Source organism: Stegostoma tigrinum, chromosome 39 (assembly GCF_030684315.1).
Source record: "Stegostoma tigrinum isolate sSteTig4 chromosome 39, sSteTig4.hap1, whole genome shotgun sequence".
In the NCBI taxonomy this organism is placed as follows: Eukaryota; Metazoa; Chordata; class Chondrichthyes; order Orectolobiformes; family Stegostomatidae; genus Stegostoma; species Stegostoma tigrinum.
The window spans coordinates 16,346,324-16,418,412 of NC_081392.1; the positions used below are offsets into that span (position 1 = coordinate 16,346,324).

Consider the following 72,089-nt stretch of genomic DNA (forward strand, 5'->3'; position numbering starts at 1 on the left):
TTCTTTACGTTATTATGTACATTATTTTTTGAAACATCAATATATTACTTTTGATTCTGAGTTCAATTCTTGTGCATAATAGATTCTAAACACACAGCTGCCCTTTAACCTCACTGATGTCATGAGGGAGAGGACAGACTAAAATTAAAATGGAAAATTCAAATAACTCAGGACAACAACATGCCAGCCCCACCCCCCAAACTTGAAATCATATCTAGATTATACTTTTGAAGATTCTTCCACAGGATGGGAACATCTCTGGTTGGGTTGACTTTATTGCCCATCCCTAAATGCCCCTGGGGAAGGGGTGGTGAGCTGCTTTATAGACATGGAATCATATTGCACAGAAACCGACCCTTCAATCCAACTCACCCATACCAACCAAGTTTCAACTAAATGAGAGATAACAAAGCGTGAGTGATAATGGGAACTGCAGATGCTGGAGAATCCAAGATAATAAAGTGTGAGGCTGGATGGTTGTGTGGTGCAGTGGGGGAAGGGGACAAACTGGGCTGGTTTTGGGATGCAGTGGGGGAAGGGGAGATTTTGAAGCTGGTGAAGTCCACATTGATACCATTGGGCTGCAGGGTTCCCAAGTGGAATATGAGTTGCTGTTCCTGCAACCTTCGGGTGGCATCATTGTGGCACTGCAGGAGACCCATGATGGACATGTCATCGAAAGATGGGAGGGGGAGTGGAAATGGTTTGCAACTGGGAGGTGCAGTTGTTTATTTCGAACCGAGCGGAGGTGTTCTGAAAAGCGGTCCCCAAGCCTCCGCTTGGTTTCCCCAATGCACCTACACAGGCCCCAAACCCCACCTCTTCCTCCATTACATTTATGACTGTATCGGCACCGCCTCTTGCTCCCCAGAGGAGCTCAAACAGTTCATCCACTTCAACACCTTCCACCCCAACCTTCAGTTCACCTGGGCCATCTCCAGCATATCCCTCACCTTCCTGGACCTCTCAGTCTCCATCTCAAGCAACCAGCTTGATGTCCATTTCAAGCCCACCAACTCCCACAGCTACCTAGAATACACCTCCTCCCACCCACCCTCCTGCAAAAATTCCATCCCCTATTCCCAATTCCTCCGCCTCCGCCGCATCTGCTCCCAGGATGAGGCATTCCACTCCCGCACATCCCAGATGTCCAAGTTCTTGAAGGACCGCAACTTTCCCCCCACAGTGGTCGAGAACACCCTTGACCCCGTCTCCCGTATTTCCCGCAACACATCCCTCACACCCCGCCCCCGCCACAACCGCCCAAAGAGGATCCCCCTCGTTCTCACACACCACCTCACCGACCTCCGGATACAATGCATCATATTCCGACACTTACGCCATCTACAATCCGACCCCACCACCCAAGACATTTTTCCATCCCCACCCTTGTCTGCTTTCCAGACAGACCACTCTCTCCGTGACTCCCTTGTTCGCTCCACACTGCCCTCCAACCCCACCACACCCGGCACCTTCCCCTGCAACCACAGGAAATGCTACACTTGCCCCCACACCTCCTCCCTCACCCCTATCCCAGACCTCAAGATGACTTTCCATATTAAGCAGAGGTTCACCTACACATCTGCCAATGTGGTATACTGTATCCACTGTACCCGGTGTGGCTTCCTCTACATTGGGGAAACCAAGCGGAGGCTTGGGGACTGCTTTGCAGAACACCTCCGCTCGGTTTGCAATAAACAACTGCACCTCCCAGTCGCAAACCATTTCCACTCCCCCTCCCATTCTTTAGATGACATGTCCATCATGGGCCTCCTGCAGTGCCACAATGATGCCACCCGAAGGTTGCAGGAACAGCAACTCATATTCCGCCTGGGAACCCTGCAGCCCAATGGTATCAATGTGGACTTCACCAGCTTCAAAATCTCCCCTTCCCCCACCGCATCCCAAAACCAGCTCAGTTCGTCCCCTCCCCCCACTGCACCACACAACCAGCCCAGCTCTTCGCCTCCACCCACTGCATCCCAAAACCAGTCCAACCTGTCTCTGCCTCCCTAACCTGTTCTTCCTCTCACCCATCCCTTCCTCCCACCCCAAGCCACACCTCCATCTCCTACCTACTAACCTCATCCCACCTCCTTGACCTGTCCATCTTCCCTGGACTGACCTATCCCCTCCCCACCTATACTCTCCTCTCCACCTATCTTCTTTTCTCTCCATCTTCGGTCCACCTCCCCCTCTCTCCCTATTTATTCCAGAACCCTCACCCCATCCCCCTCTCTGGATGAAGGGTCTAGGCCCGAAACATCAGCTTTTGTGCTGCTGGGCCTGCTGTGTTCATCCAGTCTCACATTTTATTATCTTATAACAAAGTGTGAAGCTGGATGAACACACCCAAAACATCAGCTTTTGTGCTCCTAAGATGCTGCTTGGCCTGCTGTGTTCATCCAGCTTCACACTTTTATCTCATTCTCCAGCATCTGCAGTTCCCATTATCACTGATCTTCAACTAAATGAGCCCCATTTGCCTTGACCTGCCCCATATCCTTCTCAAAGGCGAGGGCAGGCCTTTGGCATTGCAACAGTAGCCTAGTGATTGGAGCATGTCCTGCACCATTGTGGAGATAAGACTTGGGACTCTGATATCTAGACTTTTTTTTGTAATTTGCTTACCTTTTGACTAAATTAAATGTTTTAATTCTGGTTTTATGTAACCAAGTGGGCACCCTCTGAAATGGCATCAGGGAGTCCCACAATTTCAGCAAACAGCTAGAGAGAGAACACTAATAATAACATTTTAAATAGCACTTTACTGCGTGTCAAACAGTTTCAGCTGCCATCAATAAACATATCAAAGGAATACCAATAGGAATCAAACTCTGGGCAGTTCTCTAACCTCAGTGAATTGGATTCAGATGTAAATACTGAAGGGTTTGGACAAAGTGGGCAGGGAAGACCTATTTCCCCCAGCAAAAGGATCACTTAGACTCAGACTGGATCACATCAACATAGAACATAGAACATAGAACATAGAACATAGAACATAGAACATAGAACATAGAACATAGAACATAGAACATAACAGCACAGCACAGTACAGGCCCTTCGGCCCTCGATGTTGTGCCGACCTGTCATACCGATCTCAAGCCCATCTAACCTACGCTATTCTATGTACGTCCATATGCTTATCCAATGATGACTTAAATGTACCTAAAGTTGGCGAATCTACTACCGTTGCAGGCAAAGCGTTCCATTCCCTTACTACTCTCTGAGTAAAGAAACTACCTCTGACAGCTGTCCTATATCTTTCACCCCTCAATTTAAAGCTATGCCCCTCGTGCTCTCCGTCACCATCCTAGGAAAAAGGCTCTCCCTATCCACCCTATCTAACTCTCTGATTATTTTATATGTTTCAATTAAGTCACCTTTCAACCTTCTTCTCTCTAATGAAAACAGCCTCAAGTCCCTCAGCCTTTCCTCGTAAGACCTTCCCTCCATACCAGGCAACATCCTAGTAAATCTCCTCTGCACCCTTTCCAAAGCCTCCACATCCTTCTTATAAACTGGTGACCAGAACTGTACGCAATACTCCAAGTGCGGCCGCACCAGAGTTTTGTACAGCTTCACCATAACCTCTTGGTTCTGGAACTCGATCCCTCTGTTAATAAAAGCTAAAACACTGTATGCCTTCTTAACAGCCCTGTCAACCTGGGTGGCAACTTTCAAGGATCTGTGTACATGGACACCGAGATCTCTCTGCTCATCTACACTACTAAGAATCTTACCATTAGCCCAGTACTTTGCGTTCCGGTTACTCCTACCAAAGTGCATCACCTCACACTTGTCTGCATTAAACTCCATTTGCCACCTCTCAGCCCAGCTCTGCAGCTTATCTATGTCTCTCTGCAACCTACAGCACCCTTCGTCACTATCCACAACTCCACCGACCTTAGTGTCGTCTGCAAATTTACTAACCCAACCTTCTACGCCCTCATCCAGGTCATTTATAAAAATGACAAACAGCAGTGGACCCAACACTGACCCTTGCAGTACACCACTAGTAACTGGACACCAGGATGAACATTTCCCATCAACCACCACCCTCTGTCTTCTTTCAGCGAGCCAATTTCCGATCCAAACTGCTATATCTCCCACAATTCCATTCCTCCGCATTTTGTACAATAGCCTACTGTGGGGAACCTTATCGAACGCCTTGCTGAAATCCATATACACCACATCAACCGGTTTACTCTCATCTACCTGTTTGGTCACCTTCTCAAAGAACTCAATAAGGTTTGTGAGGCATGACCTACCCTTCACAAAACCGTGCTGACTATCCCTAATCAAATAATTCTTTTCTAGATGATTATAAATCCTATCCCTTATAACCTTTTCCAACACTTTACCAACAACTGAGGTAAGGCTCACTGGTCTATAATTACCAGGGTTGTCTCTACTCCCCTTCTTGAACAGGGGAACCACATTTGCTATCCTCCAGTCATCTGGCACTATTCCTGTAGACAATGATGAGTTAAAGATCAATGCCACAGGCTCAGCAATCCTGGCTTCCCAGAGGATCCTAGGATAAATCCCATCCGGCCCAGGGGACTTATCTATCTTCACCCTCTGTAGGATTTCTAATACCTCTTCCTTGTGAACCTCAATCCCACCTAGTCCAGTAGCCTGCATCTCAGTATTCTCCTCGACAACATTGTCATTTTCTAGAGTGAATACTGTTGAAAAATATTCATTTAGCGCTTCCCCTATCTCATCTGACTCCACACACAACTTACCACTACTATCCTTGATTGGGCCTAATCTTACTTTCGTCATTCTTTTATTCCTTAAATACCTATAGAAAGCCTTAGGGTTTACCCTGATCCTATCCGCCAACAACTTCTCATGTCTCCTCCTGGCTCTTCTGAGCTCTCTCTTTAGGTCTTTCCTGGCTACCTTGTAGCCCTCAAGTGCCCTAACTGAGCCTTCACATCTCATCCTAACATAAGCCTTCTTCTTCCTCTTGACCAGAGATTCCTCTTCCTTTGTAAACCACGGCTTCCGCACTCTACAGCTTCCTCCCTGCCTGACAGGTACATACTTATCTAGGACACACAGGAGCTTTTCCTTGAATAAGCTCCACATTTCTAATGTGCCCATCCCCTGCAGTTTCCTTCCCCATCCTATGCTCCCTAAATCTTGCCTAATCTCATCGTAATTGCCTTTCCCCCAGCTATAACTCTTGCCCAGTGGTATACACCTATCCCTTTCCATCACTAAAGTAAACATAACAGAACTGTGATCGCGATCACCAAAGTAAATCTGTTCAACAATATCTTCCCAAGAATGGATTCCTTGCAAAAACAGAAATTGCTGGAAAAGCTCAGCAAGTGTGGCAGCATCTTTTAATCACAGAATCCCTTCAATGTGGAAACAGGCCATTTGGCCCAACAAGTCCATACTGACCCTCCAAAGATCCTCCCGCCCAGATCCTTTCCCTGCAGCCCTATATTTCCATAGCTAACACATCTAACCTACTTATCCCTGACTACTACAGGCAATTCCCCATGGCCAATCCACCTAATCTGTATATCTTTAGACTGTGGGAGGAAACCGGAGCACCCGGAGGAAACCCATGCTGATACAGGGAGAATGTGCAAACTCCACGCAGATAGTCACCTGAGGGTGGAATAGAACCGGGGTCCCTGGTGCTGTGAGGCTGCCGTCTTTGGAGAGAAATCAGAGTCAACGTTTTAGTGTGAGTGACACTTCCTCTGATTTTGCTTCGCAGATGCTGCCTGACCTGCTGAGCGTTTCCAGCAATTTCTGTTTTAGTTTATGATTTACAGCGTCCGCAGTTCTTTTGGTTTTTATTAAGGATTCGATGTGTCTGGCTCTGGGATTATTCCACCACAGTGGCCTCGTCCAAGTCCCCAACCAACACAGGTCACTGAACTGCAGAGTCTCAATCATATTCCTTTCCTTCCAAACCCAAGGCCTTTGGAAACATGCCACAGGCGACGTGTGCTACTGTTAGGCAGGCCCAGCTTTGAATGCAAACTTGCAGCATCTCAGGAGCACAAAAGCTGATGTTTCGGGCCTGGACCCCTCTGATGAAGGGTCTAGGCCCAAAACGTCAGTTTTTGTGCTCCTGAGATGCTGCTTGGCCTGCTGTGTTCATCCAGCTCCACACCTTGTTATCTTGGATTCTCCAACATCTGCAGTTTCCATTATCTCTTATCTTTGAACGCAAACTTTCCTGGTGTGTTTGCCTGGTTCCCACGAGACTCTAGGGAGAGTCACAGAAATTAACATTGTGGAGAGCAACATTTTAGTTTTTTAGCCAATGGCAGTGTAGTGGGGAGTCTCAGGGAAGATGTACTGTGTTAGCTGTGATCAATTAAGTGATGGAATTATTGATGTTGTTTCAAATTCTGCTGTAGTTCTGAAAAAACACAGGCAACAGCTTGTGTGCTGTGCCTTTAATGTGAGCAAGAAGCAGTTAGTTGCCGTTGACATAAGTGGTTTCGTCATTCACACATGCACAATTTCATAATTGGAAAAATAGACAAATCCTTACTTATAAATAGAATCACAGACACACACTTGCACACCAACTAAACACCCACACACACAGTTGCCAACATACAGACGAGCACACAGGTACAGACACACACTGCCACAACATCACAGACGCAGATAAATGGAATGTTTTCCTCTGAGCTACTCACAATCTTGGCTTGGAAATATATCGCCGTCCCTTCAGTGTTGCTGGGTCAAAATCCTGGAAATCCAACCCCACCCAAGGGCGCTGTCCCAGCAGCACACGGGCTGCGGCGTCAGCTCACCCCCACCTTCTCAAGGGGCAATTAAGAATGGGCAATAAATGCTGGCCCAGCCAGCAACATGCACATCCTGTAAGTGTGTAGGAAATGTAGGAAGAGTGTAGAGGAAATGTAACGTTGATGTGGTGACACCGTAGTGCGGAGCTGGAGGAACACAGCAGGCCAGGCAGCATCAGAGGTGCAGGAACGTTGGTGAGGGTGAGCCTGGGGGAGGCAGTTGTGCAATGAGGTCTGATTGTTCTTGCACACCAAGAGTAAAGGGCTTTTATAGTGAGAGGGTTCGAGCACAGGTACAGGGATATCTCGCTGCAATTACACAGGGCCTCGGTGAGAACACACCTGGAGTATTGTGTACAGTTTTGGTCTCCTTGTCTGAGGAAGGATGTTCTGGTGATAGAGGGAGTGCAGCAAAGTTTTCTCAGACTGAATTCTGTGAAGTCAGCATGGACATATGAGGAGAGATTGAGTTGGTTAGGATTGCATTCACTGGAGTTTGGAACAATGAAGGGGAATCTCATAGAAAGCTATAAAATTCCAAGAGGAATAGGCAGTGCAGATGTAGGTAGGATGTTCCTAATGATCAGGGAGTCCAGGACCACAGTCACAGTCCAAGGATGCTGAGTAGGTCAATTGGGACTAAGATGAGGAGAAATTTCTTCACCTAGAGAGTGGTGAGCCTGTGGAATTCTCTATAACAGAAAACAGATGAGGCCAAAACAACACATGAGTTTGAGAAGTAGATAGATATAGTTCTTAGGGCTTACGGAACCTAAGGTTATGGTGAAAACTAGGGACAGGGGACTGAGTCTGATGATCAGCCATGATTGATATTGAATGGTGGATCAGGCTTGAAAGGCCAAATGGCCTATTGCTGCTCCTACTTTCTATGTTTCTATGAAATGTCATGCCAATGAGAATTGAAGCGGGAGTAGATCATTCTGCCCCTCAAGCCTGCTACACCATTCAGTAAGATGGTAACTGACTATCTACTTTGATTTATTTTCCAGTACAGCACCATATCAATTTCCATAGCATCTAAAACCTGTAATCTCTGACTTATTAACTAAACCTCCCTCACTCTTTGAGGTCGACAGCTCCAAAGATTCTCAACACAGAGGACTCACCTCAGTCCTAAATGATTGATCCTTCATGCTGTGATCCTGGATGGGGATGGGGATGGGAAGTAGATGCTGGCTATGACCAGTGACACTCATACCCAATGATGGAAGGACTTTTAACAGTTGTCCTCATAGGTCAATCTCATCAAACTGATTGATCATTGATGGGACATGATAGACCAACATTTATTGACCATCTGTTATTGCCACAGCAAAGATGGTCATGAAGTGCCATCTTGAACCGCTGCAGGTCATTCTGAGTAGGGACACCCACACAGTGCTGTTAAGGAAGGAGTTCCAGGGTTTTGGCCCAGCAACAGTGATGAGACAGCAGTACCTTTCCAAGTCAGGATGGTGTGTGACTGGAGGTGCTATCTACAGGGTACTGTCTGAGGATTGTTGGTGAATTTCTACACTGTGTCTTGTAGATGGTGCACTCTGCTGTATTGGTGCTCAAGGGAGTGAATGTTGAAGTTGGTAGAAATGGTGCCAATCAAGTGGGGGTTGCTTTGTCCTGGATTGCGTCAAGCTTCTTGACTGTTGTTAGAGTTACACGCATTCAGGCAAGTGGGGAGTATCCATTGCACCCCATCACTGACTTGTGCCTTGTAGATGGTGGACAGACTTTGGAGTCAGGAGATGAGGTTACTTGCTACAGTATTCCTTGACCCTGACCTACTCTTGCAGCCACAATATTTATGCAAGCAGTCCAGTTCAATTTCTAATAAATGGTAACCCCTAGGACGTTGATAATGGGGGATTTAAGTGATGGTAATGCTGTTAAACATCAACTGGCAATAAGTTAAATTCTCTCTTATTGGAGATGCTTATTTCTTGGCACTTGTGGTGTGTAAACGTTACTTGCTAATCATCACTCCAAGCCTGGATATTGTCCAGGCCTTGCTGTATTTGAACGCGGACAGCTTCAGTATCTGTGGATCACAAATGGTACTGATCATTGTGCAATCATCAGTAAACATCCCCGCTCTGACTTTATGATGGAAGGAAGATCATTGATGAAGCATCTAAAGATGGTTGGGCCTTGGACACTACTCTCAGGAACTGAGCTTTTGTGGCACAGTGGTAATGTCCCTAGCTCTGAGCTGGAAGGCTTGAGTTCAAATGCTACCTGCTGTCTAATCAGAGCTCCTGCAGAGATGTCCTGAAGCTGAGATGATTGATGAGCTAGTATGTAAAGGCTGAGATCAATGGGTTATGGGAGGGTGGGAAGAGAGAGACTTTAAAAAAAAGACCTGAATTCACAATGTCTGAATCTGCGAGTGCTTCAGCTCAACATTTCTTTGAGCTGCGTGAAGTTAATAGATGTCTCACTAGGACTGTAGAACATTGTATCTTCTCATTTAGGAGTGTTAGGGGAAATTAGAAGAACTTTTTCTCATATTTAAGGACTGTAGGTTATGGACTGTTTTTGTCATAGAGCTGTACAGCATAGAAACAGACCATTCGGTCCCACAAGTCCACGCCGACCAGATATCCTACATTAATCTAGTCCCATTTGTCTGTATTTGGCCCATGTTCCTCTAAACCCTTCCTAGTCATATACCCATCCAGATACCTCTTAAATGTTGTAATTGTACCATCCTCCACCACTTCCTCTGGCAGCTCATTCCAAACACCCTCTGCATGAAAAAGTTGTCCCCTAGGTCCCTTCTAAACCTTTCCCCTCTCACCTTGAACCAATGCCCCTCTAGTTTTGGACTCCCCTATTCTGGGGAAAAGACCTTGGCTGTTCATCCTATCCACGCCCCTCATGATTTTATAAACCTCTATAAGGTCATATAAGGTCAATTCAATTATATCACTTTAGGATGAGTCAGATAAAGAGTTAAAAAGAACCACAGGGAAAAAGACAGGTGTAGAAGGCTCTACAGTCAAGTAGCTGCATGGCCACCCAGACTGAATGTCCCTTTCAGGACGTCCCAGTTGTAAATGAAACTTTATGAATGCATTTCTTGGAGTAAATCCTCCAATCATGATAGGATTATTCCCAAACCTACATTACTTAGATAACACCCACATCAGCAAAAATAATCAAAACACAAATTTTGATCACTTTCGGATGCTTTATTAAAAGTATAACACTCTATAATTTCACACTCTAAATATAAACCTTCAAATCTACAATCAAATCTTGGTTGCCTTCCCATTTTCTTAACAGAAAGTTCCAGTGATGAAGACCATGAGTCGATGGTTGTCATTCGCCTTTTATTGTCCATTTGACCTTTGACATCTTTTGGCGATTTGGCCCATTTTCCTAAAAAAAAATCAAAAGGGGCAGTGAATCCTGAAAGGTCAATGCCAGAATCTAGTGGAACCCAAAAACGCATCGGAGGCTTCAAAAGAATGGGTTTGGAGATTTGGGAATTAACTTCAGAACATGTTTGGGATTGTTGCTTTTGGGAGGAAACGCGGAATTTTGTCCCATTAACTCAGCGGCAAGAGACACAGCAGTTTGGAACCCCCAGGCTGCAGTTGGAGTGGGGAGAGCACAGGAAAATCAGAGGTTAGAAAGGCTTATTCACTTGCTCACTCATTGTCAATTAGGCTTCTATCACTGGAAGCCGATTCTCCCCTGGTTTCACTGGAATCAGGGGCTCAATGTGATTCCTGTCTCCTGTTCCTCAGAAGGTGGCAAACAAGCCCGTCTGCCTGCACCTCTCTCACCTAAACCCCCACCCCCGCCAAAGGTCCTAGATCCAAAGGGGCAGCCCCACGCAGGCCAGTCATTGACCCTTCCCCCTACAGAAGTGAACCCAGTTCCCATCAGTTCTCCAACACATGGGCAAGGTTCCTGTCACCGGCGTCCATTCGAGGCCATTGCGTGGGAGTTACACCAATGGGCCGGGGACTGGAAATAGCTAAGGCTGCTCTGTGGTGGAAGGCACGCTCCATGACATCTTGAAACTTACAGATCTTTCTTTCTGTCCACCAAACCGGTTCGTTTCGTCCGCCACAATTTCTTCTTCCCTTTTCTTCCCACGCCAGAACACCCTCGTGGACAGAGGGTCGCACACAGGCCAGAGAGACAACAGGCAAATTGTCAGTGGGTTCAAGGCTGGGCTGGGAGGGAATCAGGGGGTTCATTCTTGAGGGTGAGGGGAGCTGGAGGAGAAAATCCATGTTGATTTTCCTTTTCAAAGCAGGGAGAGTTCACCAGACAGTTTGAGGTTCTTTGGATAAGCAGATGGATGATGATGGGGTAGCATTGGGGGATGGGCTTAGATTAGTTCACAGGTCGGCGCAGCATCAAGGGCCGAAGGGCCTGTTCTGTGCTGTATTGTTATATGTTCTATGTTCTATGTTCCAGTCTGTCCCATTCCTGGAGCAACATCCAACCACTGGGCAAACTGCATACATTCTGGAGTGTGACAATACAATTACTACATGCGCTGTGGCCAGCTGTCAGATGGGAAGGCTTGTGCTTCAAGCCGAGTCTGGTGGAGAGTGGGGAGGGGTCTGGTGGTAGTGGGGGGGGGTGGTGGTGACATTTTCGCACAGTTTTCTCAATCAATCTAGAAAGAGAGATCATCGTTTTAGGACAAGGGGCGACAGATTTAAAAGAGAGATGAAATTACTTCTCTCAAAAGGGCCATGAGTTTGTGGAATTCACTCCCCCAGAGTGCAGCTGGGACATTGTGTAAGTTTGAGGGGGAGACAGATTTTTAATCAATAATGGGTTATAGAGAGTGGGCAGGAAAGTGGAGCTGGGGCCGAGATGAGATCTGCTGTGATTTGTATTAATGGCCTACTCTGTTCTTAGAGAAGGAAAGGAAGATTGGCATTTCTATAGCACCTGTTATGAACTCAAGACTTTCCAAAGCACATTACAGTCAATGAGGATTTTTTTTAAATGCAGTCACACTCGAAATGTAAGAAACACAACAGCCAATTCACACACAGGCAGCTCTACAATGAACTACAAGATAATGATTGAGCATCCTGTTTATCACAAGGTTGGGTGAGGGATAAATATTGACCAGGATGCCAAGGAGCACTCTTCTTCAAAACCAGAGCAATAGGATCTTTTTAGGTCACTTAACAGGGGCAGACAGAGCTTCAATCTCCAAATGCCCCTGAAACATGGCTCCTCTGACCCTACAGCACTCCATCAGTGCTGCATTGGGAGTGCGGGCCTAGATTTTGGGCCGAGGTCCCTAGAATGGGGCTTGAACCCACAAACTACTGGATAGAGTGTCATATTGACCCCCACCCTCCTGGGCCCAAGAGCAAGAAAGGAACTTGTTTGCATGGGGTGGGAGATTATTGACGACAGGTGGCAGCAACGTTTGAAGGTGCAAGCCTCTGATCAAAACTGCAGGGACACATCAAGCGTTCTTTGTTGATAGATTAATACTGTGTACAATCAAAGCAACCTCGCACACCCACAGCCCCTGCCAATGCTTAGACTCTCACACCATGGCCCTAGCCCAGGTAGGTTTGTCTGTTGTGAAAATAATTGCTAAACTCTGATCATTTTGTTATTATTAGCTCCAACTCAGCCTCAGAGATGGCTATGTCCATAGGTCTTGTGCACTTTATTAACCAATCACCTCCTTGGTGCCCTCTTGCTCCCTCTGATTGGATCGATTCATCTTGATCTCCGTCAGTTGGATGTATCTGAAGACATTGGTATCTGTGAAGGGACCGGAGGGGAAAAGATCACTTTAATCACTCACCAAAACATGACCCAGTAACTAGCCCGAAGCTCAGCCCCATCATCCTCACCAGCTGGTAGTTAAGGAGGTGCAACCATAAGACCATAAGAAGACCATAAGACATAGGGGTGGAAGTAAGGCCATTCGGCCCATCGAGTCCACTCCACCATTTAAATCATGGCTGATGGGCATTTCAACTCCACTTCCCTGCACTCTCCCCGTAGCCCTTGATTCCTTCTGAGATCAAGAATTTGTCGATCTCTGCCTTGAAGGCATCCAACGTCCCGGCCTCCACTGCACTCCGTGGCAATGAATTCCACAGGCCCACCACTCTCTGGCTGAAGAAATGTATCCTCATTTCCGTTTTAAATTTACCCCCTCGAATTCTAAGGCTGAGCCCACGGGTCCCAGTCTCCCCACCTAACGGAAACAACTTCCCAGCGTCCACCTTTTCTAAGCCATACATTATCTTGTAAGTTTCTATTAGATCTCCCCTCAAAGCCAATGCCAGTCTAGCCAGCAACATCCATTTCCTGTGAAAAACTTTTAAAACAATGCTTTCTGAGTAATTTGGGATTTGGTGTGTGTATGTGGTTCCAGAAACACAAGTGACTACAGCTCACTGGCTCCAGACTCTCTCTAAGGTGGAGGGCTTTGCTCACTGTGTGTTGGGCTCTGTAGAATTCTCATCAGTAAAGATGGAGTAACGTCATGCAGGAGGGAGCAGTAATATCATGGAGCAAAATAAAATCCTGCAGCCCAGGCAAATCTGCAACAGTTCAAATGACAGCTAGTGGAATTTAAACTCAATTCACAAACAAAATCCAGCCTCATGAAAGCTATTTCCATCATCTGGCTCACTGATGTCCTGAGGAAGAGAATCTGCCAGCCTTACCTGGTCTGGCCTACGTGACTCCAGACCCACAGTAAAGGGGTTGACTCATTTAAAACAAAGGGCCCTTTGAAGCGATTGCAGCAAGGCATTCCGTTGTAGATATTTTCCCATCAACACACCTCCAGAGCAGCTGGGATATGAACCAAGATCTCCTGGCTCAGAGATAGGGACACTACCACGATGTTGCAAGAGCCCTCAGATAGTTGTATCAAACAGCTACAAAGTGAGTTCAGAAGCACATAGAGATGGACAATAAATGATGGCCTGGCATGCATTCTGTGAGTGAGAGAGCAGATAAACTAATCCATCAACAATTACGTTGTTATTGGATAATTGTTAGGCTGTTAACAGGACTGAGGTTGATCTGTTTTTTATTTCTTAGAATCCATGCACGATTACAGCACAGGAAGTGGCAATTCAGCCCTTTTTGACTGTAACAACTGGATAAACATCATCATGTTTTGTCTCTCTCAGTCCCGCTCATCCTTCTCAGTCTCTCTCAGTCTCACTCAGTCCCTCTCAGTTTCTCTCAGTCCCTCCCAGTCTCACTCAGTCCCTCCCAGTCCCTCTCACTCCCCCTCAGTCTCTCTCAATCCCTCTCATCTTTCTCAGTCCCTCTCATCTTTCTCTGTCCCTCTCAGCCCCTCTCATCTTTCTCAGTCCCTCTCAGTCTCTCTCAGTCCCTCTCATCTTTCTCAGTCCCTCTCAATCACTCTCAGTCCCGCTCAGTCCCTCTCAGTCTCTCTCAGTCACTGACTTGGTGTTGCCTATGTGTGAGACAATGCTGCTGACCACCTTACCTGTGGGTTCCCGATCTTTTGCTTCTTTCAGATACTGCAGGGCGCTCTCGCAGTCTCCGAGGTGATAAAAGGCAATTCCTGCTCTGTACATGGCTTTGAAATTGTCCTTGTGCTTCCCAAGAATTTTTAAGCAGTATTCCTTCACACGTTCATAGTTTACCAGCTCAGACTGGAGAAGACATGCTGGCGAAGAAAAATGGGAGTCAGATTGTGGCACATCAACATGTCAAAGAGGAGGGTGGGTTGTCATCCCAGCTCAACAACCCATTTCCATTTATATAGCACCTTCAATATGCTCAGCTTTTGCTTCACAGGACCAATGTTCAAATGAAATTTGATAGCAAGCCAGATGAGGGCAAAGCTAGGTGGCTAACGGTTTGTTCAAAGATGCAGGACTTAGCAAAAGGTGTTTATTAAAGGATGCATTTGAGTTTGAAAGGTTGTGGAAGGACATTCCTGTGTTTAGGAAGACATAGCTGAGGGCGTGATCCCTAATGTCAGAGCATTTTAAAATCTGGGATGATCAGGAGGCTAGAATCGAGGCAACACAGGGAGCCTGGGGGAATGATCCAGGCTGGAGGGGCTCCCAGAGATCTCAATTTGCAGGGAATCCTCTTCAACCCAGCACATGGAGCTGTGTGCTTTCATCCAGTCCACTCTCATGAATTATCATCCAGAACTACACTCTCCCCGCTCGAACTTCAAGAAAGAGTTTACATTTATATGGCACCTTTCCCTCAAAATGACCCATAGCACCCGACTGCCAATGAAGTAGTTGTTGTAATGTAAGGAGCACTTCAGTCAAATGCGCACAGCAAGCTCCCACAAACACCATGGTGCTTCTGATTAAATATCCTGCTTTATTTGGCAATGATACACACGGGATAAATTTTGGTCAGGATACATGAGAGAATTCCACACTTTCCTTTAATTAATGCCATGAAATCTTTTACACTTGACAAGTTTCGGTTTAAAGCTTTAGCCAAAACTCTACAACTGCATAGCACTCCCACAGTACTGCAGTGGGAACATCAGCCTGGAACTGTGCTCAAATCTCTGGAATGGGAATCAAGTCTACAACTAAGGGACTTGGAGGGAGATGCTGTTCTCCTGCACGCAGTACAGCAGGTTCCATGTAGTCAGCATTTGAAACAAGAAACCAACTCTATCAAAACATTTGTATAAAGTTCCATATTTCACAAGAACATAAGGACCAGGAGCAGGAGTAGGCCATTTCGCTTCTTGAGCCAGCTCTGCCACTCAATAAGATCATGGCTGATCTTTCTCATGGACTCAGCTCCAATTATCCACCCACTCACCGTATTCCTTTACTGTTCAAAAATCTATCCATCTTTGCCTTCAACGAGGAAGCCTCAACTGCTTCACTGGGCAGGGAATTCCACAGATTCACAAGCTGTTGGGTGAATAAGTTCCTTCTCAGCTCTGTCCTAAATCTGCTCCCCGTTATTTTGAGGCTGTGCCCCCTGCACCCAGCTCTAGCTCCACCCGTCCTTGGAAACAACCTCCCTGCTTCAATGTTGTCCATTCCCTTCATTAATTCATATGTTTTTGTAAGATTTCCCCCCATGATAGATTTTTCCTAAGGATTTAATAGATGGCCCTCCCACTCGTATGAAAGGTTGTTATTGACTTTGTCAGTGTCTCAAGTCTATTTTCTGTCACTTCCTTTACTCCACATTAAAAGGCATAATTACCCTCTCACCATCTCCACAGCGACCCACCGTCTGATCCTGCCTTGCTCAGCCTCTGTGCTGTGTTGGCGAATCCCTCTACTATTATTATTTTGAAAGGAATCCATGATGCAGATTTAAAATAGAGGAGGGCAGTCCTTTCCCACAGTTAGCAAATCAATTATAGTTGATGCACCATTTTACAATCGAGACTCAAATTAAGAAAAAAATAGCAAATCTGGATTTTTAAAAAAAATGTCATACATGAAAAGACTCACATCACCAACCCAGTTTTACTGTTTCAGTTGTTGAGTGCACATCACAATCCCACAAATGGCAACCTACTGAAGCCCAGATGTTCTGTTGTTGGTGCAGGGGTGAATATTGGCACCAGTTCAACTGGAAGAACTCGGTTGCTTTGCTCACTTGGGACACGCATATTCTCCCTGTGTCTGCGTGGGTTTCTTCCTACAGCCCAAAGGTGTGGTTAGCCATGGGAAATGCAAGGTTACAGTGATAGAGAAGGGTTTGAGAATCTGTTTGGGATGCTCTTCAGAGAGTTGGCAATGGACTTGTTGGGCTGACAGGCCTGTTCCCACACTGTAGGGGAGTCTAATATTTGAAAAGGATGTGTCTCTCAAGCCACACCAGGATAACCAGAGCATTAGAGATAACTAGGTGTCGAGCTGGATGAACACAGCAGGCCAAGCAGCATCGGAGGAGTAGGAAGGCTGCCAGTTTGGGCCTAGACCCTTCTTCAGAAATCAGCATTATCTAGGCCTCAGGCCCTGGGGCTATATTGGGCCTCCTGAGCTGGGGTTGGGAATCTAGGAGCAGGGCCAGCATCGTGACCCATGATTTGTGTCCCTAACCCAGTCCTAGCTTTCAGATTTTACCAGGCCTTCATTGAGTCGATACGAAGAACCGTAGAATCCCTACAGGTGCGGAAGCAGGCCATTCAGCCCATCGAGTCTCTGAAGAACATCTCATACAGACCCAACCCATCCCTGTTGACCCTGCATTTGCCACAGTCAATCCACATAATTGGCACATCTTTGGACTGGGGGAGGAAACCGGAGCACCCAGAGGAAACCCACGCAGACACGGGGAGAATGTGCAAACTCCACACAGGCAGTCACCCTAGCTGGGGGTGGACCAAACCTGGGTTCCTGGCACCGTGAGGCAGCAGTGCTAAGCACATGCTGACCAATAATATTTCTCGAAGTGGGGAAGAACCTAGCTAGGGTGACTAATATAAGCTAGGCACCAAAAAATCTAATCGGGAATTTGTAATCTTCTCAATCCAAGGTGCAGTGAGAATGCAGGAAATGCAGAGAAAGGACATCTGTGTTTAAGTGTTTGTGCACCAGTGGTGGGAAATTTTCCCCGCTCCCACAGGGAGAGGATGCAACAACAATCACAGGCTTTTAAACGGAGCCCAGAGAACTGCAAGAGCATTGCAACGGTAAGTTTTGAGGGGAAGAGGCTCCAGTGGAGCATAAAGACTATTACAGACAGTTTGGACCTAGTGGTCTCTTTTCTGTGTTCTGAGGAAGGATCACTTGGCCCGAAACATTAACTCTGATTTCTCTCCAGACCTGCTGAGCTTTTCCAGCAATTTCTGTTTTTGGTCACTTTCAGTGCAGGATATCCAGTGTACAATTAGTGCACAGTATGATCCCACAATCACAAACATGATGGTGATGATGAGACTCTTTTTTAGCTGAAAAAGGGGCCAACACTGGCTGCACTGTTGGTCAGTGCAAACATACTCCTACCATGGGTTGCTTTCTCTGCTGATCTTCCACAGCTCCCTGAGTCGTGGGCACTGCTATAGCTTCACCCTTCTGTTGTACTGCTCAAATCTGTTATCGTGGGTGCTTCCTGTGGTTCCAATGGGTACAGTCTGACCATGACAGTGGTGCCAGTGTGAAAGCATTGAGGCTGTACCCCTGGTATCGCCATTAGACAGGCTGCCCACCCTGATAGCTCCCTGGTAACACCAGCGCCATCTTCTGGTTGTCACTGACAACCCAGCTCCCTGGACATGGCCAAGATTATACTGAGAAAGAAAATACGTCCAATATTTAAACTTAATCCTATTTAGCTCATTGTCCCATTGGTGTGCAAACACATTAGCAATGGAGTCTGTCGGGGTGGCTCTTCAATATTAACGCGTTAAGGTAACACAAAAGAATTTCTTCTCCTAAAGGGTCAGGGAATTCTCTATCCCTGAGAATTGTGGAGGTTAGATCAGTGGAAGTATTTATGGTGGATAGATTTTGGAAGCCTCAGAGAGATGATGGTTAGGCAGAGCTGGCATGAAAGAGGAGATGAAGCCTGGGGAAGATCAGCTGATGGGGGGACTGGGTGCAGTGTTGAGGAACTCCATTGCCCATTCCTACTCCCATTGTTTTAAAGGGAGCCCAGAGAACTGCAAGAGCATTGCAATGGTAAGTTTTGAGGGGAAGAGGCTCCAGTGGAGCATAAAGACTAATACAGACAGTTTGGACCTAGTGGTCTCTTTACGACAAAGTCATAGAGATGTACAGCACGGAAACAGACCCTTTGGTCCAATTCATCCATGCCAAACAGATATCCCAAATTAATCTAGTCCCAAATACCAGCATTTGGCCCATATCCCTCTAAACCCTTCCTATTCCTGCACCCATCCAGATGCCTTTTAAAAGTTGTACCAGCCTCCACCACTTCCTCTGGCAGCTCATTCCATACACGCACCATCCTCTGCGTGAAGATGTTGCCCCTTAGGTCCCTTTTAAATCTTGCCCCTCTCACCTTAAACCTATGGCCCCTAGATATGGACTTCCTTACCCTGGAGAAAAGACCTTGACTATTACTCTAAGCACCTTGTTCACGATTTTATAAATCTCTGTAAAGTCATCCCTTCACCTCTGACACTCCAGAGAAAATGACATCAGCCTATGCAGCATCTCCCTGTAGCTCAAACCCTCCAACCCTGGCAACGTCCTTGTAGATCCTAAAGGTAAATTCCTGGGTTACTTTAATGGAGAAGTTATTATCTACTTTACCATTATTTTCACATGTGGCTTTAACATCTTTTTAAATGCAAGCACATGAACTGGGAGCAGGAGGAGGCTATCCAGTCCCCTGAAGTCTGCTCAACCAACTTAGAGCTATAGTGATGTAGTGGTAGAGGTCCCTATCTCCGAGCTGGAAGGTCCAGATTCAAGCCCCACCTGCTCCCGATGTGTCTGAACAGGTTGATTACAAGTATGTACGATGGCACGGTGTCTCAGTGGTTAACACTGCAGCCTCACAGCACCAGAAACCTGAGTTCAATCCCACCCTCAGGCAACTGTGTGGAGTTTGAACATTCTCCCCGTGTCTGCATGGGTTTCCTCCGGGTGCTTGGGTTTCCTCCCACAGTCCAAAGATGTGCAGCTTAGGGTGGATTGGCCATGCTAAATTGCCCGTAGTCTTCAGGGATGTATAGATTAGGCGGGTTATAGGGGATGGGTCTGTGTGGGATGCTCTGAGGGTCAGTGTAGTTTTGTTGGGCCGAAGGGCCTGTTCCCACACTGTAGGGATTCTATGAATTTGTAAAATCATGGCTCATTTGATTGTGGCCTCAACATTTCGCTGATAATTTACGTTGTAGATGGGACAAAATGTGTGTAGATATTATAGCTGGTAACTGGAAATTAATTTGGCAGTACAGTGCTAATAACTAAGCTTGAATAATCAAACAGGCCCAATAAACATTAGTAATTTTTAACTTAATAAGTTTCCACCAATTTTGTGCCCACGTAATGCTCTAATAGTAGAGCTTTGCAGCATTATTTTCTCATTAAAGCATTCATTCATTGATAAATGTTTTGATCCTTTATTAGTCAGAGCTGGGCAAACATCCAACCAAGGCACACAGTTCAATACACACACGACAGATACATGCAACATGCACAACCCGCACATGAACACACATGACAGACACACACAAACGTGTGGTCCGCACTCAGATATGCCCATATACACACCCCATCCCTCCACCCCCACCAACACACACATGTACACACACACAGAGCCCATACATGAACACACACATGACAGGCACACACAACAGATGTGGTCCACCTTCAAATACACACAGCAGATACACACACCCCAACACACAACAGTCACGTACCCAAAAAACTCAAATGGCAAACACAATCTCACACTCCATAACGCAAACACACAAAAATACAAATAGATGGTTACAGCGCAGGAAGAGGCCATTTGGTCCATCATATCTGCACCAGTCAACAAAGATCTGACAACACCAATCCCATTTTCCCGCTCTTGGCCCATGGCCCAAGATTGGATATCTAAATACAGCTTCAATATAGGAGATAACAAAAACTGCAGATGCTGGAGTCATAGATAACACAGTGTGGAGCTGGTCAGGCAGCATCAGAGGAGCAGAAAAATCAATATTTTGGGTCTAGACTCTTCAGCAGGACCGGGGAGGGGGGATGGAGCTCAAAAATTAATGGCAGGGGTTGGGGCTGGGGGAATGCAGGTGGGATGGTGATAGGTGGCAGGTGAGTGCAGGCAGGGAGTGGTGGGGATTGGTCAAGAGGGAGGGTAGGGGCAGATAGGTGGGATAGAGAGTAGAAAGGTCATGTCGGGCCAAGGAGGCGGGGATGAGAGCGAGGTTTGAATGTGGTATGAGGCCGGGGCGGGGGTGCGGGGTGAGGAGATTTTAAAACTGGTGAATTCTATGTTGAGGCCATTGGGCTGCAGGCTTCTGAGGCAGAATATGAGGTGTTGCTCCTCCAGTTTGCGGGTGGTGTCATTGTGACACTGGAAGAGGCCCAGGATGGACATGTCGCCCAGGGAATGGGAGAGGGTGTTAAAACTTTCCTCCTCACCCCATCTGCCTTTCATAGGGACCATTCACTCCATGACTCCCTCGTCCGCTCTATGCTACCTACCAATCCCACCACACCCAGCAACTTTCCCTGCAACAGTGGGAGGTGCTACACGCACTTCCTCACGTCTGTCCAAGCAACTAGATAATCTTTTCAAACCCAACAGGGACCTACTTACACATCTTTCAATCTGGTCTATTCTATCTGTTGCTCCCGATGTTGTCTCCTCTACATCAGTGAGACCAAGCGCAGGCTCGGTGTCTGATTTGCGGAGCATCTGCGCTCTGTATGTTATAATCAACAATACAATCAATGCCAACCATTTTAACTCACCAGTTTCAATATCTCCCCACCCCCAACCCTCCCTCCCATCCCTGCTTCCTTGACCTGACGCTACCCGTCCATCTTCCTTCCCACCTATCTTCTCCACCCTTCCCACTGGGAATCTCCACAACCCCTTACCTCCATCCATCTATCACCACCCAGCCCACCTTCCCCCAGCCCCACCCACCTTCTATTTATTTCTGAGCTCCCTTCCCCTCTCCAGTCCTGGTGAATGGTGTAAACCCATAATGTTGACTTTCTTGCTTCTCTGATGCCACCTGGCCTGCTGTTCTCCTCCAACTCCATTCTGTATCAACTTCTTCAATGTTTCTGACTCAACCACCCTTTCAGGCTGTGAGTTTGAGACTCCCACTGCCGTCTGGATGAAAAATAATTCCCCTCACCAAAATTCAAAAACTCACACAAAATCACTCTAATACACTAGAGAGCCCTGCTTACAACCATCAAATACATCCAGACAGGTGGTTAAATACATACACACCCACGCATGACACACAGGCCAACATAACTACCATACAGAAGGGTCACTGGATTTCATAGAATCCCTACAGTGTGAAAACAGAGCATTCAGCCCATACCAACCTTCCAAAGAGAATCCCATCCAGATCCATCCCCTATCTTATATTCCCCAGGGCTAAGCCACACACCTCTGTGAGCAAATTAGCATAACCCATCCACCTAACCTGCACATCTTTAGACTGTGGAGGGAACACACACGGACACCGGGAGAACATGCAAACTCCACACATTCAATAACCCCAGGGTGGAATTGAACCCAGGGCTCTGGCAATGTGAGGCACCAGTGCTAACCACTGAGCCACCGTGCCTCGAAACATTAGCTGTGTTTCTCTTTCCACAGATGCTGTCAGGTATGTCGAGTTTCTCCAGCAGTTCCTATTTTTGTAGCTGCTCTCTCCAACATACGGACAGTCATGCCCCAACACACAGACTCACAAATGCAGATCCACTCATATCCCGAAAACATACACACATTTACCCAGACACGCAACCAACATTTGTATTCCAAAGCAAATATATTGCACATGCAAACTCACAAACAAACATCCAAATACATTCAAATAAACTCACATGACTCTACCTTACAGCTGCACGCTCTTACAAACACATCCTGAATAAACCTGCCAATGCAGCATCTGCTGTGACAGCAAGTGGAAAATCCACATCAGAGCCTGTAAGAACGAAAAGCTCCAGGGAAAGATCCACAAACTCGGTAAATAAATAGACACTCTGTCTTGAAATGTGAATTTATACCCATAGAGTGTTTGCATCTCAAAGCAATCAGAAACTGGATGATGTATCTATAAATGTGCACGAAGACTGGTATAGTAGTAGTAGTGATTGTGAGAACAGAGTCACTTTGTCTTTATGGAAAAGGAAATGATCTTGATGTCTAACATGAGCCTTTTAACCTTAGACTGTGGCAGGAAGATCCCTGTCTCTCGAGCCAGTCATTTTATTTCAACTGAGGGTAAATGAAAGCCTATGATAACAAAAGCTGCGCAAATATCATTACCAATGCACTTAAACTGAAAATGTTGGAACATCTGAGCGGCCTACAGTAAGAGGCAGGGAGTGATAGAAATTAAGGATCACACTGATAGGATGACAAAAAGGTGCATTAGTAAATACTCACCTATCTCTTCGTAGATGCAGTCCCACTTTCAGTCTGACTCCTAATCGTTATATATTTTTAACTTCTCCCCTTATTGGAGAACAAGCTTGTACCTTTAAAGTGTTCCATACAAGCTCAGGTTGCTGGACAGAACTGCTATACAGATACTGAATCAACTTGACGCTGTTAGAAAGTAGGCCACCTGGAAACCAATTTGTACACAGCAAGCTCCCAAAACAAAGCAAAGAGATCATCTGATTTTAGTGATGCTGGTTGATGGATCAATATTGGGCAGGGAGAATTCTCATTCTCTTCAGCAAGCTGCTGTCAAAGGATCACTTACATACTCCTGAGAGGGCAGGCTGGGCCTTGGGTTGAGGTCTCAATAAAAAGACAATGCCCCTGGTAGCAAAGCATTCCCTCATCTGACACCAGTGTGCTATTTGTTGGTAGAAGGAAGCTCCACTCCTCATTCCTTAACTGGATCAAACAGCCCATTACTGGAGTAGAGAATCAACCTTAACCAGTCTAAACAAGAAGAAGCTCTTGTCATAACAAGATGTAGCTTATTGCGTGATTGCACAAGATAGGGGTTACATTAGTTAGTTAGACATTATTACTAGGGCTATCCAAAACACAACGATCATACATCTGTCCCTTTCAAAATATGGATACACAAAGAAATCTGGGTGCCCCTGTACAATGGGCAATGTAAAGAGGCAGGCAGGTGCAGCTAGTAATTAGGAAGGCAAATGGTAAGGGACAGCTAGGGCTGAGAAAGAGGGGGGCTGCAGAAGGACTTGGTCAGGCTAGGAGAGGGGGCAAAGAAGTGGCAGATGGAACACAATGTGGGAAATTGTGTGGCTATACACTCTGGAAGTATTGAGAGGTAGACTATTTTCTAACAGGGGAAAGGCTTCAGAAGCCTAAAGCACAAAGGGACTTAGGAGTCCTAGTTCAGGATTCTTTTCAGGTTAAAGTGCTGGTTAGTTGGTGGATACGAAGGTATTAATTTCGAAAGGGTTAGAATTCAAGAGTAGGAATGTACTGCTGAGGCTGTATAAGGCTCTGGACTGACTGCATTTAGAATATTGTGAGCAGTTTTGGTCCTCCTATCTAAGGAAGTGTGTACTGGCATTAGAGGGAGTCCAGAGGAGGCTTACAAGAATGATCTCAGGGATGAAGGTCTTGTGATATGAGGAGTGTTTGAGGACTCTTGGTCTGTAGTCGATGGAGTTTAAAAGGATGGGGCGGGGGGGGAGCTAGTATCTCATTGATATGTACAGGACACTGAGAGGCCTGAGCAGAGTAGACATGGAGAAGATGCTTCCATTAGTAGGAGATAGGACGCGAGGGTACAGCCTCAGAGTGAAGGGATGACTCTTTAGAACTGAGATGAAGAGGAATTGCTTCAGCCAGAGGGTGGGGAGATTGGTTATCTCTCTTATCTCCTGTTTAAAGAGATTAAGGGTTACAGGGAGAAGACAGAATGGGTTGAGAAACATATCAGCCATGATCAAATGGTGGGGCAGACTCAATGGGCTGAATGGCCTAACTCTACTCCTATATTTTATGGTCTTTATGAACTTACGGCGTATTAATCTTCATTGCAAGAGTATGGGTTCAGAAGTGGGGGTGTCTCACTGCAGTTATACAGGGCCTTGGCGAGACCACTCCTAGAGTACGTATGCATGGACTTCTGGTCTCGCTTCCTAAGAAAGGATATACTTGCCATAGAGAAAATGCTGTGGAGGGTCATTAGACAGATACCGGGGACAGAAGACAGTCCTAAGAGGGGAGATTGACTGTACTCACTACAGTTCAGGAGGATGAGAAAAGGCATGATTGAAACAAATACAATTCCAAAAGGGCTGGGCATGTTAGAAGCAGGGAGCACGTTTCCTTAGTTGAGGAGTTTAGAATCAGGAGACATAGTCTCAGGATTAGATCATTTAGGACTGAGATGAGGGAAATTTTCAGGTGGAATTGTCTACCTTAGAATGTTGTGGAGGCCAAGTCACTGAATGGATTAGAGAAAGAAATAGGTTTTTTTTGGGTACTGAAGGTATGAAAGGGTAGGAGGAGGAAGGATGGTATTCAGATACAAGATCAGACATGACCATATTCTATGTTGTAGCAGACTTGAAGGACTGAATGGTTTACTCCTGCTCCTAATTTCTATGAGATCTGGTGCAATTCTCCCTGATCGCCTCACTCAAGCCAATATCACATTATCAGATTGGGTGAATATTAATGCAGTCATCGACATTAATGCTTTCCAAGCCATTGCCATGTTCAACATCTTCCCTCCCCAAGCTTTTTTCCTCATCACTAACATTGTATATGTGTGTGTAACTACATATGGTACATGGCACACAACTAACAGTTAGATATGAGGTCCTCCATCACCTTTGAGATCTGTGGACACCACACAGATAATTAAACCCTGGTTCTATATGAGATAAACCCTGAGAATCCCTCATGTATTGTGTCTGCTGTATCTTGCTGCAGTGAAGCTGTAATGATCAGCCTTTCATCAAACATAAAAATGTTTGGAATAATGCAATTACACCCTTCTTTTGCTGGTTGGCTTGACATGGCCATGTGGCCTCTACTCTGCTGTAACTGTCTATATGTGTAATCAGTGGCTACGCATCACATAGAACGGGAGAGCAGAGGACCAGACCCTTCAGCCCACCACGTCTGTGCTGACCATGCTGCCATTCTAAATTAGTCCCATCTGCCTGCACATGGTCTGTATCACTCTATTCCTTGCCTGGTCTTGTGTCTGACATGCAGTTAGGAACAGTGCTGCAGAAAACATTTAGACTTTGTGAGCTGTAAGAGAGCTAATTGCTGGTGGGAAAGCCAGCAAGGACTGTCCAGTGTAAAACAGCCAGGAATGAAAACATACAGCAAGGGTGATCAGTAAGATCAGCAGCAGTTCACAACTTAGAATCCCTGGCTACTCAGTATGGCTATGTACTTACCATTCCCTGCTCATGTGGAAATGACAGAATTGGTATGTTTTTCTCTCAGTGGCAAAACTATGAAATAGCTACAGTTTAATATAAAAACCAGGCAAATAAAAGTTTCAATTCTGCTACAAATAGTGGGGATAATGAGCTCCAAGCTGTTTTGCAATCTAGATCTCACTGGGTGGCAGAGAGAGGTGAGATTTTGTAAGTTTTGAAGACACAATTTGAATTCTACATTAATGTTACATGTGAACGATATGTGTTTAACACTGGAACTTGGGGAGATGGAGATTATTGATTAGTATGTTACTTCACTGATACATCTAAAATGAACCCCATCAGTTTGGAAAATGAAAATATGATCAAATCAAAGCTTGAGGCTATTTATGATGAATGATATTCATCCAAAGAGATCACTGTAACAGAGATGCAGTGACCAACAGATGAGAAAACATTACAACGACTTGCAGGATTCATGACACATTTAGCAAAATTCTTTCCTAAATTGCTATTAAGTATGAACCACTACACAAATGCACTACTATGGTCATGTAGTATTGTCCTAAGCACGAGTGATCACCCTGTGGGAGCACATCTGCAGAAAGAGGGGAAACTTATCCTCAAGAAAGAAATTGACATATGCAGAAGCTCGGAGATTGTTGATCATCAGCTGAAGCATGTTGATGGGAGAACATATGAGGCTTTGCATTGTGCTGAGAGGCAGTTCAGGCTGAATTAAAACAGCAAATTGGGAAAGAGAAGAAATATTTTACAGGAAGATCACAGCCAAAGAGCAGGATGTATATATTACAGACAATATATCATAAAAGGAAAGATGTCTAGCACGGGGAAAACAGGGCTCTGACCGAAAGATGCTGAATCACTTGGCACGCAAACGCTTAACTAGAAAGTTTCAAAGCAAGCTACAGGGAAGATGCCAGCCATTGAATCTGACAAATCACTGTACAACACAGAAGAAGTTGGCATTGTCAGGTCCAAAGATTAAAAATGGTGCGTGACTGTTAAAATGATGACCACAGTGAAGATGAAGTATCAGATAAATACCAGTGCTTCATGCAACATCATGAGCTTCATAGGCCTGTGTGACCTTAAACTGAGGCTCTCAAACGTAGACTTATGTCTATATGTGATGAAGAATATTCATCCAACGACAAGGTCCCTGTAACAGAGGTGCAGTGACCAACAGATGCGAAAACATTGCAATGATTTGCAGGATACATGATGTGTTTAGCAAGGTCTGTCCTACATTGTTATCAGAGTATGAGCGTCTACACAAACTCACTGCTAAGGTCATGCAGTAGCATTGGGGCACAGCATAAGATGAAAAGCCACAGTTTGCTATACTCTGGCAGTTAATAACCCAGCAGATGTTGAATCTTTCAGAAGCATCTTTTTCATGCCATGCAAACTTTGCAATGTGCTCCAACTCACAAGATGTTCCAAGAAACAGGCATGAAGGAATGGTCTGAAAGTCAAGGACATAACTGATAACAGCATTGTGCATATTTTATAAAGGAAATAAAGTTCATATCTCCAACAAGATGAGAAGCTGCATGTTGGTAGAGTGATTAACACTGATGCCTCTCAGTGTCAGTGACCCAGGTTCAGTTCAAGCCTCAGTATAACTGTAGAGTTTCTACATTCTCCCTGTATCTGCATGGGTTTCCTCAAGGTGCTCTGCTTTCCTCCCACAGTGGTGGTGGATGGGCCATGCTAAATTGCTCCGTAGTGTCCAGCCTAGGTGGATTAGCCATGGTTAATGTGGGGCTATGGGAATAGGGTGGGTCTGGGTGAGTTGCTGTTGGGAGGGTTGGTGCAGATGCAATAGGCCGAAGGACCTGTATCTTCGCTGATAAGTGATAGCTGAAGTGTACCCATGCAATCCATCAAGAAACCTGAGGAATGCAGAGAAGATGTCTACTGGCTGAACATGAGGAATGAGATTAAGAACCAGATCAAGCAGTTCAGTTCTTGTAATAAACACAAAGCTAAGCAAGATAAAGAGCTGCTTTAGATGCATGACATCCCAGATAGACCACAATGATGCTTGGAAGAGACCTCTGCACTGTTGCAGGAATTGATGATCTTGTCAACGTCAATGACTATTCTAAATACTTGAATTTAGACCAGCTAACTGCCAATGAGATTGGTAGACTGCATGAAAGCACACTTCAGTCATTACACGATACCCAACATGCCATGAGTGACAATTATCCTCAATTATAAGTGAAGAATTCAGCTGCTTCATAAATTATTAAAAGATTGAATACCATGTGTCATCGCTACACTTTCCCCTGTTAAAATAGGATTGCTGAGGTGGCAGCTAACATTCTCAAAGTGTTCAAGAGAAATAAAGAAATTGAGAAATCCAGTACAGACTTGTACAATGCAGTCCTGGAGAAGAGAAATACATTACTGAAGACCTGGAACCTAGTCCAGACAAAGGCTAATATCATACTGCAACCAATTATGAAGAAACTACTAAAGCCAGAAATAGTCACAGGCATGAGTGACAAAACCAACGAAAAAGGCAAACTTTACTTCCATGAAAGAGGGGGAGGTAGTGACCTAATGGTATTATCGCTGTACGTTCAATCCAAAGACACAGATAATGTCTGGGAGCTCGGGTTAGAATCCTGCCTTGGCAGATGGTCAAATGTGAATTCAATTTTAAAAATCTGGAATTAAGAATCTGATGATGATCATAAATCCATTGTCAATTGTCAGGAAACTCCATCTGGTTCACTTATGTCCTTTAGAAAAGGAAACGGCCATCCTTACCTGGTCTGGCCTATATGTCACTCCAGAGCCACAGTGATGTGGTTGACTCTTAACTGCCCTCTGGGCAATTAGGGATGGGCAATAAATGCTGCCTGGACAGCAATACCCTCATCCTGGGAATGAATATGAAACTACCAAGTCACTACTGGACAGTCGGTCAGAGTGCACATGTTCAATGCTGGGTAACTATCAGCCTGTGAATCTAACTTCGGTTGTGGGTAAATAATTGGAGGTGATTAGAAAAATTAAGATTTATGGACAATCAGCGAGGCAAAAATTGATTAGGGATAGTCAGCATGGTTTTGTGCTATGGAAAAAAAATTTCACAAATTTGATTGAATTCTTTGAGCAAGGTACCAAAAAGACTGATAATAGCAGAGCAGTAGACATTGTTTATTTGGATTTTGATTAAGCCTTTGATAAGATTCCACATGGTAGACTAATTAGAAAAGTTAGGTCACATGGGTTTCAGGGTGAGCTAGCCAACTGGATACATAATTGGTTTAATGGCAGGACAGAGAGTAATGGTGGAGGGTTGCTTTTCAGACTTGAGGCCTATCACCAGTGGTGTTCCACAGGGATTGGTTATGGGTCCTCTTTTGTTTGTCATTTATATAAATGATTTGGATGATGGTGTGGTTGGTAAGTTTGTGGATGACATCAAAATTGGAGGCATGGTAGACAGTGAAGAAGGTTTTCTAAGATTACAAAGGGATCTTGATAAAATGGGTCAATGGGCTGAGTTTAATCTGAATAAATGTGAGGTATTCCATTTTGGTACAACAAACAAGAGTAGGGCTTATACAATTAATGGTAGGGCCTTGGGTAGTGTTGTGGAGCAGAGGGACCTAGGGGTTCAGGAACATGTTTCTTTAAAGTTTCTGTCACATAATAGACAGGGTGGTCAAGAAGGTGTTTAGCACACTTGCCTTCATTGATCAGTCCTTTGAGCGTATGGGTTGGGGTGTTATTGTTGAGGTTGTACAGGACATTGGTGAGGCCTCTTCTGGAATACTGTGTCTAGTTCTGGACGCCAATTATAGGAAGGATATTATCAAGTTGGAGAGGGCTCAGAAGAGACTTACCAGGATGTTGCCAGGTATGAAAGGTTTGAGTTGAAAGGAAAGGCTGGATAATCTGGGACTTTTTTCACTGGAGCAAAGGAGTCAAGAGGTGACCTGGTAGAAGTTGATATAATAATGAGAGGTGTAGATAGAGTTGATGGTAGTTGTCTTTTTCCTGAGGTGGGGAATTTCAAGACTCGGTGGTACATGTTTATGGTGAGAGGAGAGAGATTTTAAAAAGACAAAAGGGGCAATTTTTTTACACAGAGGATGGTTCTCGTGTGGAATGAACTTCCAGAGGAAGTGGTGAATATGGGTACAGTTACAATGTTTAAAAGGTATTTGGATGAGTACATGAATAGGAAAGATTTGGAGGGATATGGGCCAGGAGCAGGCAGGTGGGACTTGTTTAGTCTGGGATTATATTTAGCATCGTCTGGTAGGACAAAGAGCCTGTTTCTGTACTGTATGACTCTGACAGCTCTAATACTCTTTGACTGCTGCATCTCAGTTGGTCCCATGGCTTAAGAGATAGAAGGAGCATCCCAGATGTTGTGTAAATCCATTACGTCTCTACATGCACATAAAAATTCAACATGCTCCTAATGAGTCAAATTCAGAAACAACTTGAGGAAATGACCAGAATGGGCATCATTTCCCTCATAACTAAACTAACCGAATAGTGTTCAGGCATAAATACTGTTCCCAAACCCTTTTTTATACATGTAATGGTAGGGCCTTGGGCAGTGTTGTAGCGCAGAGTCCCCTAGGGGTGTAAGGGTTTAGAATATGCACTGACCTAACACAGACAGTGAGGGAAATCCACCCGAGAGCTGGGTGTCTGAATTGCTATCCAGTGACATTGCCTCTATACCCATTATAAAATGATACAGCACAGAAGGTCATTCACCCTCTTGTGTGACACCCCTCCAAGGAATGGTGATAGCTTAAAGGTATTATCACTATACTATTAATGCAGAGAACCAGGTAATATTCTGGGGACCCAGGTTTGAATCATGCCATAGCAGATGGTGGACTTTGAAAGCAATAAATAATCTGGATTAAAGGTTTAATAATCACCGTGAAACCATTGTTTAATTGTTCAAAAGCCTAGCTGGTTCTTTAATGTCCTTTGGGGAAGGAAATCTATCATCCTTACTGGTCTGGCCTACGTGTGATTCCAGAACCACAGCAATGGTCTAGTCAATTAGGGATGTGCAATAAATACTGTCCTAGCCAGAGATGCCAGCTTTCTATCAGTGAGTGAAAAAAAAAAGCCACGTACTGCATTCCCAATTTCCACTTTTAATTACTGGATAATCCCTTCTTTTCTGCTTTGAATTATGTTTTTGGCTTTAATCTGGTTTTCCCTTCTGCCCAAACACACATTTTGCTGCAGAACAGACCTGCTGCAAGTGTCAATACTCAGTAAACAACAGATGCACCAGCCCAGCTCTTCCTCCCCCACCCCCACACCGCATCCCTAAACCAGCCCAGCTCTTCCCCCCCCCCACCCACCGCATCCCTAAACCAGCCCAGCTCTTCCCCCCCCCCACCCACCGCATCCCTAAACCAGCCCAGCTCTTCCACCCGCCGACCCACCGCATCCCGAAACCAGCCCAGCTCTTCCCCACCCCCCACCCACCGCATCCCTAAACCAGCCCAGCTCTTCCCCCCCCCCCCCACCCACTGCATCCCTAAACCAGCCCAGCTCTTCCGCCCCCCCAACCCACCGCATCCCTAAACCAGCCCAGCTCTTCCCCCCCGACCCACCGCATCCCTAAACCAGCCCAGCTCTTCACCCCCGCCACCCACTGCATCCCTAAACCAGCCCAGCTCTTCCCCCCCCCACCCACTGCATCCCTAAACCAGCCCAGCTCTTCCCCCCCCCACCCACCCACTGCATCCCTAAACCAGCCCAGCTCTTCCCCCCCCCACCCACTGCACCCCTAAACCAGCCCAGCTCTTCCCCCCCCCCCACCCACTGCATCCCTAAACCAGCCCAGCTCTTCCCCCACCCACCCACTGCACCCCGAAACCAGCCCAGCTCTTCCCCCCCCACCCACCCACTGCATCCCTAAACCAGCCCAGCTCTTCCCCCCCCACCCACTGCATCCCTAAACCAGCCCAGCTCTTCCCCCCCCACCCACCGCATCCCTAAACCAGCCCAGCTCTTCCCCCCCACCCACTGCATCCCTAAACCAGCCCAGCTCTTCCCCGCCCCCACCGCATCCCTAAACCAGCCCAGCTCTTCCCCCCCCCCAACCCACCGCACCCCTAAGCCAGCCCAGCTCTTCCCCCCCCCCGACCCACTGCATCCCTAAACCAGCCCAGCTCTTCCCCCCACCCACCCACTGCACCCCTAAACCAGCCCAGCTCTTCCCCCCCCCGACCCACTGCATCCCTAAACCAGCCCAGCTCTTCCCCCCCCCACCCACTGCACCCCTAAACCAGCCCAGCTCTTCCCCCCCCCCACCCACCGCATCCCTAAACCAGCCCAGCTCTTCCCCCCCCCACCCACCGCACCCCTAAACCAGCCCAGCTCTTCCCCCCCCCACCCACCGCATCCCTAAACCAGCCCAGCTCTTCCCCCCGCCCCACTGCATCCCTAAACCAGCCCAGCTCTTCCCCCCCCCACCCACCGCACCCCTAAACCAGCCCAGCTCTTCCCCCCCACCCACTGCATCCCTAAACCAGCCCAGCTCTTCACCCCCCCCACCCACCGCATCCCTAAACCAGCCCAGCTCTTCCCCCCGCCACTGCATCCCTAAACCAGCCCAGCTCTTCCCCCCCCACCCACCGCATCCCTAAACCAGCGCAGCTCTTCCCCACCCCCCCCACGGCATCCCTAAACCAGCCCAGCTCTTCCCCCCCCGACCCACCGCATCCCTAAACCAGCCCAGCTCTTCCCCCCCCCACCCACCGCATCCCTAAACCAGCCCAGCTCTTCCCCCCCCACACCCACCGCATCCCTAAACCAGCCCAGCTCTTCCCCCCCCCCACCCACTGCACCCCTAAACCAGCCCAGCTCTTCCCCCCCCCACCCACCCACTGCATCCCAAAACCAGCCCAGCTCTTCCCCCCCACCCCCACCCACTGTACCCCTAAACCAGCCCAGCTCTTCCCCCCCCCCCACACACTGCATCCCTAAACCAGCCCAGCTCTTCCCCCCACACCACCCACTGCACCACACAACCAGCCCAGCTCTTCCCCCCACCCCACCCACTGCACCCGTAAACCAGACCAGCTCTTCCCCCCCACCACCCACTGCATCCCTAAACCAGGCCAGCTCTTCCCCCCCCCCACCCACTGCACCCCTAAACCAGCCCAGCTCTTCCGCCCCCCACCCACCCACTGCATCCCTAAACCAGCCCAGCTCTTCCCCCCGCCACCCACTGCATCCCTAAACCAGCCCAGCTCTTCCCCCCCCCACCCACCGCATCCCTAAACCAGCCCAGCTCTTCCCCCCCACCCACTGCATCCCTAAACCAGCCCAGCTCTTCCCCCCCCCCCGACCCACTGCATCCCTAAACCAGCCCAGCTCTTCCCCCCCCCACCCACTGCACCCCTAAACCAGCCCAGCTCTTCCCCCCACCACCCACTGCACCCCTAAACCAGCCCAGCTCTTCCCCCCCCAACCCACCCACTGCATCCCTAAACCAACCCAGCACTTCCCCCACCACCCCCACCCACTGCACCCCTAAACCAGCCCAGCTCTTCCCCCCCCCACCCACTGCATCCCTAAACCAGCCCAGCTCTTCCCCCCCCAACCCACTGCACCACACAACCAGCCCAGGTCTTCCCCCCCCACCACCCACTGCATCCCTAAACCAGCCCAGCTCCTCCCCCCCCCAACCCACTGCACCCCTAAACCAGCCCAGCTCTTCCCCCCCCACCGACCCACTGCATCCCTAAACCAGCCCAGCTCTTCCCCCCACCACCCACTGCATCCCTAAACCAGCCCAGCTCTTCCCCCCCCAACCCACCGCATCCCTAAACCAGCCCAGCTCTTCCCCCCCACCCACTGCATCCCTAAACCAGCCCAGCTCTTCCCCCACCCTCCCACCGCATCCCTAAACCAGCCCAGCTCTTCCCCCCCCACCACCCACCGCACCCCTAAACCAGCCCAGCTCTTCCCCGCCCCCCACCCACTGCATCCCTAAACCAGCCCAGCTCTTCCCCCCCCCACCCACTGCACCCCTAAACCAGCCCAGCTCTTCCCCCCCCCGACCCACTGCATCCCTAAACCAGCCCAGCTCTTCCCCCCCCCCACCCACTGCACCCCTAAACCAGCCCAGCTCTTCCCCCCCCCGACCCACCGCATCCCTAAACCAGCCCAGCTCTTCCCCCCCCCCACCCACCGCATCCCTAAACCAGCCCAGCTCTTCCCCCCCCCACCCACCCACTGCATCCCTAAACCAGCCCAGCTCTTCCCCCCCCCACCCCCACCCACCGCACCCCTAAACCAGCGCAGCTCTTCCCCCCCCCAACCCACCCACTGCATCCCTAAACCAGCCCAGCTCTTCCCCCCCCCACCCACCGCACCACACAACCAGCCCAGCTCTTCCCCCCCCCCCACCGCATCCCTAAACCAGCCCAGCTCTTCCCCCCCCCCACCGCATCCCTAAACCAGCCCAGCTCTTCCCCCCCCCAACCCACTGCACCACACAACCAGCCCAGCTCTTCCCCCCCCGCCACCCACCGCACCACACAACCAGCCCAGCTCTTCCCCCCCCCCACCGCATCCCTAAACCAGCCCAGCTCTTCCCCCCACCACCCACTGCACCCCTAAACCAGCCCAGCTCTTCCCCCCCCCACCCACCGCACCACACAACCAGCCCAGCTCTTCCCCCCCCCCGCCACCCACCGCATCCCTAAACCAGCCCAGCTGTTCCCCCCCCCACCCACCGCACCCCTAAACCAGCCCAGCTCTTCCCCCCGCCCCACCCACCGCATCCCTAAACCAGCCCAGCTCTTCCCCCCCCCACCCACTGCACCACACAACCAGCCCAGCTCTTCCCCCCCACCACCCACCGCATCCCTAAACCAGCCCAGCTCTTCCCCCCGCCCCACCCACCGCATCCCTAAACCAGCCCAGCTCTTCCCCCCCCCCACCCACCGCATCCCTAAACCAGCCCAGCTCTTCCCCCCCCCACCGCATCCCAAAACCAGCCCAGCTCTTCCCCCCCCAACCAACCCACCGCACCGCTAAACCAGCCCAGCTCTTCCCCCCCCACCCACTGCATCCCTAAACCAGCCCAGCTCTTCCCCCCCCACCCACCGCATCCCTAAACCAGCCCAGCTCTTCCCCCCCCCAACCCACCGCATCCCTAAACCAGCCCAGCTCTTCCCCCCCACCCACCGCATCGCTAAACCAGCCCAGCTCTTCCCCCCCCGCCACCCACCGCATCCCTAAACCTGCCCAGCTCTTCCCCACCCCCCACCCACCGCATCCCTAAACCAGCCCAGCTCTTCCCCCCCCCACCCACTGCATCCCTAAACCAGCCCAGCTCTTCCCCCCCCCCACCCACCGCATCCCTAAACCAGCCCAGCTGTTCCCCCCCCCCACCCACTGCATCCCTAAACCAGCCCAGCTCTTCCCCCCCCAACCCACCGCATCCCTAAACCAGCCCAGCTCTTCCCCCCCGCCACCCACCGCATCCCTAAACCAGCCCAGCTCTTCCACCCCCCCACCCACCGCATCCCTAAACCAGCCCAGCTCTTCCCCCCCCAACCGCATCCCAAAACCAGCCCAGCTCTTCCCCCCCGCCCACCCACCGCACCCCTAAACCAGCCCAGCTCTTCCCCCCCGCACCCACTGCATCCCTAAACCAGCCCAGCTCTACCCCCCCCACCCACCGCATCCCAAAACCAGCCCAGCTCTTCCCCCCCCCACCCACCGCACCCCTAAACCAGCCCAGCTCTTCCCCCCCCCACCCACTGCATCCCTAAACCAGCCCAGCTCTTCCCCCCCCACCCACCGCATCCCTAAACCAGCCCAGCTCTTCCCCCCCCGCCACCCACTGCATCCCTAAACCAGCCCAGCTCTTCCCCCCCACCCACCGCATCCCTAAACCAGCCCAGCTCTTCCACCCCCCCCACCCACCGCATCCCTAAACCAGCCCAGCTCTTCCCCCCCCCGACCCACCGCATCCCTAAACCAGCCCAGCTCTTCCCCCCCCCATCCACCGCATCCCTAAACCAGCCCAGCTCTTCCCCCCTCCACCCACTGCATCCCTAAACCAGCCCAGCTCTTCCCCCCCCCCAACTGCATCACTAAACCAGCCCAGCTCTTCCCCCCCCACCCACCCACTGCATCCCTAAACCAGCCCTGCTCTTCCCCCCCCCCAACCCACCGCATCCCTAAACCAGCCCAGCTCTTCCCCCCCCCACCCACTGCACCACACAACCAGCCCAGCTCTTCCCCCCCCCCACCCACCGCATCCCTAAACCAGCCCAGCTCTTCCCCCCCCCATCCACCGCATCCCTAAACCAGCCCAGCTCTTCCCCCCTCCACCCACTGCATCCCTAAACCAGCCCAGCTCTTCCCCCCCCCCAACTGCATCCCTAAACCAGCCCAGCTCTTCCCCCCCCACCCACCCACTGCATCCCTAAACCAGCCCTGCTCTTCCCCCCCCCAACCCACCACATCCCTAAACCAGCCCAGCTCTTCCCCCCCCCACCCACTGCACCACACAACCAGCCCAGCTCTTCCCCCCCACCACTGCATCGCTAAACCAGCCCAGCTCTTCCCCCCCCGCCACCCACCGCATCCCTAAACCTGCCCAGCTCTTCCCCACCCCCCACCCACCGCATCCCTAAACCAGCCCAGCTCTTCCCCCCCCCACCCACTGCATCCCTAAACCAGCCCAGCTCTTCCCCCCCCCCACCCACCGCATCCCTAAACCAGCCCAGCTGTTCCCCCCCCCCACCCACTGCATCCCTAAACCAGCCCAGCTCTTCCCCCCCCAACCCACCGCATCCCTAAACCAGCCCAGCTCTTCCCCCCCGCCACCCACCGCATCCCTAAACCAGCCCAGCTCTTCCACCCCCCCACCCACCGCATCCCTAAACCAGCCCAGCTCTTCCCCCCCCAACCGCATCCCAAAACCAGCCCAGCTCTTCCCCCCCGCCCACCCACCGCACCCCTAAACCAGCCCAGCTCTTCCCCCCCGCACCCACTGCATCCCTAAACCAGCCCAGCTCTACCCCCCCCACCCACCGCATCCCAAAACCAGCCCAGCTCTTCCCCCCCCCACCCACCGCACCCCTAAACCAGCCCAGCTCTTCCCCCCCCCACCCACTGCATCCCTAAACCAGCCCAGCTCTTCCCCCCCCACCCACCGCATCCCTAAACCAGCCCAGCTCTTCCCCCCCCGCCACCCACTGCATCCCTAAACCAGCCCAGCTCTTCCCCCCCACCCACCGCATCCCTAAACCAGCCCAGCTCTTCCACCCCCCCCACCCACCGCATCCCTAAACCAGCCCAGCTCTTCCCCCCCCCGACCCACCGCATCCCTAAACCAGCCCAGCTCTTCCCCCCCCCATCCACCGCATCCCTAAACCAGCCCAGCTCTTCCCCCCTCCACCCACTGCATCCCTAAACCAGCCCAGCTCTTCCCCCCCCCCAACTGCATCACTAAACCAGCCCAGCTCTTCCCCCCCCACCCACCCACTGCATCCCTAAACCAGCCCTGCTCTTCCCCCCCCCCAACCCACCGCATCCCTAAACCAGCCCAGCTCTTCCCCCCCCCACCCACTGCACCACACAACCAGCCCAGCTCTTCCCCCCCCCCACCCACCGCATCCCTAAACCAGCCCAGCTCTTCCCCCCCCCATCCACCGCATCCCTAAACCAGCCCAGCTCTTCCCCCCTCCACCCACTGCATCCCTAAACCAGCCCAGCTCTTCCCCCCCCCCAACTGCATCCCTAAACCAGCCCAGCTCTTCCCCCCCCACCCACCCACTGCATCCCTAAACCAGCCCTGCTCTTCCCCCCCCCAACCCACCACATCCCTAAACCAGCCCAGCTCTTCCCCCCCCCACCCACTGCACCACACAACCAGCCCAGCTCTTCCCCCCCACCACTGCATCCCTAAACCAGCCCAGCTCTTCCCCCCCCACCCACCCACTGCATCCCTAAACCAGCCCAGCTCTTCCCCCCCACCCACTGCATCCCTAAACCAGCCCAGCTCTTCCCCCCCCCACCCACTGCACCACACAACCAGCCCAGCTCTTCCCCCCCCGCACTGCATCCCTAAACGAGCCCAGCTCTTCCCCCCCCCACCCACTGGACCCCTAAACCAGCCCAGCTCTTCCCCCCCCCCGACCCACTGCATCCCTAAACCAGCCCAGCTCTTCCCCCCCCCCCAACCCACCGCACCCCTAAACCAGCCCAGCTCTTCCCCCCCCCCACCCACTGCATCCCTAAACCAGCCCAGCTCTTCCCCCCACCCACCCACTGCACCCCTAAACCAGCCCAGCTCTTCCCCCCCCCGACCCACTGCATCCCTAAACCAGCCCAGCTCTTCCCCCCCCCAAACACTGCACCCCTAAACCAGCCCAGCTCTTCCCCCCCCCCACCCACCGCATCCCTAAACCAGCCCAGCTCTTCCCCCCCCCCACCCACCGCACCCCTAAACCAGCCCAGCTCTTCCCCCCCCAACCCACCGCATCCCTAAACCAGCCCAGCTCTTCCCCCCGCCCCACTGCATCCCTAAACCAGCCCAGCTCTCCCCCACCCCACCCACCGCACCCCTAAACCAGCCCAGCTCTTCCCCCCCACCCACTGCATCCCTAAACCAGCCCAGCTCAACACCCCCCCCACCCACTGCATCCCTAAACCAGCCCAGCTCTTCCCCCCCGCAACTGCATCCCTAAACCAGCCCAGCTCTTCCCCCCCCACCCACCCACTGCATCCCTAAACCAGCCCTGCTCTTCCCCAGCCCAACCCACCGCATCCCTAAACCAGCCCAGCTCTTCCCCCCCCCACCCACTGCACCACACAACCAGCCCAGCTCTTCCCCCCCACCACTGCATCCCTAAACCAGCCCAGCTCTTCCCCCCCCACCCACCCACTGCATCCCTAAACCAGCCCAGCTCTTCCCCCCCACCCACTGCATCCCTAAACCAGCCCAGCTCTTCCCCCCCCCACCCACTGCACCACACAACCAGCCCAGCTCTTCCCCCCCGCCACTGCATCCCTAAACCAGCCCAGCTCTTCCCCCCACCCACCCACTGGACCCCTAAACCAGCCCAGCTCTTCCCCCCCCCCGACCCACTGCATCCCTAAACCAGCCCAGCTCTTCCCCCCACCAACCCACCGCACCCCTAAACCAGCCCAGCTCTTCCCCCCCCCCCACCCACTGCATCCCTAAACCAGCCCAGCTCTTCCCCCCACCCACCCACTGCACCCCTAAACCAGCCCAGCTCTTCCCCCCCCCCACCCACCGCATCCCTAAACCAGCCCAGCTCTTCCACACCCCCACCCACCGCACCCCTAAACCAGCCCAGCTCTTCCCCCCCCCACCCACCGCATCCCGAAACCAGCCCAGCTCTTCCCCCCGCCCCACTGCATCCCTAAACCAGCCCAGCTCTCCCCCCCGCCACCCACCGCACCCCTAAACCAGCCCAGCTCTTCCCCCCCCACCCACCGCATCCCTAAACCAGCGCAGCTCTTCCCCCCCGCCACTGCATCCCTAAACCAGCCCAGCTCTTCCCCCGCCCCACCCACCGCATCCCTAAACCAGCCCAGCTCTTCCCCCCCCCACCCACCGCATCCCTAAACCAGCCCAGCTCTTCCCCCCCCCACCCACCGCATCCCTAAACCAGCCCAGCTCTTCCCCCCCCCGACCCACTGCATCCCTAAACCAGCCCAGCTCTTCCCCCCCCACCCACCGCATCCCTAAACCAGCGCAGCTCTTCCCCCACCGCCACTGCATCCCTAAACCAGCCCAGCTCTTCCCCCGCCCCACCCACCGCATCCCTAAACCAGCCCAGCTCTTCCCCCCCCCCACCCACCGCATCCCTAAACCAGCCCAGCTCTTCCCCCCCCAACCCACCGCATCCCTAAACCAGCCCAGCTCTTCCCCCCCCCCACCCACCGCATCCCTAAACCAGCCCAGCTCTTCCCCCCCCCACCCACTGCACCCCTAAACCAGCACCGCTCTTCCCCCCCCCACCCACCCACTGCATCCCTAAACCAGCCCAGCTCTTCCCCCCAACCCCCACCCACTGCACCCCGAAACCAGCCCAGCTCTTCCCCCCCCCCCACCCACTGCATCCCTAAACCAGCCCAGCTCTTCCCCCCCCCCACCCACTGCACCCCTAAACCAGCCCAGCTCTTCCCCCCCCACCCACTGCACCCCTAAACCTGCCCAGCTCTTCCCCCCCAACCCACCCACTGCATCCCTAAACCAGCCCAGCTCTTCCCCCCGCCACCCACTGCATCCCTAAACCAGCCCAGCTCTTCCCCCCGCCACCCACCGCATCCCTAAACCAGCCCAGCTCTTCCCCCCCCCACCCACCGCATCCCTAAACCAGCCCAGCTCTTCCCCCCCACCCACTGCATCCCTAAACCAGCCCAGCTCTTCCCCCCCCCAACCCACCGCATCCCTAAACCAGCCCAGCTCTTCCCCCCCCCACCCACTGCACCACACAACCAGCCCAGCTCTTCCCCCCCCCCACTGCATCCCTAAACCAGCCCAGCTCTTCCCCCCCCACCCACCCACTGCATCCCTAAACCAGCCCAGCTCTTCCCCCCCACCCACTGCATCCCTAAACCAGCCCAGCTCTTCCCCCCCACCCACCCACTGCATCCCTAAACCAGCCCAGCTCTTCCCCCCCCCCACCCACTGCATCCCTAAACCAGCCCAGCTCTTCCCCCCCCCCACCCACCGCATCCCTAAACCAGCCCAGCTCTTCCCCCCCCACCCACTGCATCCCTAAACCAGCCCAGCTCTTCCCCCCCCCACCCACCGCATCCCTAAACCAGCCCAGCTCTTCCCCCCCCCCACCCACCGCATCCCTAAACCAGCCCAGCTCTTCCCCCCCCCATCCACCGCATCCCTAAACCAGCCCAGCTCTTCCCCCCCCCCCACCCACTGCACCCCTAAACCAGCCCAGCTCTTCCCCCCCCCGACCCACTGCATCCCTAAACCAGCCCAGCTCTTCCCCCCCCACCCCCACCCACTGCACCCCTAAACCAGCCCAGCTCTTCCCCCCCCCACCCACCCACTGCATCCCTAAACCAGCCCAGCTCTTCCCCCCCCCACCCACTGCATCCCTAAACCAGCCCAGCTCTTCCCCCCCCCACGCACCGCATCCCTAAACCAGCCCAGCTCTTCCCCCCCACCCACTGCATCCCTAAACCAGCCCAGCTCTTCGCCCCCCCTCCCACCGCATCCCTAAACCAGCCCAGCTCTTCCCCCCCCCACCCACCGCACCCCTAAACCAGCCCAGCTCTTCCCCCCCCCCACCCACTGCATCCCTAAACCAGCCCAGCTCTTCCCCCCCCCCACCCACTGCACCCCTAAACCAGCCCAGCTCTTCCCCCCCCCCGACCCACTGCATCCCTAAACCAGCCCAGCTCTTCCCCCCCCCACCCACAGCACCCCTAAACCAGCCCAGCTCTTCCCCCCCCCCCACCCACCGCATCCCTAAACCAGCCCAGCTCTTCCCCCCCCCCACCCACCGCATCCCTAAACCAGCCCAGCTCTTCCCCCCCCCCACCCACCGCATCCCTAAACCAGCCCAGCTCTTCCCCCCCCCACCCACCGCATCCCTAAACCAGCCCAGCTCTTCCCCCCCCCACCCACTGCACCCCTAAACCAGCCCAGCTCTTCCCCCCCGCACCCACCCACTGCATCCCGAAACCAGCCCAGCTCTTCCCCCCCCACCCCCACCCACCGCACCCCTAAACCAGCGCAGCTCTTCCCCCCCCCCACCCACCCACTGCATCCCTAAACCAGCCCAGCTCTTCCCCCCCCGCACCCACCGCACCACAGAACCAGCCCAGCTCTTCCCCCCCCCCCACCGCATCCCTAAACCAGCCCAGCTCTTCCCCCCCCCCCACCGCATCCCTAAACCAGCCCAGCTCTTCCCCCCCCCACCCACTGCACCACACAACCAGCCCAGCTCTTCCCCCCCCGCCACCCACTGCACCACACAACCAGCCCAGCTCTTCCCCCCCCCGCCACCCACCGCATCCCTAAACCAGCCCAGCTCTTCCCCCCCCCCCACCCACCGCACCACACAACCAGCCCAGCTCTTCCCCCCCCCCACCGCATCCCTAAACCAGCCCAGCTCTTCCCCCCCCCACCCACTGCACCCCTAAACCAGCCCAGCTCTTCCCCCACCACCCACTGCATCCCTAAACCAGCCCAGCTCTTCCCCCCCCCCACCCACCGCATCCCTAAACCAGCCCAGCTCTTCCCCCCCCCCACCCACCGCATCCCTAAACCAGCCCAGCTCTTCCCCCCCCCACCCACCCACTGCATCCCTAAACCAGCACAGCTCTTCCCCCCCACCCACTGCATCCCTAAACCAGCCCAGCTCTTCCCCCCCACCCACCCACTGCATCCCTAAACCAGCCCAGCTCTTCCCCCCCACCCACTGCATCCCTAAACCAGCCCAGCTCTTCCCCCCCCACCCACCCACTGCATCCCTAAACCAGCCCAGCTCTTCCCCCCCCCACCCACCGCATCCCTAAACCAGCCCAGCTCTTCCCCCCCCCCCACCCACTGCATCCCTAAACCAGCCCAGCTCTTCCCCCCCCCCACCCACCGCATCCCTAAACCAGCCCAGCTCTTCCCCCCCCCCCACCCACTGCACCACACAACCAGCCCAGCTCTTCCCCCCCCCCACTGCATCCCTAAACCAGCCCAGCTCTTCCCCCCCCACCCACCCACTGCATCCCTAAACCAGCCCAGCTCTTCCCCCCCCCAACCCACCGCATCCCTAAACCAGCCCAGCTCTTCCCCCCCCCACCCACTGCACCACACAACCAGCCCAGCTCTTCCCCCCCCCCACTGCATCCCTAAACCAGCCCAGCTCTTCCCCCCCACCCACCCACTGCATCCCTAAACCAGCCCAGCTCTTCCACCCCACCCACTGCATCCCTAAACCAGCCCAGCTCTTCCCCCCCACCCACCCACTGCATCCCTAAACCAGCCCAGCTCTTCCCCGCCCCCACCCACTGCATCCCTAAACCAGCCCAGCTCTTCCACCCCCCCACCCACCGCATCCCTAAACCAGCCCAGCTCTTCCCCCCCCCCACCCACTGCATCTCTAAACCAGCCCAGCTCTTCCCCCCCCCACCCACCGCATCCCTAAACCAGCCCAGCTCTTCCCCCCCCACCCACTGCATCCCTAAACCAGCCCAGCTCTTCCCCCCCCCACCCACCGCATCCCTAAACCAGCCCAGCTCTTCCCCCCCCCCACCCACCGCATCCCTAAACCAGCCCAGCTCTTCCCCCCCCACCCACCCACTGCATCCCTAAACCAGCACAGCTCTTCCCCCCCACCCACTGCATCCCTAAACCAGCCCAGCTCTTCCCCCCCACCCACCCACTGCATCCCTAAACCAGCCCAGCTCTTCCCCCCCACCCACTGCATCCCTAAACCAGCCCAGCTCTTCCGCCCCCACCCACCCACTGCATCCCTAAACCAGCCCACCTCTTCCCCCCACCCACCCACCGCATCCCTAAACAAGCCCAGCTCTTCCCCCCCACACCCACTGCATCCCTAAACCAGCCCAGCTCTTCCCCCCCCCCCACCCACCGCATCCCTAAACCAGCCCAGCTCTCCCCCCCCCCCACCCACCGCACCACACAACCAGCCCAGCTCTCCCCCCCCCCACCGCACCCCTAAACCAGCCCAGCTCTTCCCCCCCCCACCCACTGCATCCCTAAACCAGCCCAGCTCTTCCCCCCCCACCCACCGCATCCCTAAACCAGCCCAGCTCTTCCCCCCCCCCACCCACTGCATCCCTAAACCAGCCCAGCTCTTCCCCCCCCCCCACCCACCGCATCCCTAAACCAGCCCAGCTCTTCCCCCCCCCCCACCCACCGCATCCCTAAACCAGCCCAGCTCTTCCCCCCCCCATCCACCGCATCCCTAAACCAGCCCAGCTCTTCCCCCCCCCCACCCACTGCATCCCTAAACCAGCCCAGCTCTTCCCCCCCACCCACTGCATCCCTAAACCAGCCCAGCTCTTCCCCCCCCACCCACCGCATCCCAAAACCAGCCCAGCTCTTCCCCCCCACCCACCGCATCCCTAAACCAGCCCAGCTCTTCCCCCCACCACCCACTGCATCCCTAAACCAGCCCAGCTCTTCCCCCCCCACCCACTGCATCCCTAAACCAGCCCAGCTCTTCCCCCCCCCCACCCACCGCATCCCTAAACCAGCCCAGCTCTTCCCCCCCCCCACCCACCGCATCCCTAAACCAGCCCAGCTCTTCCCCCCCCACCCACCCACTGCATCCCTAAACCAGCACAGCTCTTCCCCCCCACCCACTGCATCCCTAAACCAGCCCAGCTCTTCCCCCCCACCCACCCACTGCATCCCTAAACCAGCCCAGCTCTTCCCCCCCACCCACTGCATCCCTACACCAGCCCAGCTCTTCCCCCCCCACCCACCCACTGCATCCCTAAACCAGCCCAGCTCTTCCCCCCCCCCACCCACCGCATCCCTAAACCAGCCCAGCTCTTCCCCCCCCCCGAAACACTGCATCCCTAAACCAGCCCAGCTCTTCCCCCCCCCACCCACCGCATCCCTAAACCAGCCCAGCTCTTCCCCCCCCCCACCCACTGCACCACACAACCAGCCCAGCTCTTCCCCCCCCCCCACTGCATCCCTAAACCAGCCCAGCTCTTTCCCCCCCACCCACCCACTGCATCCCTAAACCAGCCCAGCTCTTCCCCCCCCCAACCCACCGCATCCCTAAACCAGCCCAGCTCTTCCCCCCCCCACCCACTGCACCACACAACCAGCCCAGCTCTTCCCCCCCCCCACTGCATCCCTAAACCAGCCCAGCTCTTCCCCCCCCACCCACCCACTGCATCCCTAAACCAGCCCAGCTCTTCCCCCCCACCCACTGCATCCCTAAACCAGCCCAGCTCTTCCCCCCCACCCACCCACTGCATCCCTAAACCAGCCCAGCTCTTCCCCCCCCCCACCCACTGCATCCCTAAACCAGCCCAGCTCTTCCCCCCCCCCACCCACCGCATCCCTAAACCAGCCCAGCTCTTCCCCCCCCACCCACTGCATCCCTAAACCAGCCCAGCTCTTCCCCCCCCCACCCACCGCATCCCTAAACCAGCCCAGCTCTTCCCCCCCCCCACCCACCGCATCCCTAAACCAGCCCAGCTCTTCCCCCCCCCATCCACCGCATCCCTAAACCAGCCCAGCTCTTCCCCCCCCCCCCACCCACTGCATCCCTAAACCAGCCCAGCTCTTCCCCCCCACCCACCGCATCCCTAAACCAGCCCAGCTCTTCCCCCCCCACCCACCGCATCCCAAAACCAGCCCAGCTCTTCCCCCCCACCCACCGCATCCCTAAACCAGCCCAGCTCTTCCCCCCACCACCCACTGCATCCCTAAACCAGCCCAGCTCTTCCCCCCCCACCCACTGCATCCCTAAACCAGCCCAGCTCTTCCCCCCCCCACCCACCGCATCCCTAAACCAGCCCAGCTCTTCCCCCCCCCACCCACCGCATCCCTAAACCAGCCCAGCTCTTCCCCCCCCACCCACCCACTGCATCCCTAAACCAGCACAGCTCTTCCCCCCCACCCACTGCATCCCTAAACCAGCCCAGCTCTTCCCCCCCACCCACCCACTGCATCCCTAAACCAGCCCAGCTCTTCCCCCCCACCCACTGCATCCCTAAACCAGCCCAGCTCTTCCCCCCCCACCCACCCACTGCATCCCTAAACCAGCCCAGCTCTTCCCCCCCCCCCACCCACCGCATCCCTAAACCAGCCCAGCTCTTCCCCCCCCCCACCCACTGCATCCCTAAACCAGCCCAGCTCTTCCCCCCCCCCACCCACCGCATCCCTAAACCAGCCCAGCTCTTCCCCCCCCCCACCCACTGCACCACACAACCAGCCCAGCTCTTCCCCCCCCCCCACTGCATCCCTAAACCAGCCCAGCTCTTCCCCCCCCACCCACCCACTGCATCCCTAAACCAGCCCAGCTCTTCACCCCCCCAACCCACCGCATCCCTAAACCAGCCCAGCTCTTCCCCCCCCCACCCACTGCACCACACAACCAGCCCAGCTCTTCCCCCCTCCCACTGCATCCCTAAACCAGCCCAGCTCTTCCCCCCCCACCCACCCACTGCATCCCTAAACCAGCCCAGCTCTTCCCCCCCACCCACTGCATCCCTAAACCAGCCCAGCTCTTCCCCCCCCACCCACCCACTGCATCCCTAAACCAGCCCAGCTCTTCCCCCCCCCACCCACTGCATCCCTAAACCAGCCCAGCTCTTCCCCCCCCCCACCCACCGCATCCCTAAACCAGCCCAGCTCTTCCCCCCCCCGCACCCACTGCATCCCTTAACCAGCCCAGCTCTTCCCCCCCCCACCCACCGCATCCCTAAACCAGCCCAGCTCTTCCCCCCCCCACTCACTGCACCACACAACCAGCCCAGCTCTTCCCCCCCACCCACTGTACCACACAACCAGCCCAGCTCTTGCCCCCCACCCACTGCATCCCTAAACCAGCCCAGCTCTTCCCCCCCCCCCACCCACCGCATCCCTAAACCAGCCCAGCTCTTCCCCCCCCCACCCACTGCACCACACAACCAGCCCAGCTCTTCCCCCGCACCCACTGCATCCCTAAACCAGCCCAGCTCTTCCCCCCCACCCACTGCATCCCTAAACCAGCCCAGCTCTTCCCCCCCACCCACTGCATCCCTTAACCAGCCCAGCTCTTCCCCCCCCACCCACCGCACCCCTAAACCAGCCCAGCTCTTCCCCCCCCCACCCACCGCATCCCTAAACCAGCCCAACTCTTCCCCCCCCCACCCACTGCACCACACAACCAGCCCAGCTCTTCCCCCCCACCCACTGTACCACACAACCAGCCCAGCTCTTCCCCCCCACCCACTGCACCACACAACCAGCCCAGCTCTTCCCCCCCACCCACTGCATCCCTAAACCAGCCCAGCTCTTCCCCCCCACCCACTGCATCCCTAAACCAGCCCAGCTCTTCCCCCCCACCCACTGCATCCCTAAACCAGCCCAGCTCTTCCCCCCCCACCCACTGCATCCCTAAACCAGCCCAGCTCTTCCCCCCCACCCACTGCATCCCTAAACCAGCCCAGCTCTTCCCCCCCACCCACTGCATCCCAAAACCAGCCCAGCTCTTCCCCCCCACCCACTGCATCCCTAAACCAGCCCAGCTCTTCCCCCCCACCCACTGCATCCCTAAACCAGCCCAGCTCTTCCCCCCCCACCCACTGCATCCCTAAACCAGCCCAGCTCTTCCCCCCCACCCACTGCATCCCTAAACCAGCCCAGCTCTCCCCCCCCCACCCACTGCATCCCTAAACCAGCCCAGCTCTTCCCCCCCCACCCACTGCACCACACAACCAGCCCAGTTCTTCCCCCTCACCCACTGCATCCCAAAACCATCCCAGCTCTTCCCCCCCACCCACTGCACCACACAACCAGCCCAGCTCTTCCCCCCCACCCACTGCATCCCTAAACCAGCCCAGCTCTTCCCCCCCACCCACTGCATCCCTAAACCAGCCCAGCTCTTCCCCCCCACCCACTGCATCCCTAAACCAGCCCAGCTCTTCCCCCCCCACCCACTGCATCCCTAAACCAGCCCAGCTCTTCCCCCCCACCCACTGCATCCCTAAACCAGCCCAGCTCTTCCCCCCCACCCACTGCATCCCAAAACCAGCCCAGCTCTTCCCCCCCACCCACTGCATCCCTAAACCAGCCCAGCTCTTCCCCCCCACCCACTGCATCCCTAAACCAGCCCAGCTCTTCCCCCCCCACCCACTGCATCCCTAAACCAGCCCAGCTCTTCCCCCCCACCCACTGCATCCCTAAACCAGCCCAGCTCTCCCCCCCCCACCCACTGCATCCCTAAACCAGCCCAGCTCTTCCCCCCCCACCCACTGCACCACACAACCAGCCCAGTTCTTCCCCCTCACCCACTGCATCCCAAAACCATCCCAGCTCTTCCCCCCCACCCACTGCACCACACAACCAGCCCAGTTCTTCCCCCCCACCCACTGCATCCCAAAACCAGTCCAACCTGTCTCCGCCTCCCTAACCGGTTCTTCCTCTCACCCATCACTTCCTCCCACCCCAAGCCGCACCCCCATCTACCTACTAACCTCATCCCACCTCCTTGACCTGTCCGTCTTCCCTGGACTGACCTATCCCCTCCCTACCTCCCCACCTATACTCTCTCCACCTATCTTCTTTACTCTCCATCTTCGGTCCGCCTCCCCCTCTCTCCCTATTTATTCCAGCTCCCTCCCCCCATCCCCCTCTCTGATGAAGGGTCTAGGCCCGAAACGTCAGCTTTTGTGCTCCTGAGATGTTGCTTGGCCTGCTGTGTTCATCCAGCCTCACATTTTATTATCTTAGATGCACCAAGAAGCCAGGATACAAAGTCGATAGCTTTATTGATTCGAAGGCACTTTCTGATTGATTCCCCAGCATTGCCAACAAAACAACCTTGAGGAAGTTTGAGAAATACCTTGAAGAAACACTTCAATTTACAGAAATTCAAACTGACACTTGTCACCCAATGCCACCTGTACCTGGTACCAGAACTAGTTTCAGGAAACTGATTCGAGTGTTTACAGGGAAGGCAAAACTGTGTGATACAATTGACTGCAACAACTTTTGAGAATGTGGTTATCTCAAATGTAATTTTTCTGGTCCTATTAATTGGGCCACCTTTATTTCCAGCTGATTAATCTATTTCACTCTTCTATCATCTCTAATGTTTCTTCACTTTGTTTTTTTTAAAGGAAAGAGGCGATTTTTGCTGTGATGTTGCAATCCTATTTGGAAGTTTGATTTTAATTGTCATGTTTTCCACACAACGCGTTTCCCCTTCATGTCTTGTCAGGAAGAGTCTAACACAGGCCCTGTTTATAAGTAACTTTTTTCCCCTTTCTAGTTTGCCCCTAACCTAATTGTTGGCCTCAATATGCCTATCTTACTCTACAGCATTCCCTGGGAAGTGGGTTAAAACTGATAATCTGACCAAGCAAAATTCTTTCTTGGACTGTGAAAAATGGACTGATCTCCACTTTGATTTTTGATTTCAAAAGTCACTTACAAAAGACAAGCTTGCAAATGGTTGGTGAAATATTGGGACTCGTCCTCCAGGGTCACTAGAACTTCCTTCTCATCACCATCAAGAGCTGAAGTGGAATTTATTTGTTATAACGACTGCTGCTGTTTGGGGAGCATTAGGCATCTTCATTGCAATGCAGCTGAATAGGATGAGGCTAGATAGATCAATACATGATTTTCTGTCACAACTGACACTGACACTCCTACTACTGAGGGAGTGTTGCACTGTCAGAAATGCCATCTTCAAGATTATCTATTATTGTCCCAGGTGGATTGAAAAGATCCCAGACTATTATTTCAACAAGGAGCCTGGGAATTTTATCTGATGTTTTGTCCAATATGTATCTCACAATCAACATCACTAAAACAGATTATTTGTCGATGGAATAAGACATAACAAGGTGTAGAGCTAGATGAACACAGCAGGCCAAGCAGCATCAGAGGAGCAGGAGAGCTGACATTTCAGGTCTGGACCCTTTGTGAAGAAAGGGTCAAATTTAAATCACAACCTGGACAGGATTTGAACCCAGGTCCCCAGAAGATTCACCGAGTTTTTCTAGATTAATCATCTAGAGACAATGCCACTACCCCACCCCTGCTGTGTTTCTTACTTTATATCTATGACTACACTTTTAATATATTTTGTTGGCTGCAAAGAACTTTGGGACATTCTGAGATCATGAAAGGTGCTACATAAATGCAAATTAATATTCATCCCCAGCCTCCTCTTATGGGAGTATCATGGGTACAGAGTTCTGCCTTATCACTGTAGACCAAAAACCATGTCATTACCATTCACATTATTCAGAGGAGCAGGAAAGCTGACGTTTCAGGTTGGGACACTTCTTCAGAAATCATTTCCTGAAGACGGGTCCCATCACAAAACATCATTACCATTCACGTTATCTCTCTGAATCCTTGTCTTTTCTTATGCCGCAGTTGACCAGTTTTCTACACTGAGAAACAACTAAAGAAAACGCTGGAGAAACTCAGCAGGTCCATTATGACTCTTCTTCAGACTCTTAAACAGTGACACTGGGCTCAAAACATTAACTGTTTCTCTCTCCACAGATCCTGCCAGAGCTGCTAGGTTTCTCTAGCATTCTGTGTATTCGTTTCACTTTTCCAGTACCACAGCATTTTGCTATTTTTTTTAAATGAGACTCTTTTTTTAAATGATAGTTTTGGAACTAAAAAATTTAATACGTAGCTAGCTCAGCAAATAAAATATTCAGATCAGATCACATTTAAATCAATAGAAGCTTGAATATTGTAGGACTCTAAAATGCTAGCAATAATTATGTGGAACACTGATTTTTGAATTATTAATTCATTTCATACTCATTGTGCAAACAATAGCACAACTTTCATTAGCAAGTAATTCCACCCATTCAATCATTTCCTACATCCTCCTCTCCTGAAAGGGTAAACTCCAGAGATATGTTGACTTATATCTCTCTCAGTGGTTCTTCACTGTTTGAATCTGAGAATCCACAGGTGGCTTAACTGAACTGCTTCAAGTTCCACATTCTCAAATGACCAAACACCTACATCTAAGGCAGAAGCCAATGTCCTGTGCTGCAGTGAGAATTTCCTCCCTCTGTTTAGAGCAGCAAAGCTAACTGTAGAATGCTAACCAGTGGCCCCTCTGAGATTTGTTGGGTAATATAACTGCCGATTCTGGAGAATCTGAGATAACAAGGTGTGGAGTGAAGGAACACAGCAGGCCAGGCAGCATCAGAGGAGCAGGAAAGCTGACATTTCGGATTGGGACCCTTCTTCGGGAAATGGTTTCTGAAGAAGTATCCCAACCTGAAACGTCAGCTTTCCTGCTCCTCTGATGCTGCCTGGCCTGTGGTGTTCCTCCAGCTCCACACCTTGTTGTATATAACACCAGATGATTTGTTTAACTTCTGAGACTCTAGGCTGCAAAAATTAATAGATTTTCCTTGATTTTTAGATAACAGTGAAGCAAGTGTGTAATTAAGTGGCAAAGGTGGGGGGTGGATGTTGGAGAAAACATTTCTCTACATTGATGATTTATAGCATTTTGGTGATGATTTTCAAAACAAGGAAATACCTCTGTGAAAGTGACAGTATCCCTCCAGCCTACTACCTGGTGACCCACTCAGTGTGCAGTCAGTGATTTAGCTAAGATTGGGATCGATTATAATAACTCTATCTGTCAGCTTTCAGTGGTAGGACCAACACATGAAGAGTTTGAGCCGGGTTCTGGAGGGTCTCAGTTTGAGATGAAAGAAGCAATAATGGTGAATGATTTCCAAATGACATTCCCTGAAGGCTATTACAATATTTTGTGATACCTTTGATACAGATTAGTCAGAGATTGTACATTACAACGAGATCAGAAACATCAGGTAGGAATTTATACAAGATGGCACATTGGCTGGAATGTGTTAAGAAACTGCAACTCTCACCAGCTCCAGATAACAATCACCAGATACTTAAGGTTTACATCTTTTAAGTAGACCCAAACCAGATTATTCAGCTAGATCCTATTATCAATTTAATACCATGTCATGTTCTTTGTTTCTTGATGAATGTATGAATGTAATAATGAGTAACAAGAAACATCAGGTTCAAATTCTGCATCAGGTGAATTGAAGTGTTATTGAAATGCATGACTGGAACTGCAATGATTTGAGATTTTAGTCAATGCAATGTGGCAGAGAGTATTATACAGCTAGAGTTAATATACTGTCATGATATGACACTCATCTTCAAAAACTCAGAACTCTGGATCGTGAGCTAGTGAAGCCTATCTGATGCTTGCCCATCTGTGATGTACAATTAGAGTCCTACAGGGTATATATCATGCATGCCATATTCAGTAACTGTTGGACCAATAAGGCTGGGTCACTTACACAAATCCAGAGCAGGATAATTGACCTTTCAAAAGTTGAGTTCCTGGATCTCCTAGAAACATAGAGAATAGGAGCAAGAGCAGGCCATGCAGTGTTTCAAGCCCAGTTCGCCATTCAACATGATCATGCTGATCTTCTATCTCAAAATTATACCCCACACTTTCTCTGTACTCCTTGACACTTATGGCCTCCAGAAACACTTTTTTTCTTGAATATATTCAATAACTTTGCCTTCTACTGCCTTCAGTGGTAGAGAATTCTTTAGGTTCACCATCTTCTGAGTGAAGGCATTTTTCACTTCGTCGTAATCCAAAATGGCCTATCCTGCATCCAGAACCTATCCCTTAATATCATCCCTGCAACCCAGTCTGTCTAGCCCTGTCGGAATGGGATGTTCCATGTTCCAATGAGGCTAAACTCAATCCCTTCATGTCAGCTCCTATACCTTGAGTACAAGTCTGCCCATACACTCTTCCCAGGAATTCTCAAACTCTCTCAGTTGTAACATGCGAGCTGTCCTTTCATTAACGGACAGAACCACTCGTCATAAAACCAGCGCATCTCAAGACACTTAGTGAGAAATGCGCTTAAAATTGATCAATGCAAAAGGGGAGGGGTGGGTTACATCTCTGCGATTCTTACAACCACGAAGCCAGAATCTTGATCAATGCAATCTGGTGGTGGGAAGGCTGACGGTCTCTGAGACCCTGGTCATTGCAATTCGAATTGAAAGGTCAGCTCAGGACAAGGCAAAATACCGAGACTCACCAGCCAAACTATCGTAACAATCGATCTCGGTGCTTTCGATCAGTCGTTTCTGTTCTTCGGTGAGTCTGATGTGTGTTTTGCTCAATGCATTCACTTCTGCAGCCGCAGCCTCGCTGATCCGGATCCCTTTGAGTTGCAGCAGAGCCCGGTGATACTTCCCGATCGCCTCCCGGAATTTCTTCTCTCTGTAACACTGGTTCCCCTCGGTCTTGAAGCTCACCGCCTTCTGGATCTTGTAGGTGCTTTCCGCTTCCCCGTCCCTGTGCTGAGCCGGCGGGTTCCTGACTTCCACTGCTGCCTTCCCTGGGTCCCGGATGCTCTCTGAAGGCTGGCCGACTGCCCTCGCCCCCGTCCCGGGCTGCTTCTTCGATATGCCCCCTAGGCTGATGCTCTGCGTTTTCAGGGGATTTTTGGCTTCCATCTCTCCTACAGGCAGACCATTTCTCACCAGATCCGAAACCTGTCGCCTCTTAATGGTCTGGAGCAGTTTGCTGTGCATAAATGAGGGCGTTTGTCCCCGTGAGTTAACCCCCAGCAACTGGCGAGATTCCTGAAAGGGGAGCTGTCCTTCAGCACCATGGACAGCTCACAGCGCGCAGCGGCGGGCGGGCCGGCTCACTACAGCGGCCCCCGTTTCTCTCCCATTAACCCTTTCGAAACGTTGGCTTTTTTTAAACCCCACTTTCCCAAGCGCAACCCGAGTCGCCACGACCGAGGGAGCAAGGGCTCGAACCGTTTGCACATTTGCAACAGCGCACCCCAGGTTACTGGCAAACTGCTGCAAGACAAGATCAACAAGCCAAGTTTGCACTTCACCACCTCCCCCCTCCCCGCCTCCGCCTCCTCCTCCTCCTCAACGTATTTGCAGCAAAGGCTGGCGTTGGTCTCTATTTTAACTCGTCAATTTGGTCACAATTCAGACCATGGGGTTGACATAATCATTAATCTGTGTCTTCTTTGCTCCGCATTCGAATCCCCTTCCTTCAGAATCAGATATTTAACTTTTTTTTGCAAAAAGACACGATCGCAATTTGAAGTTTGTTGCAAGTAGCAAGGGCGAGGCTGCAGTTCTGCGGTATCCCCACGGGTTGATGCGATGGCAAATTCCAACTACAGTCAGCCTGATGTAAGGACATTAGTCACCAGTGAAGTGACTAACGCATAAATAATTCAGAGGGAATGTTGATGGCCAGTAGAGGATGACCACATTAAGATGACTTCGCTTCCACTTGAGCCCAGCCCCCCCCCCCCCACATGACGGTATTCCCCAGATTTAATAGCATTTACTGGATGCAGAGCACCACCTGCCTATTAATTATATAACTCCTGGTCCTTATCCACTCAAGCGTGCTGTTTGCACTGAATCAACTGGCCGTTCTCTTCCCCATATGGTCAGTCATCTCCAGAGCTCAGAATAACGAAACGGACCCATTATTGCAAAACAAATCAAACCAATAAATGGCATCAGATGGCAATAAGAGTGAACCGTAGAGCAGTTAGTAGCACCTCTCCCCGTGAGGTGGTGGTTGAAACTGCACTGCCAACGGACTGTAAGACTAGATTTCAAAGACGCCATAGCATAATTACAGAGCAGAAAGCCTGGAGAAAACGCCCTAGATGAATCCCTCCACCAAGTCACCGTTGTCCCAACAGACCATAGCTGTTTTCTAACTAGAGAGAGATCAGTCGTGGCGAGTTTAGCCTGAGGTGAAGCCATTGCAAAGGAGAGTCCTTCATGGGAGGTGTGGGAGATAGCCAGTATGGGAATTGAACCTTCGCTGGTTAGCATCACAAATCAGCCACCCAACCAATCAAGCCCTCCACTAAAATCAACAAAACAGGAGATCTCATCATTATCATGATTGTTTGATCCTGATGGGCACAGATTGGCTGCCAAATTTCTGACACTGATACCATTGTCATTCTGAGCCCTCACCGATGCTGCCAGATACCATACCAAACTCAATTCTGCCACTGCCATGAGTCCGCTTCAGGCTCACCTTGCCAATGTAACTACTACCGCTGTCACCAGGTTGTACTGGGTCTAGAAAAGATTTGCAAGGATGTCGCTAGGAGTGGAGAGTTTGAGTAATAGAGAGGCTGAATAGGCTGGGGCTTTTTTGCCTGGTGTGTAACAGGCTGGGGTGTGACATTATAGATGTTTATAAAATCACAAGAGGCATAGATAGGGTGAATAGTCAAAGTCTTTTGCCTAGGCTCGGTGAGTCTAAAACTAGAGAACGTAGGTTTAAGGTGAGAGAGGAAACATTTAAAAAAGGACCTGATGGGTAGCCTTTGCAGGTGTATGGAATGAGCTGCCAGAAGGGGTGGTGGAGGTTGGTACAGTTACAACATTTAAAAGGCATCTGATGGTATACTGTTGAACAGAAAAGTGTTTCTCTGCTGAATGACTATAATTCTATGACACTACAAACACTCCAAAAGAATTTCATTGGTTGAAATGCACTTTGGTCCTGTCAGGCATGAGAAAACTAATGTAGATTTTGCTTTCAAGGAGCAGTGACAATTAACTTGAGCAACTATCCATATCCATAGTTTGGGTCAATGGCTGTGACTTCAGCTGGGGTCACAGAAACAATATATATCAACTAGATGAAATAGGAGCAGGAATAGGCCTCTTGGCCTCTCAAGCCTTCTCTGCAATTCAGCAAGGTAATGACTGATCTGTTTGTGTTCAAATATCCACATTTCCATCTATCTCGAATAGTCTTTGGTTCTCCTGCCCAACAAGAATCTATCCACCTCCATGTTAAAAATAATTAATATCCCCCTCTCTACTTCCCCTGAGGAAGAGAGTTCCAAATATCCACAATCCTCAGAGGAATAAAAAAAAAACCCTATCTCTATCCTGAAAGCTGACTCCTAATGTTAAACAATACACCCTTGTTCTGGACTGGGCCACAAGAGAAAACATCCTTTTCAACATCAATTTTATCAAGATCTTTTACACTTTCAATCAAGCCACTGTTCATTTGTCTAAACCCCAATGAATACAAGCTCAGTCTGTAAAATCTTTCCCCATATGACAACCCAATAATTCCAGGTATTTATCTGGTAAATCTCCTCTGAACTGCTTCTGATGCACTCACATCCTCCCTTAAATGAGACTAAACAGTACATTATATTTGAGATGTGGTCTCACTAGTACTTGTATAATCAAAGCCTGATATCCTTCCTTATATGTTCAATGCACCTCATAAGAATGGAATGCCCCATTAGCATTCTTAATCATGTGCTGCACCTGCAAACAAACATTTTGTGACTCATGCACTCCAACACCCAAATCCCCCTGCATGTCAGAATTCTGCAATGGATCTGTTTAAGTATTACGCAGCTTGTTGTTCTTCCTGCTAAAGCGAACGTCACATTTGCCCACATTATATTCCCATCTGCCTCGCCCCCTCACTCAACCTATCTATTTCTATCTGCAACCTTATGTCTTCCTGATAACATCTTACCTACCTATCATGGTATCATCTGAAAATGTAGTTACCAGTACTCATCAAAGTCAAAGTCATTGATGACAATTTGTAAAAAAAAATTGAAGACCCAGAACAGAGCCCTCATGGGACTCCATCCTGTGAATTTGAGGTGATGCAGACTGAGATTTATATTTATATATTTAGTAACATTTATGTTAAGTTTAGAATTTGAAGTAGTGGCGTGGATTTTTCTGTGTCTGAAGTAATCAATATTTAACTTGTGAGTATTTCTGTAACTATGGTTAATAAAAAAAAGACTGTTAGTTTGCAGAATTAATGGGTTTGTATTTACTGTAGGAGATCCTACAACCTCATGAGGTAAATAATTATGCCTGAAGGTTTCTGGCAGAAATTTCTGGATATTTTAAAAATTAAGTTTAGGGGAACCCATTGTTTAGAAAAAGTGTTTTTACTTTCAGTATACAAGCAAAAAAGAGAGAACTGCAAATGCTGAAAATTTTTAGAAGTGTCACTGGCCATGAAACGTTAACTCTGATTTCTCTCCACAGAAGCTGCCAGAGCTGTTCAGATTTACCAGCAATTTCTGTTTTTGTTTCACTTTCCATGTTGGGCAGTCCTGCAGAAGCTTTCATGTGTAAAGTTGCTCCTGAGAAAGGGAGAAGATTGATTTGTTAACACTAGATTACATTAGAGATTTCACTATGTTCATGATTGATCATCCAACTTACTAGCCTGCTCCCACTTTCTCCCCATTCCCTTTGGTCCCTTTAGCCCTAACAAATGTATCTATCTCCTTCTTGAAAACATTCAATGTTTTGGCCTCAACCACTTTTTGTAGCAGAGAATTCCACAGACTCACCACTCCAGTTGAAAAATATTCTCATCTCTATCCTAAAAAGCCTACCATTTACAAGATAAATAAGATTTAGGAGCAAAATTAAGCCATTTGGCTGATTGAGTCTTACTTTAGGCTGTGACCCCTGGTTCTGGGCACCCCAGTAATCAAGAACATCCTTCCTGCACCTACTATGTCTAGCCCTTTTAGAATTTCACAGCTTTCTACGAGATCCTCCTCATTCATCTAGTCAGTCGATCTCATCCTAACTGATCCAGTTTTTCTGCTTACCATCCCAAGAATCTGTCTGATAAACCTTCTTTGAACTTCCTCAATAGCTAGAACATCCTTCCTCAAATAAGAGACAGAAACTACAGATAATACTCCAAGTGTGGTCACACCAATGGCCTATATAATTATAGCAATATATCCCTACTCCTGTACTCAAACGCGCTTGCTATGAAGGCCAAAGAGTAAGGAGTTAGTGACTGTCCCAAACTGAAAATGTTTGGATAAAACTCTGAAGAAGTGTTTTGCAGCTGAGGGCATTTAGGCTCAGTTGTATGATTGTTCCATGATCAAGCTATCATATTTTTGAGACTGGGAATTGAAGTCAAATTGAACCCATTGAGGTGTCACAGAAAAAAAAAACCTTCTGGTGTGCAAGGGGTGCTTTTGAGTACTGTGCTGAATGCTCTGAGATCTCAAATGGAGTGTTTTGGGGATTAATGGGATTACATTTCAAAACCTGTGTGTTATAAGTAAATATTTGGTTTATTCTATTTTATTTTTATTTCTTTTGCTTAATACACTTACGTTATTGTTAAAAACACATTTGCAATATTCTGTGCTTACTTTTCAGTGAAAATCCACTAAATTAAAACAAAGCAACATATGACCACCCAGCTAGTTTCAGTCTAGGATCAGATTTGTCTAGTAATATTTGCTGGAGTCAGACTTCAGACTCAAGATTCATTTATACGTAGTCTGTTTTCTGCCAACAAGCCAATCGTCTATCCATGCTAATATGTCACTCGCCCATAACATGACTGTTTATTTTCCGCTATCCCCTTTGATGTGGTGCCTTCTGGAAAATCAAGAACAGTATGTTTACTGTCTCCCTTTTCTCCACAGAGCATGCTACTGTTTCAAAATACTCCAATTAATTGATTAAACATGATTTCCTTTCACTGAAAGTGCGTTGACTTTTCTGATTACATTGAGTTTTTCTAAGTGTGCAAATATAATCTTTAATGATTGATTCCAGCATGTTCCCCATTAGACAGCGAGGTAATTGACCTATAGTTTCCAGATTTGTCTCCTTCCCCCTTGAACTGAAGGGTTACTTTTGCTACTTTCCGATCTGACAGACATTTCCTGAACCCAGGGAAATTTGGAAAATTAAGACCAACATATTCCCTATCCTACAAGCAGCTTATTGTATTTTGATCTGGTCCCTGGAATCATATTAATTTCCAAATGTTAAAATTGTAGAAAATAGTTTGGGAGGCACTAACCTTAAAGGACAAGGTAACAGGAGCATGTTCAGCCTTAACTATGCTATGTCTAATTTAGGAAGGATGGAAAGACTCTTGGAAAAGGCACAAAAAAGATTTACAAGAATGACTATGGGAATGGGAATCTTCAATTATGTGGATAGATTAGAAAAACAAAGCTTGTTTACCTGCTCATTGGAGGAGAGAAAGTTGTGAGATTTGTGCGGTGTTCAAAATCATGAGAGTTTGTACAGCAGAGATAGAGAAAAACATCCTGTTTATGACAAAGGTCAAGACAATAGGGCATTGGTTGTTAAAAGAAGCAAGAGCCACATGAAAGGAAAAATAAATTCTTTGCAGCGAGGTTAGACTCGGAATGTGCTGCCTGAGATTGTGGTGGGCAGATTCAATCATGGTTTTTAGAAGGGAATAAGGGAAGTATTTGAAGGTAAAATGTCTGCAGGGGTACAGGAAAGGGGAGTGAGATTAACCAGATTGCTGTTACATGGGGCTCTCAAGGGATCAATGAGCCAAATGGCCTCCTGTGCTACAGTCATTCCATGATTCAATGAATCCATTTTAAAGGCAAGATTTCACATTTATAAAATTATTCTACCCAATAATTAAGAAAATCCTACAAATAATGTTTCAATTTGTAATTAAATGTCCTTATGACATTAGTCTTGTTGAAAGCACCTGTAAATTTATGCATTCTTATTTCTTATGATTAGTCATTCGCTTCCACTATTTTGGCAAATTTACTTTGCTTACTGGATGAATCTCATTTCCATCAAGCTATTTTAAAATACATTTGTGGAATCTGGGCCAAACTGCTGCATCTCTATTTGGGTAAAAGTGGTGTGACGAGAAAGTGAAAGGTGCTCGCAAATGGAAAATTTTAAACTAGAAGATGCCATTGTTTTTTTCTGTTGCTGCAATAATCTTATAGTATATGACTGTACAACGCGTCAATGGAAAGTGGGTTATGAATGTGGCTTTTGCTGTACATACAAAACTGTCTGGCATCTCTAATACCTGTTAATTAGGCAGATATAGCAAACTTTAACTTTCCATGCACTGACTTCATCTACACTTCTTGCTGCCTCAGAAAGGTGGCCAATTTCAAAGACCTCTCCCACCCCAATTATAATGTCTTCTGTCAGGCAGAAGATACCAAAGCTTCTCCACACTTATCAACAAGTTCAAAACCAGCCTCGTCCCCGCTGTCATTAGACCGCTGCATGGACCTCTCAAATTCAAATCTAATGTTGATCTTGCTTTTTGTGCACCTTCTTTGCAGCTGTAAATTTGTATTCCTCGCTCTGTTTATCAGCCTATGATCTTGAGAGTCCTGGAGGAGAGTCCCCGACTGAAGGCCAGCACATGGAGGCAGTGAGGCCTCATGTTCTGAAACCTGGCAGACACAGACTTAGTGAGAAGGGCTATAATTTGAATACTTTTGAAAAGGTACTTTTTATTCTTATTCTGGCCTTTCAGTGATTTGAGCACTTTTAGAAGTTTTGTATTCCTATGCTAAATTTTTTTTTACTCTTTTAATTTAGTAACAAACACTTAAGGGACCTAAGCAGGCAAAGTGGCAACATTACAACGTTTTCACTGCACTTATTTGAGTGCATGTGACAATAAAGACTATTCTATTTTATTGTACATTATGATCTGTCTGTACTGCATGCAAAACAAAACTTATCACTGTACCTAGGTACACGTGACAATAATAAATCAAAGACTTTCTTTTAAATTGATATTTCTAACATCATCCAAATATATAAATGAAAGTTTAGAAGCATAGAATGGTCACAACACAGGAGACCATCCAACCATCTTGTCTATGCCAATTTTCTGCAAAAGCAGTTAATCCCAAAACCCCATCTCCTCCCTGTAACCCTGCAAGTGTTTTCTTCACATAATTAGTCCCATTCATTTCTAAAAGCCACAGTTAAATCTACTGCCACCACATTCTCAGGCAGTGCCTTTCAGATCCTATTTGAGAATCAACACAACATGAAGTGGAATATTATTTTAGTGGATCATACCATGGCCTACGTTATAATCAGGTTACAGACTATCTCTAACCCAAAGTAGACAGTGGAGACAGGAATTCTGCTGATATTTTCTCACACAACTCTTGCGCAGGTGGGGCTTGAGCCCAGACCTAGGGACTCTACCACTGCACCACTAGAGCTCAGGAATACTAAAGGGGGAATCAAGCAAATCAGACTTCTACATCTTCCTGATAATTTATTCACAAATCTTAAGTATATTTATTTTTAATAGCAGATTAATGTAAAATATGCCAATTATGTAAATACATCTCATCAACCTTCCTCCCTTTCCTTGATGATGTGGAGCCTGGCAGCTGACTGTTTAGCAGTCAATAAAAGCAAAGTGATGAGAAACTCAGCAGGTCTGATTGCATCTGTAGACAGAGAAAGGCAGAGTTAACCTCGATTCAAATTTGACTCTTCTTCCGACTTGAAATTTAAACTTTGTTTCTCTCTCCACAGATGCTGCCAGATCTGCTGAGTTTCTCCAGGAGTTTGCTTTTATATGCTTAGCAGTTAACCTGTGTCATCTTTTGAAGGCAATGACTCAATTTCTGAAGAGGGGTCGAGGTCTTTAGTGCTTTTCAGAAGGAATAACTACTCCTCAGATTTGAAGAAAATTGTGAGGTATGATTATGCAAGATGTAAAGCTAAAGGCGACCTGATCTCTGTGAAGGAATTTTGGGGTTTTCTCTGGGATCTGAAGCATGCAAAAAACATACTCCCAGGCCACTAGTTCCACACAACTTCATATAAAGATGCTTCCTTATGTGGGATAATCTTGAATGAGAGGTCATAGTTTTAGACTAAGAAGTAGCAGATTTGAAACAGAGATGAGGAAAAATTATTTCTCTCAGATGATGAATCAGTGAAATTCACTACCCCAAGTGGGATGGATGCTGCGACACTACATTTAAGGAGCCAGACAGATTTTTAATTACTAACAGATCAAAGGGTTATGGGGAGTGCGCAGGAAAGTGAAGTTGAGGCCAAGGGGAGATCAGCCGCGATCATACCAAATGGCAGAGCAGGATCAAGGGGCTGAATTGTCCACTCCTATCTCTAGTTCTTATGTAGTGAAAAGAGGGCTCGAAAAGCACTTAAAGAAATTCTCAACAGTCACACTGTATTCAAAATGCTAACTTTGTTTCACTCTCCCCAGGTGCTGTCAGACCTGAGTTTCTCTGGTATTCTCTGCGTTTGTTTCATATTTTCAGCATCCATGGTATTTTTGTCTTTATTTAAATGGTTTGAAGTGAGTTTAGATACTGTCAACCAGTGCCAATAGGAGGCATCAATTTCTCATTTTTTGGGCTTGCAAATGAATTTCTTCTCCTTTTTGACATATACCATTAGTACTTTTACACTGCCAAGTCACATGTTGGTTGATAAAAATGAACATTTGACAGTCGAGTCCAGAGCTACAGTTTCTTTATCAAGTATTTGACTTAGGCTTTGTACCTGGACACAAATGGAATAGGAAAGCTGGTCAGGTGAATTAGCTAGACGGCTAGCACTTGGTTCAGGATAATGCCAACAGCCTGTGCTCTGTCTGAGGTAAACTTGGAACCTGCCTCCTTGTCCTGTCCTTGAGTATGGAAGGCACATCATCAGTGACAGAAACTGCCAGAAAAATCATGTGAGTAAGAAGCATCAGAAGACAATGGGCCTGTCATCGGGCAAGGTACATGGCAAATACAAGGTGTTCCATGGTCACTGGCCTTACTTTTTGCTGAGTTTATTAGATATTTTATGAGAACATCTGGCTCCGTGCTTTTCTCATACTGTTATACTCCTGTAACTTTCATTTTAATGGATGTGAGCTGAGCTAATGGCTGTCTCCTTATTCCAATTTCAAGTCCCTGTTCAAAACCCTTTAAATACATGCACTGAATATCCAAGTGAGAAGAAATGGGACTGATTCCACAAATGCTATATAACAAATCATGGAGCTGGATGAACACAGCAGGCCAAGCAGCATCTTAGGAGCACAAAAGCTGACGTTTCGGGCCTAGACCCTTCATCAGACAATGCTATTTTAGGTTGATTCAATCCTGAGGAATTAAAATTTCACAAGTCTGGTTTTAATTTCATTTAAAATTAAATCCCACATTTTAATTCACGAACAATGCATCACCTCAATTAACTAAAAACTTCATTCTGTAGTTTACGGTCATCCATCTCTAAATATTTGCAATCAAGATGAGGCTCTCGTGGACAGTTGATGTTTGACTGCATTTGGATCAAGTTTCCCCAAAAGGTGTCAAACAGAAAATTGGGAACCTACTAAGCTTGATCAAAAGAAAACAAAGTTCAGCAGCTTTTCTTTAATTGCTCCAAGAGTTTACCTCATTTGCACATTTGATATAAAACAAATCAAGTACTTGTAACAAAGATGTACCTTGGCAGTCTTCACTAAAACTGCATGCAGTTAACAAAAGGAGTAATGCAGGTGTACAGGAATATGAAGGTGCACATTAACTGTCAGTGGCAGCTTGTCTTCAGCTGTTTAGACCTTTAAGTTCAGGAATTCTTCCCTTAAATTTCTCTACCTTCCTCTTCCTTAAAGCCCAACAGTTCAATAAAGCTTTTGGTTAGCTATCTGAATAACTAATGTAACTCAGTATCAATCTATTTCTGATAACGCTCCTGTGAAGCACAATGGGATATGCTTTATGAGAAACATTGCGTGAATGAGTGCTGTTGAATGGGTCCTAGAAAAGACCTGGAAAAAACTGTAAGACAAAAGAACAGTCAGCAAACTGTAAAATGTGATGAGCCAACAGGGCTCCTTTGTCAAGTTATCAGACCTTCTGCTTTGTGAATGCTTGGGTATGAAATGTATAAACAAAAACTAGGTGGACTTGGCTAATGGTAATCTTGTACTCCTTTGGATGAAAATATATGAAGGCGCTTGCAATCAAAATGTTTTAAGTGGGGAAATGACCACTTGTCAAGCGCACAAGCTATGGTCAATGTGACAATAAATAAGGAACAGCATCAGTAAGCAATAAGCTGTTTGGTGAAGCAAGGGGTATGCTGCAAATCTCTGGGTCTGTACTTGGAGTGTAGAAGGATGAGAGAGATCCAACTGAAACTTAAGAATACTGACAGGCTTGGATAGACTGTATGTGGAGAAGATGGTTTCCACTAGTAGTAGAGACTCAGGGCTGAAAGCACTGCCTCAGAATGAGGAATGACCCTTCAGACACAAGATAAGGAGGAATTTCTTCAGCCACAGGAACTCATTGCCAGAGAAGGCTGTGGTGGCCAAGTTATTGTGTGTATTTAAAAAAGATAGATAAGTTCTTGCCTGGCAAGGGGATCAAGAGTTAGGGGCAGAAGGCATGAGAATGGGGTCAAGATGACTGAATGGTAAAGCGGACTTGATGGGCTGAATGGCCTAATTCTTCTATATCTTATGCTCTTATAATATTCAGTTTCCTTGTATTGGATGAGGAAGATGATACAATTGTACAAGGTGTAGATTGAAGGTGAAATCTCTGGATTAATAGGATTATTCTTAAATTCTGAAACTCTGCTTTTCCAAAGTTGTTTCTGGTTTAAGTTAAAAATCAAACGGCCACACTAACAACAATGATCACTTGGATCTCAATGCTACAAAACTGTGGGGTCGAGTCAGCATCAGACAGAAAAAATAAACAGCACAAATGGTTCACCATCTGGGTTTTAAAATGATATTTTTAAGCAGTAAAAGCTAAGTTAGGTGTCAACGAGGTACTAAAATGAGGGAAAGAAACAACTTACTCTGAGAAAATGATTCCAATGTACAGAGACAAGCCAATAATTTTATCCACATGGACCCATTCTATTCAAAAACCATAACGATTATTTCCTCCAAAGCCAAAAACACGCTAAAAACCAGGGTTTTGGCGTTTCAGCAACTAATAACCAAACTCAAGAAAACAGTACAACTCAAAGAAAGGTGACATCTACATATAATGTACACGTGCACCTAAATGGCATTTACATGCAGTACAGGCCTGAATGTTAATCCTCTGCAATCAGACAGGCTTGAAATGGCAAAAGTACAATTGTCAAGAGTTTATTTGCTGTTACTACTGCCACAACCACTTCAAATATAACATCCTATCCCGTTTTCCAAATAACTTTTAATATTGTTTTATTTGCCTGAAGGTACATGGGCAATCATGTTGGAAACTGGCCATTTCATTGAACCTAAAGCAAGAAATTTAAAATAAAGCCTATTTTGTTTACCCAGGTTTACTGTTGTTTACTGGCTAAACCAGATCAAAACCACCACACCAACTCAAATTATGGTAACAGGAGCAGAATTAAAATAATTTTATGTTTTCTAGAAATTGTGGAAAACAAACTGCTGGGAAGGAACTGTCCATACATAGAAGGGAGATATAAAACACTCAAAATGCATAAAATACTTTTGGGAAATCAACTTTTTTTGAAAGCAATATTTTTAAAGTAGATGTGCATCCATCAGTTCTTCAGTGCTGAGACACCCCAATACAACAAAGACCCATTGAGGACAAGAAGCTCCAACATAAGCAAAGCAATTCGTTCTAAAATCCCCAAGAGCTCATTGACTTTGTGACTGTGATCAGGTATACTTCACTAAACTATCACAAAGTGGCAATGACTAGGTATGACAAGAAACTTACATGAAGCAGTAACTGGGATTATAATTTCTGCATCAAATTTAGCAGATCCTTAAAGAGGTCAGCTTCAAATCCCCCCCACCCACCAACCACACAAAAAAGCAACATTCCTAACATATCACAACATCACTGTTGTGCCAATTAAAATTCTGTCCCATCAACTATTGTCTCAATAGGATTCTTGTGTTGCGTTATCACCTAATCCGATGTTGTTTGGATGTAAAGAGGTATTCGGGAATCAGTCAAACCACAGTGTTTCAGTCATTGTTAGAAGCGGTGTTTATCCATGACTAAAGAGGCACCTTTTGTACATACAAAAATAAAGTTATATGTGTGCCTTGGTGAGATCTCACTACTTCAGCTTCTTCCCCAGCCTTTCAAAAACACTGACAGTTCCTGTGGAGTCCATCTGAGCAAGTCGACCCTCAGTGCTGCTGGTCACTTTGGTACTAACTGCAGTCCGTGCAGTGTTCTTGATGGTCACAGTGAACTCGGGGCTGCCTCGACTTTTGGTGCTGGTGACTTTGTTGTCCTGTGTGTCTGCCTCGGTGGCACCGGGCTTCCCTAGTCTCTGTCTGACACTGACCTTAGCTTTAGCCGCTGACTGCAATCTGAGTGTGGATGTTGCTGCTGTGGGCTCACTGCTTGGGACTGTCTTGCTGCTGGCTTTAGGGAGAGACAACCGCCTTATTGTGGTAACTGTATTCTTGGCTTTGGCAGCTAAGATTTTCTCCGTGGTTGCAAGCGTGGGCTTTGTAGTCTCCTTTGCAGTTGCAGCTGGGGCTCTCTTCAAGACTCCAGCATACTGAAGCACAGATCCTGCATCATCCTCATCACTGCTCTCTTTCTTTTGACTGACAACTTCACCCAGACGGCTGAAGACTCCTGTTGGCTAAAAGAGATGCAGAATTTCAGTAAAGATAAATCAACTGCTTGATTTCATGTATAATCACCATCTGCTGATACCACTGTGTACTTTCTAACTATGAGGTGAAGGACTAATCATTAGAACAAAGTAAATGAAGAGGAGATCTTCTGGAAGGATTCAAAATGATGACAGATTCAGATAAAGTAAAATGGGAAATAATATTCCAACGATCAACAGCTCGGGGGATATAACTGATCAGAAACAGAACAGGACCAGCCATTTAACTGCTGTGACTATAAGAGGTCAGGATTTGGGAATTCTGCAGCACATAACTCACTTTCTAACTCTTCAAAGCCTGTCCGGTATCTATGAGGCACAAGTCAGGAGTGTGATGGAATACGCTCCACGTTTCTGAGTGAATGCAGCTCCAAAAACATTCAAGAGGCTGAATAACTTCCAGGACCAAGCAGATTGCTTGACTGGCACACGTTCAACCACTTTCAACATTCATTCCACCCACCATCAATGCACAGTGTTAGCAGTACGTATCATCGCTGCAGCAACTTTTCAAAACTGCTTCGAAATGCACGGCAGCTTTGGAAAAAGGGATAGAAGGATGGGGTTCATGGAATGGCAGAAGAGGGATGAATGGAGTAGGTGGGTATGCATTAGAAGCATGGCACTAGAAGGATGCAATGACATAAGATGGGAATTTAAAGAAATACTGTTACAGTTGACAGCAATTTCAAAAAAAATGATTTGTGGGACTCGTGTTAGTTTAAAAAAAACAGTGGTTATACTATTCTTATAATCACCAGATCATTTTTAATAGTGGTTCTGGCTCAATGAATTGAGAGATCAATGAGCAACTGATATTTAGGGGCACAGTGCCCACACACCCTACTGTCAATCATTCTAGCCCCATCATCCTGGCTTGTGTTATATTATGTTTTATTCTTCGTCACATGCACACGTATATTGAAACAGCATGCAGACGATCAAACGGTAGCCCCTAGTCTCCTTATAAACTGAATTACGATTGCAAATTACTGTATCATTTTGCTTTTATTACATAGCACAATATATGTAAAATAATCTTTTTTTACAACCTTACAACAACAATACAGTAGAAATTTCACAGCATTAGAGAGTATTGATTCAGAAACTGAAGACATATAGTTTCTGGTGACTAATGAAAAAGAAACTGCCCCCATCCACGAACATCTTCAAGGATGAAAGCCTGCACAGACAAAAGCCACATTTCATGACTGAAGTTCCTAAATTGGAGAGCTCCCAATAAGTGGCATGTAATTGCAAAGACACTTCTCAATTCATTTTAAAGCCACTCAGTAGTTGCCTTGAATAATCTGACTCAGTTGTATGAATCTGCGGTCTTGTTTATCCAACAAACTCAAAATACTGATTGGTCAGTCCCTGAATGGGAAACAGGGAGCCAACATCTCAAGGTTGATTCTGCAGAAAAATTCTTACTACTTCAGACAAAGGGTCTCACTTAAAGCTGTTGTGTCTTGCACTTGCAAAAACTGATTGACTAGCTGTGCGTTCCCAGTATTATCCCTTTACCATTTGCAGCTAGACCAAACAGGAACATTTAACTTTTACAAAAACACAAAGTATAGGAACAGAAGCACCAGTAGACAGTGTGGCCTGCTGTTTACTCAAGCATTTAATCTATTCATGGCTGATCTTGGAGTCAACTCCATTTTCCAACTCATTTTCTATATTCTTTGATTCCTTGAGAGACCAAAAACCAATTAATCTCAGTGTTAAATATATTCAACGTCGGGAGCATCCACAATCTTCAGGGGTAGATAATTCCAAAACTTCATAGCTCTTTGAAATAATTTCTCCTCATCCCATATATAACATCCAACATGCTGTAATCAGCAACAAAACAAGAAACCAGGGCCCAGTGTAGACAGGAAGTTAGGTGACAGTGTGGTCTGCTGTACTGAACTTTATTTCTGTAATGCTGGACACTTTATTTCTGTATTGTCTAAAATTCTGTAATTAAAGAAGCTGTGCCTAGGTACTTTAGTATCGAAGTCGGCGCTGTAATTGGTGACGCATAAACTTTTTACTATACTCATGAGTACATATGACAATAAAGGCTATTCTATTCTTTCTAAAACAGACTACTGAACGCATGACCACAATCCAATACCAGTAAGCTTTAACCTAACTGATTCTTCACTTAAATACCCATAAAATTAATGTTTCTGACGACTGACAAATTAATTTCAGTTGGAAGAAAAGAAACATTATCGCCCTGTGTGAAACAGCCAAAAGAAAGCCATGAAGAATGCTTTTGTACTGTTCACCAATTTGAATTCTGATGTGATTTACGACTTAGTAACTATAATTAATTAGCCCAAGCTTTGCAGTTACAGTACTCCAGCTGTGAAATAAATTCTATCCACTCCTTCATGTTTGTTATACCCTTGCTCGCCAGAAATTCACTTCAAAACATAGAAAATATGGTCCGGAGCAGGCCACTCAGTCCATTGAACCAGTTGCACCATTTGGCATGTGATCCTCTATCTGAATGACATACTCCTGCTCTCTCCATATGCCTATACAGTTTAGAAATCCACACATCTATTTCTTTCTTAAATTTATTCAGTGACTTGGTCTCCACTACCTATGTGGTCAAGAACTCACCACGTTCACCACCCTCAGAGTGAAGAAAGTTCTCCTCTTAGTCCTAAATGATCTACTCCATGTCCTGTGACTATGACCCCTTGTTCTAGACTCCCCGGTAAGGGAAACATCACCCTTGCATCCAGTCTGTCCAGCCCTATCTGAATTTTAAATGTTTAAATGAGATCCCTCTCATTTTTCTAAAATCCAGTCAATACAGACACAGTCAATATTATCTCTACTCACAGACCACTCCTGCTACCCCAGAAACCAGTCTGATGAACCTTTACTACACTACTTTGGTTCCTTCCTTAAGTAGTGGGTCTTCTTCCTCCCTGATGTGCTGTACAATGTGTTTTGTTAAAACCATGGTCACATTACCACGAGCCATTTCTCAAGAGAGAAGGTGGCTATCCCTCAAATCCCTCTTTAACATTCTTACCTTACAGGGAAGCTTCTCAATTCCTTTCTTCCAGAGACTGAACACAAGGACAAACTCTTTGTGACTAAGTTATAGAGTTACAGAGTCATATATCATGAACAAATCCTTCGGTCCAACCAATCCATGCCGACCATAATTCCAAACTAAACTGGTGCCACCTGCTTGCTTTTGGCCCATATTGCTCCAAACACCTCTTCCTCAAGTATTTACTAAAATGTGTTTAAAAGCTGACTCAAAATAAAACCTTATACAACTGAAATGTAATAACTGTAAGAAATCTAGAAGTAAATTTTGAAATAAGCCTGAATCTCAGGAGCAGCTGCAAGATCCATGCTATTTTCAGTCCACCATTTTATAATTCTGCTGTTATGATTTATAAATCCACTGGATAACCACATTTTGTTTTCACTAAGTCTCCACAGCTTGCCTTACATCATTACTCCTTTATTAATTTAATTACACTTTTGCTTTATCCTGCCCCAGATCTTTACTTTCCTTCCCACCTCCTCAGTCCATTAAAGATCATATAAACGATCAAATCTTCAACTTTTGCCAGTTACATTTCCAGCATTTTGTTTTGATTTATACATAGATTTAAGTAGCAATCAACATCACTGGAGAGGGAGATTACCTGGTCATTAACATGTTGTTGTCAGAGATTGCAGTGTGAAAATTGGCTACTATGATTCCCATTTTACACAGTCACTGAGCACACTTCTAAAGTACTTCATTTGGTGTAAATTCTGAGGCATCTTTAAGTGTTATATGCAAGGCTTTCTTTCTTTAAAAAAAAATCCCCAGGTATGTCAAAGGCATCAGGATGAGAAAAGGGATGCTGAATCAAATGGGGATAGAGGTTACCAAAGGCTTGGGCACAATAAATGTATTTCAAAGAGGATCATAACAGAGGAGAGGAAGATTGAGCAATGGTGAGAGAATTTGTGAAGCTCTGACATATGTGCCCAGAACTGGACACAATATTCCAGCTGAGTCAAACTAATGTTTTATAAATTGGCAAAGTGGGAGAGTATGTGAGCAAGCCTAGAGTTAGAGAGTTCAGGGAGGGAGAAAGATGATAGGGGTATGGAGAAATGAAGCCACAAAAGGATTAAACAGCAAAACTGATCAATTTAAAAATAAGATATTACAGTTCATTAAGAATGTGATGACTGGTGAGTAGGGTTCCATGTGAAGTGAATAAAAGCAGCTGAGATTTAAATTTTCAGAATCATAGTCACAGATGTAATTAATCCATAACAGCACAACCGCATCAAGTCAAAATAGACGTATGCTCAATTTGGACCTCCCTAACTTTGGAAAACTTCAGGAGATTCAGCAGTTTATTCCTTTAAACATATTTTCTTCATTAATTAATTTTAGATAATGATAACCACTCATAATATCATAATCACTGTGAAATCTTGGCTTTGAAAATACGTCTAAACCATGACAGTGATTCTTTGTTTAGATTTTTAATACTGTTTAAATACAGCACATCAATTATAGCTAAAGTCTGTTGCACTTAATATCTTATCGAGAGTCCAATTCTTGGTCTCAGTGGCCCTAGCCAAACCCAAACAAACCATTAATAACACCAGGTTTTGAGCACGTTTTGCTTGATAACACTGTGGATGACTTCCGACGTCACAAAAGCAAAGAAATTTTGTTTAATTAAACAAAGATGTTTAATTCACCATCTCTAATCCCTTAAGAATTGGTGAGCCATATTCTTGAATACAATGTTAGGCCATTTCAAAGGGCAATTTCAAGTTAACCACAGTATCAGAGGACTGGTGGGATTTGAACTCATTTCTCAGGATTATTGATCCAGCAGAATAACCACAATACCACCTCGACCCATCTCAAGACACACGACACTAGCAAGATCACTTTAAATAGCATTTTGAATCTGAGATAGATTTTTGATATAAGTGTAGAAGAGTATGTACATATAGTAGATTGATTCAGATCAGTCATAATCTCATTACAGGACAGGCTCACAGGCTGGTTAGTATCTGCCAGTTTCAATGTTTACAGATGTTGTGATGGTTGTCTTCCTTTCTCTTTATTCTTTCATGGGATACACGTATCAGGGGCAAGGTCAGCACTTGTTGCTATCCCTAATTGCCTTTGAACTATATAACTTGTTAAACCATTTCAGAGGGCAGTTACGAATCAAACCCCACATTGCTGTGGTTCTGGAGTCACATGTAGGCCAGACCAGATAAGGATGGCAGACTTCTGTCCTCCAAAGACATGAGCTTTACAGCAATAATAGTTTTCATACTCACCAGGAGAATAGTTTTATATTTCAGCCTTATTCACCACCAACTGCTGCTTGAACCCATGTTCCCAGAACATTATCCTAGGGTTCTGAATTACTAATCCAGTGACATTACTATACCATCATCTCCACCAGTCGCAACTCTTTCTCCAACTAAGTGGCTTGCTAGGTGTTAGAAATCAAGTACATCGCATGGAAGGTCAGTCATATGTGGACTAGGTGGAACAGAATGAGTAGGTTTCCTACTCCAAAGTTATTTGTTGAACCAATGAGGTCATTTTCCTCCTGGTGCTAGCAATTCAATTTTTCAACTAGGTACAGGGTGATTTGAATTCAATGTCTAGGTTTCAATATGCTATCTGACTCGCCCACCAAAGAAACAAGCAATCTGCGTTTTACAAAGAATAAACTGCATCTCATTCAGGCCTCACCTTGCTCCCAGTCGTGGTGTCTGCTTTTGCTTCTGCGCCAAGTCTATCAAAAACAGACATTCTTGGCAAACCTGAAGTTAGAACAAGAGCAAACATTTACAATACTGGCATCAGATCAGTCACCTCAAAACATAGGGGAGACAGTGAAGTACCTGAAGGTTAGGATTTGTTTCAATTAGAAGTATTAGTACCTTGAGAATTTGAAGCTTTCTAGT

The 72,089-nt window shown here is 48.6% G+C and overlaps 2 protein-coding genes across 8 annotated transcripts in view; both read right to left on the reverse strand.

The window, feature by feature from the left end:
• Positions 1-9,982: 9,982 nt before the first annotated feature.
• ttc9b (tetratricopeptide repeat domain 9B) lies at positions 9,983-53,489 on the reverse strand. Its single transcript, XM_048522491.1, has 4 exons — positions 52,676-53,489; positions 14,290-14,472; positions 12,490-12,572; positions 9,983-10,193 (listed from the first exon to the last, which is right to left on the reverse strand). The coding sequence occupies exons 1-4, from the start codon at positions 53,172-53,174 to the stop codon at positions 10,134-10,136; spliced, it is 825 nt and encodes a 274-aa protein (XP_048378448.1). The 5' UTR covers positions 53,175-53,489; the 3' UTR covers positions 9,983-10,133.
• Positions 53,490-65,449: 11,960 nt separating this feature from the next.
• c39h19orf47 (chromosome 39 C19orf47 homolog) overlaps positions 65,450-72,089 on the reverse strand; it is a 32,655-nt gene continuing 26,015 nt past the window's right edge. For all 7 annotated transcript variants that reach the window (XM_048522605.1, XM_059640951.1, XM_059640953.1 and 4 more), the window contains 2 exons: positions 71,875-71,945; positions 65,450-66,080 (listed from right to left, as the gene is read on the reverse strand). In XM_048522605.1, coding sequence (XP_048378562.1) covers positions 65,541-66,080; positions 71,875-71,945 — 611 coding nt within the window. In that variant the 3' untranslated portion in view covers positions 65,450-65,540. The remainder of the gene's footprint in view (positions 66,081-71,874; positions 71,946-72,089) is intronic.

What these genes read in the sequence shown, in the direction of transcription:
- ttc9b (XM_048522491.1), bottom strand. Translation starts at nt 53,174, where the DNA reads ATGCACAGCAAACTGCTCCAGACCATTAAGAGGCGACAGGTTTCGGAT. An exon ending in AAAAGATCGGGAACCCACAG is followed by an intron (nt 12,573 to 14,289) that starts GTAAGGTGGTCA and finishes GTCCCTTCACAG; the next exon opens with ATACCAATGTCTTCAGATAC. An exon ending in AGCAAGAGGGCACCAAGGAG is followed by an intron (nt 10,194 to 12,489) that starts GTGATTGGTTAA and finishes ATTTTTTTTTAG; the next exon opens with GAAAATGGGCCAAATCGCCA.